The sequence below is a fragment of the Thalassophryne amazonica genome, chromosome 10 (assembly GCF_902500255.1).
Source record: "Thalassophryne amazonica chromosome 10, fThaAma1.1, whole genome shotgun sequence".
Lineage (NCBI taxonomy): Eukaryota > Metazoa > Chordata > Actinopteri > Batrachoidiformes > Batrachoididae > Thalassophryne > Thalassophryne amazonica.
This window is the reverse complement of record NC_047112.1, coordinates 1,793,860-1,865,948: the sequence shown is the minus strand read 5'-3', so window position 1 is coordinate 1,865,948 and position 72,089 is coordinate 1,793,860. Positions and strand designations below refer to the sequence as shown.

Sequence of the window (72,089 nt, the reverse complement as noted above, 5' to 3'; positions counted from 1 at the left end):
ATTGCGCACAGAAAATCATTCACTACTCTGGTAAGTGCTGTTTCTGTGGAATGATGTTTTCTAAAAGCGTTTCTGTGGAGAATGTCGGGATAATGGTGTTGAATGCAGAGCTGAAGTCCACAAACGGCATCCTCACGTACGTCTCTGCTGAGTCCAAGTGCTGCAGGATATAATCCAGACCCATGTTCTGCATCCTCAACTGACCTGTTTTCCTGGTAGACAAACTGCATAGGGTCCAGCAGTGGTCCTGTGATGTTCTTCAGGTGGCTCAACGTCAGCCGTCCAAAAAAACCTCATGACTACAGATGTCAGGGTCAATGGGCGTGTAGTCATTTCTTCCTGTTATGGAGGGTTTCTTTAGGACCTGGATAATAATGGAGCGTTTGAAGCAGGAAGGGACCTCACACAGCTCCAGAGATCTGGTGAAGAGCTGGGTGAAGATGGGAGCCAACTGACCAGAACATGCTCTCAGACATGAGGGGAGACACTGTCAGGACTTGGAGCATTTTTGATCTTTTGTTTGCGAAAGTGCTGGCATACTTCCTGTTCACAGATTGTTAGTGCGGGTGGTGTTGCAGAGGGGAGGGAGAGAGAGAGGTGACTAGGGGAGCAGGAAGTCTATTGTCGTGGGGGTGGGTGAGTGGTGTTAGAGGATCTCTTTCAAACCTGGAGTAAAACAGGTCCAATTCCTCAGCCAGTCGGGGGTTCTACACAGGGTGGGTCAATGATCTCCTGAAGACCTCTCCACACTGTCACAGAGTCCGTGGCAGAGAATTATTTTTTTCAGCCTGTCAGAGTAGCTCCTCTTTGCTGTCCTGATCTCCTTTGTCAGCTTGTTACTGGCCTTCTTGTACAGGAGTCTGTTTCCACTTCTGTAGGCTTCCTGGGCCTGGTGGAACTGCGTCAGTTTCCCAGTAAACCAACGTTTGTTGTTGCTGTATGTGCAGAAGGTTTTGGTCTGCACACACTGGTCCTCACAAAAACTGATGAAAGATGTCACAGTGTCACAGAGTCCATGAATGTCTGTAGATGCAGCTTCAAAGACGCTCCTGTGCAGTCAAAACAGGCCTGTATCTCCTGTCTCGACTCATCCGTCCACTTCTTTACCGTCTTCATTACAGGCTTTACAGATTTGAATTTCTGCCTGTAAGTGGGGACGAGGTGGATCAGACAGTGATCGGAGAGTCCCAAAGCTGCACTGGGGACACAGCGGTAGGCTTCCTTTATTGTGGTGTCGCTTTGGTCAAAAATGTTTGCGTCCCTGTGGGACATGTGATGTGCTGCCTGTATTTACGGAGTTCATGGCTCAGATTTGCTCTGTTAATATCCCCTAAAATACTCCTTTCAAATCCATCTCCAGTCTATACACTGCTCTATCTCTGGTTAGCAACAATAACACCTTTTATGTTAAAGAAAGATGGGTAAGAAAAGCAGGTATTAAGCTTCCAATGGACAACATCCAACTCTATGGATTGGAGGGAGCGCTGCTGGAAGAACGTTAGCCAGTTCTTTAAGACACCTTGCCAGGAGAAAAATAAAGACACTCGCACGACTTGCTGGAGACAGTGTGGTTCAACAGGGGTTAACCACTGCCATATTTTTTGGGAGTGTCACAAGTTGAACTTATTTTGGTGAGAGTGACTCCTTAAGTAAACTTTTTAATATTCAAATACCTTTAGGTTTTGATTCACTTTACCTGGGGTACACTCCATTTATAAAAACAAGAAGAGATATAAAATTACTACAAATTCTTCTGGTGACACGCAAAAAATATATTACCAGGAAATGGCTAAGTCCAACTCCTCCCACACTGGCGGAGTGGGTGGGCATCATCCTGGAAATTTTCAAAATGGAAAAGCTGACCTCACTAGAAAACCAGAAGGCCTCATTCTACCGTATTTTGAAGAACTGGCTTGAATTCATAACCCCTATGAGAGCAGATTTTGTCTGACCACATTGGAAATGTAACCCACCAAAAATTGTATTATGTCAATTTTTTTCATGCGGCAGTGCTTGGCAGAGCACCTCATTTGTTCATTTGTTGTTCTTGTATATAGTTTACTTAAGTTGTTGAATTGTGTAAAGGCAGGTTGGATTGTGTGCTTGAGAACAAGATTGTTTACAATTCACCATGTGAAACATGTTCCCTCTTCTTGGGTTTCTCCCTTTTTGATCCCTGGTATCTGTTCTTGAATGTATGATGAGCTGCTATATATATAAAGTCCCCTAAAATGATGAGCAGGTAGTCTGGATACGTTCTCTCCATGTCTGTGATCTGGTCAGCGAGCTGATGCTGCTCCTCCGTTATGGACGCCTGAGGTGGAATAAACACACTGACCAGCACGAATGAGGAGGACTCCCATGGTGACATCTGTGCACCAACTTTTGTTTATATAAACGCATGTTCCACCTCTTCTCGTCTTCCCAGAGTGCTCCATTATGTGGTCCGCATGTGGCAGCTGGAAGCTGGGAAGGTGCAGAGCGCTGTCAGGGATGTGTTCACTGAGCCAGGTTTCAGTGAAACACAATACGGCAGATCTCCCAAAGTCTGAGTTTTTCCTGGTGAGGAGCAGCATAATTAATCTGTCTTGTTCGACACAGAACATATGTTGGTGAGGTGGATATACGGGAGCGCTGTGCACAAGCCCCACTGTCTCAGCTTCGCGAGCGTGCCCACTCACTTCCCCCTCCACTGTCTTCTCTAAGCTCTGTAACAAATAACAAATGTAAGCAAATAACAACAAAAACACAAATAACAACAACACAAACATTAACAGCACAATGTGTCCTGCCTGGGGCCTCCTCCCGGTTAGATGTGCCTGAAACTCCTCTCTAGGGAGATCACCAGTGGGCATCCTCACCAGATGACTGAACCACCTCAGCAGTGGCTCTACTCAGAGTCTTTCCTGAATAGTCGAGGTTCTCTCCCTGTGCAGGAGTCTAAGCCAAGATAACCAGTGGTGGAGCCTCCTTACCGCTGCTGCTATTCGTCACCTTATTCTTTTGGTTATTACCCAAAGTGGATGAGCATAAGTGAGGACAGGAGTGTAAACCAAGAGTCTTGTCTTCTGGTCCAGATCTGTCTTCACTACGTCAGTCTGATACAGCACCCTCTGCACTTCAGACACAATTTCTTCAGTTTCTGGTAAAGTGTGGCCTCCATTAACGAAGAGAAAAAGTGGTCAATGGCCTATTGGTTCATTTCCCCTTGATCCAGCACACACAGGTGTCTCACTGCTGAGGACCCCAGCAGCTTTAGAAGAACAGGAACATGCCCACGTTTCACCTGAATGCAGCAGACAGGTGGTTACATTTGAGAGGAGGGGATGGACTGGTTGTCTTGCTGTGTGGTTGCCACACAGTAAAACCACCAGTGTAAAACTAACACTGACAGTGTTAAATTAACACTGCCAGTGTACATATGGTCCTACTGGCAGTGTTAATTTAACACTGGTGATTTTACTGTGCATCCAGGACCAGAGTGGTTCTGTTCCCGAGGTGAGATGTCATTCTTTGATCGCTCACACATTTTTTATCATGATCACTGATCTTTGAATCTCTGTCTGTCTCGCTGCCTGTCTGTCTGTCTCTGTGTCTGTCTGTCTCTGTGTCTGTCTGTCTCTCTGTCTGCCTGTCTGTCTCTCTCTGCCTGTCTGTCTGTCTCTGTGTCTGTCTGTCTCTGTGTCTGCCTGTCTCTCTGTCTGTCTGTCTGTCTGTCTCTGTGTCTGTCTGTCTTGCTGCCTCCCTGCCTGTCTGTCTGTCTCTCTGCCTGTCTGTCTGTCTCTGTGTCTGTCTGTCTCTCTGCCTCCCTGTCTGTCTGTCTCCCTGTCTGTCTGTCTTACTCTGTGTCTGTCTGTCTCTGTGTCTGTCTGTCTGCCTCCCTGTCTGTCTCTCTGTCTGTCTCTGTGTATGTCTGTCTCACTGCCTCCCTGCCTGTCTGTCTGTCTCTGTGTCTGTCTGTCTCTCTGCCTCCCTGTCTGTCTGTCTCTCTGTCTGTCTGTCTGTCTCTGTGTCTGCCTGTCTGTCTGTCTCTGTTTCGCTGCCTCCCTGCCTGTCTGTCTGTCTCTGTGTCTGTCTGTCTGTCTGTCTGTCTCTCTGCCTCCCTGTCTGTCTGTCTCTGTGTCTGCCTGTCTGTCTCACTGCCTCCCTGTCTGTCTGTCTCTGTGTCTGCCTGTCTGTCTCGCTGCCTCCCCGCCTGTCTGTCTGTCTCTCTGCCTGTCTGTCTGTCTCTCTGCCTGTCTGTCTGTCTCTGTGTCTGTCTGTCTTGTCTGTCTCGCTGCCTCCCTGCCTGTCTGTCTGTCTGCCTCCCTGTCTGTCTGTCTCTCTGCCTTCCTGTCTGTCTGTCTCTCTGTCTGTCTCTGTGTCTGTCTGTCTGCCTCCCTGTCTGTCTGTCTCTCTGCCTGTCTGTCTGTCTCTGTGTCTGTCTGTCTCTCTGCCTCCCTCCCTGTCTGTCTCTCTGTCTGTCTCTGTGTCTGTCTGTCTCGCTGCCTCCCTGCCTGTCTGTCTGTCTTTCTCTGTGTCTGTCTGTCTCTATGTCTGTCTTGCTGCCTCCCTGCCTGTCTGTCTGTCTCTGTGTCTGTCTGTCTCTCTGCCTCCCTGTCTGTATGTTTCTGTGTCTGTCTGTCTGTCTCTCTGCCTCCCTGTCTGCCTGTCTGTCTGTCTCTGTGTCTGTCTGCCTCACTGCCTCCCTGACTGTCTGTCTGTCTCTCTGCCTGTCTGTCTATCTCGCTGCCTCCCTGCCTGTCTGTCTGTCTCTCTGCCTGTCTGTCTGTCTCTGTGTCTGTCTGTCTCGCTGCATCCCTGCCTGTCTGTCTGTCTCTCTGCCTGTCTGTCTATCTCGCTGCCTCCCCGCCTGTCTGTCTGTCTCTCTGCCTGTCTGTCTGTCTCTGTGTCTGTCTGTCTTGCTGCCTCCCTGCCTGTCTGTCTGTCTGTCTCTGTGTCTGTCCGTCTCACTGCCTCCCTGCCTGTCTGTCTGTCTCTCTGCCTGTCTGTCTATCTCGCTGCCTCCCTGCCTGTCTGTCTGTCTCTGTGTCTGTCTGTCTGCCTCCCTGTCTGTCTGTCTCTCTGCCTCCCTGTCTGTCTGTCTCTCTGTCTGTCTCTCTGCCTGTCTGTCTGTCTCTGTGTCTGTCTGTCTCGCTGCATCCCTGCCTGTCTGTCTGTCTCTCTGCCTGTCTGTCTATCTCGCTGCCTCCCCGCCTGTCTGTCTGTCTCTCTGCCTGTCTGTCTGTCTCTGTGTCTGTCTGTCTTGCTGCCTCCCTGCCTGTCTGTCTGTCTGTCTCTGTGTCTGTCCGTCTCACTGCCTCCCTGCCTGTCTGTCTGTCTCTCTGCCTGTCTGTCTATCTCGCTGCCTCCCTGCCTGTCTGTCTGTCTCTGTGTCTGTCTGTCTGCCTCCCTGTCTGTCTGTCTCTCTGCCTCCCTGTCTGTCTGTCTCTCTGTCTGTCTCTGTGTCTGTCTGTCTGCCTCCCTGTCTGTCTGTCTCTCTGCCTGTCTGTCTGTCTCTGTGTCTGTCTGTCTCTCTGCCTCCCTGTCTGTCTGTCTCTCTGTCTGTCTCTGTGTCTGTCTGTCTGCCTCCCTGTCTGTCTCTCTGTCTGTCTCTGTGTATGTCTGTCTCGCTGCCTCCCTGCCTGTCTGTCTGTCTCTGTGTCTGTCTGTCTCTCTGCCTCCCTGTCTGTCTGTCTCTCTGTCTGTCTGTCTGTCTCTGTGTCTGCCTGTCTGTCTGTCTCTGTTTCGCTGCCTCCCTGCCTGTCTGTCTGTCTCTGTGTCTGTCTGTCTGTCTGTCTGTCTCTCTGCCTCCCTGTCTGTCTGTCTCTGTGTCTGCCTGTCTGTCTCACTGCCTCCCTGTCTGTCTGTCTGTCTCTGTGTCTGCCTGTCTGTCTGTCTCTGTGTCTGTCCGTCTCACAACTGTTTGTTGTGATTTGGCGCTATATAAATAAAATTGATTTTGATGATTTGATTTGGTGCAACCCAATCCTGGCAGGGCCAGGATCACTAACTAACCAAGTTAGCTGCTTCTGTAGTTACTTTTAGTCATTCACTTACTTTTGCTCTGATCAGACAGGAGGCAGAGCTGAAGACACTGTGATTTTCTTTCGAAAGGATTATGGATGAATAAATCAGAGGGACAGCACAAGTGGGATAGTTTGGACATGTGCAGAGGAGGGACCCAGGGTATATAGGGAGAAGGATGCTGAGGATGGAGCCACCAGGCAGGAGGAGAAGAGGGAGGACAAAGAGAAGGTTCATGGATGTGCTGAGGGAGGACATGCAGGTGGTTGGTGAGACAGAGGAAGACACAGAGGACAGGGTGAGATGGAAACGATTGATCTGCTGTGGCGCCCCCTAATGGGAGCGGCTAAGAAAGGAAAAAAAAACTTCAAGCATCAGAAACAAATAGAAGCCATTTAAGAAAAAGATAAAACAACAAACATATGTATAAAAAAATAAAGTGTAGTGTCTTTGTGTGTGGACAGACTGAGACATTCAGTCTGTTGTGGATCTGATAATTTATCAGCCCTCAGCAGACATCATGACTCAGCAGAAACTGAAAGCCCAGGACACTCAGACTGTGAGTCAGCTTCACATTCATGAAGGTTTGGAGTTCAGAGAAAATGTTTAAAATGTTTTAGGTTCTTTCTGAAGCATCATTGCTTGATTGTGAAATGTTTAATGACCACCTGAATGATGATGATGATGACTGATGTTGGTTCCTGCCCATATGGAAAAGATATACATAAATTTTATTAAGCTTGTATCTGTTCTATCTGGAACGTGTAAGTAATACATGTGACAGTCAAACCAGATATAAGATCCTTAGTAAATTTGTACAATATGTGACTTATATAAATTGGGAACTTACAAGAACAATATATGACAGTAATTCCACATACAGAATCCTTAGTAGATATGTGTAATATCAAACTGAGACTTATAAGCACAACACATGTCAAATATAAAGTTTATTATTGGAACCAATGTAAGTTCTTGTAAGTTTTTTTCTATTTCTTCTCCATATGGGTGACGTTCAACGTGTGGTGCAAGTGTCTGGGAGTCTGCAGTGGTTTGAGTCTGGTCAGTTAATCTCATTAAATCAGTCACAGATCAGTCAGTTCCTCACTGTGACACCTGTTCACAAAGTCACGTTTATTCATGTGGTTCAACGTCACGTCCAAGTTCAGTGGTCCAAAGGGCATCACTTCATAAAAATAAAAGATTATTGTAAGCAACAGATTATGGCGCCATAAAAGCAAAATTAAAACAGCAGACTCGCAAAACACGGACGGGAATGCTGAGTCAGTCTGAAGGACAGGAAAGTCCTCAAAACCTTTGATCCTTTCTTCAAATCAGACACACAATCAATTAGATAAGCAAGACAGCTTCATGTCTGCAAATCCATTAATACAGCTGACAGTCTGATGTCGGTCTGTTCCAGAGTTTATTCTGACAGTCTTGGGTCGGTCTGTTCTGGTGTTTATTCTGACGTTCTGATGGTCTGTTCCAGAGTTTGTTCTGACAGTCTGATGTCGGTCTGTTCTGGTGTTTATTCTGACAGTCTAATGTCGGTCTGTTGTGGTGTTTATTCTGATGTTCTGCTGGTCTGTTCCAGAGTTTGTTCTGACAGTCTGATGTCGGTCTATTCTGGTGTTTATTCTGACAGTCTAGAGGTCAGTCTGTTCCAGAGTTCATTCTGACAGCCTGATGTCGGCCTGTTCCAGAGTTTATTCTAACAGTCTGACGTCAATCTGTTCTGGTGTTTATTCTGACAGTCTGATGTCGGTCTGTTCTGGTGTTTATTCTGACGTTCTGATGGTCTGTTCCAGAGTTTGTTCTGACAGTCTAATGTCGGTCTATTCTGGTGTTTATTCTGACAGTCTAGAGGTCAGTCTGTTCTGGTGTTTATTCTGACAGTCTAATGTCGGTCTGTTCTGGTGTTTATTCTGACGTTCTGATGGTCTGTTCCAGAGTTTGTTCTGACAGTCTGATGTCGGTCTATTCTGGTGTTTATTCTGACAGTCTAGAGGTCAGTCTGTTCCAGAGTTTATTCTGACAGCCTGATGTCGGCCTGTTCCAGAGTTTATTCTAACAGTCTGACGTCAATCTGTTCTGGTGTTTATTCTGACAGTCTGATGTCGGTCTGTTCTGGTGTTTATTCTGACAGTCTAATGTCGGTCTGTTCTGGTGTTTATTCTGACAGTCTAATGTCGGTCTGTTCTGGTGTTTATTCTGACGTTCTGATGGTCTGTTCCAGAGTTTGTTCTGACAGTCTGATGTCGGTCTATTCTGGTGTTTATTCTGACAGTCTAGAGGTCAGTCTGTTCCAGAGTTTATTCTGACAGCCTGATGTCGGCCTGTTCCAGAGTTTATTCTAACAGTCTGACGTCAATCTGTTCTGGTGTTTATTCTGACAGTCTGATGTCGGTCTGTTCTGGTGTTTATTCTGACAGTCTAATGTCGGTCTGTTCTGGTGTTTATTCTGACAGTCTAATGTCGGTCTGTTCTGGTGTTTATTCTGACGTTCTGATGGTCTGTTCCAGAGTTTGTTCTGACAGTCTGATGTCGGTCTATTCTGGTGTTTATTCTGACAGTCTAGAGGTCAGTCTGTTCCAGAGTTTATTCTGACAGCCTGATGTCGGCCTGTTCCAGAGTTTATTCTAACAGTCTGACGTCAATCTGTTCTGGTGTTTATTCTGACAGTCTGATGTCGGTCTGTTCTGGTGTTTATTCTGACAGTCTAGAGGTCGGTCTGTTCCGGAGTTTATTCTGACAGTCTAGAGGTCGGTCTGTTCCAGAGTTTATTCTGACAGTCTGACGTCGGTCTGTTCTGGAGTTTATTCTGACAGTCTGAAGTCAGCCTGTTCTGGTGTTTATTCTGACAGTCTAGAGGTCGGTCTGTTCCGGAGTTTATTCTGACAGTCTAGAGGTCGGTCTGTTCCAGAGTTTATTCTGAAGGTCTGATGTCGGTCTGTTCTGGAGTTTATTCTGACAGTCTGAAGTCAGCCTGTTCTGGTATTTATTCTGACAGTCTAGAGGGCGATCTATTCCAGAGTATATTCTGACAGGACTGCAAGCAGTCATATACGGGCCCTTGTGTCCATGGCAACGCCTTCCCAGGCCAGCACAATTTCTGTTCAGGGGCTGACCGTCATCACACAATTCAAGTTTCAAGCAAATCAGACAATGCATGAAGGCGTTATGACAAGTTGATGGCTCATCCACTAGGGGGCGCTCAGAGCACAGAGGGGTCAGGTGCATTGTGAACAGGGCAGACACTCATCACACAGTTCAAGTTTCAAGCAAATCAGTCACTGCATGAAGGAGTTATGACAACTTGATAGTTCATCCGCTAGGGGGTGCTCATTGCACAACCACAGGGGTCAGGTGCATATGGGGCAGACACTCATCACACTGTTGAAGAGCACAAAAAGAGGGGCCATGTGTGTTCAGGGGTTGATCTTCATCACGCTTGTAAAATTTCAAGTCAATCAGACAAAGAATGAAGGAGTTATCATGACGTGATGTGCCATGGCAAAGAGTAAAAATGGCAGCATCATACCAGCCACACCCTTTAACATAGAAAAAAGCTTTCGATAACTTTTGATCAGTATTGTCTCTGGATGATCTGAAAGAAATGTGAAGTGCATTGGACAAAATCCTTCTGAGGAGTTTGTTCAAATACAATGTGTGGAAATCACGCCAAAATGACACGAAAATTCAAAATGGGCGACTTCCTGTTTGGAGTAGACCAATGGTGCAAGAGACTTTTTTGTACGTCTATGCAAGTCATGTGTGTACCAATTTTCATCTCCCTACTGCAAAAAAAAAAAACCCTATGGGGAGGGGTTTGTGAAAGTTTCAAGGGGGCGCTATTGAGGCATTTTGCCACGCCCATGGGCGATGCCCCTATGAATTGTAAGAGGTTGTCGTGCTCGACCTGTGTATCAATTTTCATGATGATATGACAAAACTAAAGCTGTCAGAAGTAAGAACGTAATTTCATGGCGAAGTGTCTATATTCTGCACGCCGCCACACGGACGCCGTTACTCGTAACTTCACGGCGATCATCATGTACATTCACCAACTTGTTCTGCATGTTTTAAAAGTGGAATGAAGCTGATGGGGTTAACTATGTGACATTATTACCTGTTAAAGTAAAAACAAGGCACATCCTGTTACCACTGGGGGCGCTATGACTTAGGTGGGAAGTTAATATATGCGGATGCTCAGGGCAGAGCCCTCATCATGACCAGCAAGTTTGAAGGATCTACGTTGAAGTATGTGGGCGTGACAGCTGTTCGAAGTGAAACGGTGTGCTCCGAAAAGCTCGCCAAAGTTTGACGACCCCTAGCAGCCACACCTTTTAACCTACAGAAATTCTTTTGATAACTTTTGTTCAGCATGGGGTCCTGATGATGTTGACCAAATTTGAAGATCAATCAATCAATTTTTTTATATAGCGCCAAATCACAACAAACAGTTGCCCCAAGGCGCTTTATATTGTAAGGCAAGGCCATACAATAATTATGTAAAACCCCAACGGTCAAAACGACCCCCTGTGAGCAAGCACTTGGCTACAGTGGGAAGGAAAAACTCCCTTTTAACAGGAAGAAACCTCCAGCAGAACCAGGCTCAGGGAGGGGCAGTCTTCTGCTGGGACTGGTTGGGGCTGAGGGAGAGAACCAGGAAAAAGACATGCTGTGGAGGGGAGCAGAGATCGATCACTAATGATTAAATGCAGAGTGGTGCATACAGAGCAAAAAGAGAAAGAAACAGTGCATCATGGGAACCCCCCAGCAGTCTACGTCTATAGCAGCATAACTAAGGGATGGTTCAGGGTCACCTGATCCAGCCCTAACTATAAGCTTTAGCAAAAAGGAAAGTTTTAAGCCTAATCTTAAAAGTAGAGAGGGTGTCTGTCTCCCTGATCTGAATTGGGAGCTGGTTCCACAGGAGAGGAGCCTGAAAGCTGAAGGCTCTGCCTCCCATTCTACTCTTACAAACCCCAGGAACCACAAGTAAGCCTGCAGTCTGAGAGCGAAGCGCTCTATTGGGGTGATATGGTACTATGAGGTCCCTAAGATAAGATGGGACCTGATTATTCAAGACCTTATAAGTAAGAAGAAGAATTTTAAATTCTATTCTAGAATTAACAGGAAGCCAATGAAGAGAGGCCAATATGGGTGAGATATGCTCTCTCCTTCTAGTCCCCGTCAGTACTCTAGCTGCAGCATTTTGAATTAACTGAAGGCTTTTTAGGGAACTTTTAGGACAACCTGATAATAATGAATTACAATAGTCCAGCCTAGAGGAAATAAATGCATGAATTAGTTTTTCAGCATCACTCTGAGACAAGACCTTTCTGATTTTAGAGATATTGCGTAAATGCAAAAAAGCAGTCCTACATATTTGTTTAATATGCGCTTTGAATGACATATCCTGATCAAAAATGACTCCAAGATTTCTCACAGTATTACTAGAGGTCAGGGTAATGCCATCCAGAGTAAGGATCTGGTTAGACACCATGTTTCTAAGATTTGTGGGGCCAAGTACAATAACTTCAGTTTTATCTGAGTTTAAAAGCAGGAAATTAGAGGTCATCCATGTCTTTATGTCTGTAAGACAATCCTGCAGTTTAGCTAATTGGTGTGTGTCCTCTGGCTTCATGGATAGATAAAGCTGGGTATCATCTGCGTAACAATGAAAATTTAAGCAATACCGTCTAATAATACTGCCTAAGGGAAGCATGTATAAAGTAAATAAAATTGGTCCTAGCACAGAACCTTGTGGAACTCCATAATTAACTTTAGTCTGTGAAGAAGATTCCCCATTTACATGAACAAATTGTAATCTATTAGACAAATATGATTCAAACCACCGCAGCGCAGTGCCTTTAATACCTATGGCATGCTCTAATCTCTGTAATAAAATTTTATGGTCAACAGTATCAAAAGCAGCACTGAGGTCTAACAGAACAAGCACAGAGATGAGTCCACTGTCCGAGGCCATAAGAAGATCATTTGTAACCTTCACTAATGCTGTTTCTGTACTATGATGAATTCTAAAACCTGACTGAAACTCTTCAAATAGACCATTCCTCTGCAGATGATCAGTTAGCTGTTTTACAACTACCCTTTCAAGAATTTTTGAGAGAAAAGGAAGGTTGGAGATTGGCCTATAATTAGCTAAGATAGCTGGGTCAAGTGATGGCTTTTTAAGTAATGGTTTAATTACTGCCACCTTAAAAGCCTGTGGTACATAGCCAACTAACAAAGATAGATTGATCATATTTAAGATCGAAGCATTAAATAATGGTAGGGCTTCCTTGAGCAGCCTGGTAGGAATGGGGTCTAATAAACATGTTGATGGTTTGGATGAAGTAACTAATGAGAATAACTCAGACAGAACAATCGGAGAGAAAGAGTCTAACCAAATACCGGCATCACTGAAAGCAGCCAAAGATAACGATACGTCTTTGGGATGGTTATGAGTAATTTTTTCTCTAATAGTTAAAATTTTGTTAGCAAAGAAAGTCATGAAGTCATTACTAGTTAAAGTTAATGGAATACTCAGCTCAATAGAGCTCTGACTCTTTGTCAGCCTGGCTACAGTGCTGAAAAGAAACCTGGGGTTGTTCTTATTTTCTTCAATTAGTGATGAGTAGAAAGATGTCCTAGCTTTATGGAGGGCTTTTTTATAGAGCAACAGACTCTTTTTCCAGGCTAAGTGAAGATCTTCTAAATTAGTGAGACGCCATTTCCTCTCCAACTTACGGGTTATCTGCTTTAAGCTACGAGTTTGTGAGTTATACCACGGAGTCAGACACTTCTGATTTAAAGCTCTCTTTTTCAGAGGAGCTACAGCATCCAAAGTTGTCTTCAATGAGGATGTAAAACTATTGACGAGATACTCTATCTCCCTTACAGAGTTTAGGTAGCTACTCTGCACTGTGTTGGTATATGGCATTAGAGAACATAAAGAAGGAATCATATCCTTAAACCTAGTTACAGCGCTTTCTGAAAGACTTCTAGTGTAATGAAACTTATTCCCCACTGCTGGGTAGTCCATCAGAGTAAATGTAAATGTTATTAAGAAATGATCAGACAGAAGGGAGTTTTCAGGGAATACTGTTAAGTCTTCTATTTCCATACCATAAGTCAGAACAAGATCTAAGATATGATTAAAGTGGTGGGTGGACTCATTTACTTTTTGAGCAAAGCCAATAGAGTCTAATAATAGATTAAATGCAGTGTTGAGGCTGTCATTCTCAGCATCTGTGTGGATGTTAAAATCGCCCACTATAATTATCTTATCTGAGCTAAGCACTAAGTCAGACAAAAGGTCTGAAAATTCACAGAGAAACTCACAGTAACGACCAGGTGGACGATAGATAATAACAAATAAAACTGGTTTTTGGGACTTCCAATTTGGATGGACAAGACTAAGAGACAAGCTTTCAAATGAATTAAAGCTCTGTCTGGGTTTTGGATTAATTAATAAGCTGGAATGGAAGATTGCTGCTAATCCTCCACCCCGGCCCGTGCTACGAGCATTCTGACAGTTAGTGTGACTCGGGGGTGTTGACTCATTTAAACTAACATATTCATCCTGCTGTAACCAGGTTTCTGTTAGGCAGAATAAATCAATATGTTGATCAATTATTATATCATTTACCAACAGGGACTTAGAAGAGAGAGACCTAATGTTTAATAGACCACATTTAACTGTTTTAATCTGTGGTGCAGTTGAAGGTGCTATATTATTTTTTCTTTTTGAATTTTTATGCTTAAATAGATTTTTGCTGGTTATTGGTGGTCTGGGAGCAGGCACCGTCTCTACGGGGATGGGGTAATGAAGGGATGGCAGGGGGAGAGAAGCTGCAGAGAGGTGTGTAAGACTACAACTCTGCTTCCTGGTCCCAACCCTGGATAGTCACGGTTTGGAGGATTTAAGAAAATTGGCCAGATTTCTAGAAATGAGAGCTGCTCCATCCAAAGTGGGATGGATGCCGTCTCTCCTAACAAGACCAGGTTTTCCCCAGAAGCTTTGCCAATTATCTATGAAGCCCACCTCATTTTTTGGACACCACTCAGACAGCCAGCAATTCAAGGAGAACATGCGGCTAAACATGTCACTCCCGGTCTGATTGGGGAGGGGCCCAGAGAAAACTACAGAGTCCGACATTGTTTTTGCAAAGTTACACACCGATTTAATGATTAGATGAAATCCCTAGGACGAGTTCGTTCAAATGTAAGTAGTGGAAATGGCCAAAAATGGCAAAAATAACCTCAAAATCGAAACTTAAAATCAAAATGGTCGACTTCCTGTCGACATTTCACCAAGACGTTAAGAGAGTTTTTTGTGTGTCCCAGCATGGTAAATATGTGTACCGAATTTCGTCTGGATGTCTCTGAGTAGGTCTGTGAGGTTCATAGCTCACTGTCCCATAATGCACTGCATTCCATCTGACAGATGTATGATTTTTTTTCACACATTCTGAGCACGTTTTGATGGCGGGATCAATGTACAAGTGGTTACCAAGGCAACATGAGGCTTTATGGCAGCTGCTGTAAACTAGTGTCACTTGTATGTCTCGTGTGATAAAACTTACTGGCATTCCTCTCACTTCCTGCTCCACCCACTAGTACCATGTGACTTTGCTGTGAATCCACAAAGGCTCCGCCTTTGGTATTTACATACTATCTTTGCTGTCTTCTGTTGTTTCCATAGTAACTGACCCGTCCCCCCCTGGAAGCTGACGACAAGCAGGTTCAGACTTTACAGGATTTCCTGTTGTCATCCTCAGTTACAGTTAGTGCCGAGAATGATGGACAGCTCTCCAAGGAGGTGGATCTTAAAACCACTGTCACCAGTGCTCCAATCTTCAGACCTCCGGACTGTCCCCAGCAACTCTGAAAGTGAAATCCCAAACCTGGATGCCACTGAGAAGACAGTGGTCCTCACCTCCAACACCAGCTCAGTTGCTCATAGCCGTTCTTCAGGAGCAGTGTCGTACCATTGGGGTGATGTATCTAAGGATGTGGAGGTGGATTACAGGCGGGTTGCTGTGTTGGAGGACAGCGGAAGTACCAGTGATGAGTGGCATCCAAGCAGCCCTGGCAGCAGCATCAGCTCAAATTCTGGCTTTTACGCTTTTGTGGAGGATCCAACAAGTCCAGAAGCAGTGCAGAATGAAATGTGGATGGTCTCACCACAACGACAAGCACATCTACTTATCATCAAGGAGGACCAGGTCTACAAAGTCCAGACATACACCAGCAGCCAAAAGCCAAAGAATCTGTTTCAAGAGATTGATGATGACTTGCACTATAAAGTAGATGAAAAGGACATCATGAAAGTGGTTGGTGAAAAAGAAGAGCAGAAGCTTAGAAAGGAGATTATTCGTGGCCAGGCACCAAAGAAGAGCTTAACTGTCAACAAATCTTTTGAGGATCGCAAACAGAGCAGTGACACAAACTGTCTGATTGAAGGTTTTAGTCTTTGCTACAGTTCTGCTGGCTCCAAACCAGATGTGACCCTTCCAGATGATCCTGAAACCATTGATCGGGAACAAATCAACTTCAGGGTAGCCCGCCAGCAGTTCCTGAAGATGGAGCATGACCAGCAGAAAGCATTCTGTGATCATAGGCAGTCTTCAAAAACTCCTCAGCACATGTCTGTGAACCGAGATTCTGATTTGTTTTCAAAGAAGCAGGTAGATGAGGTCAACCAAGAGTCCAAGCCACACGCAGCTTTGGATGAAGACAATAACTTTGCTTTGAGAAAAGTGACAGAACACTGGAGTGGAGAGAATTTAAGCAGGCAGAGCAGCGTGTTTGATGACTGGGACCTGCAGTCAGAAGATGATACAGGCCGGTCTATTTCCAGCTTTTGGCAACATCACAGGAACAGCAGGTCTACAAGTGAGCATGAGACACCAATTGAGAGGGAGATCCGATTGATTCAGGAACGTGAAATGAATTTACGACTCTCACGAGGCCTGATGGACAGCAGCAGCAGAGCAGAGATGGTCGAGATAAAGACCAGATGTGTGCAGGGTTCACCGGTACCCTTCAAGGCCAAGGAGAAGAACCGAGTGAGCATCATCTCAAAGACTGAGATCCACAAGGAAAGCCAAGTTCCTCCAGAGAAGCCCATGGAGAGAAAGAAGAATGAGAGCATGAGGACAGATTACATTATGTGGCCTGTAGAAGCTGAAGCAGTTCTGTCTCCCTGCTGTCCACATCGACACACTGAGGAAACAGAGTTGTGCATCAGCAAGATGAGCTCAGGTCCTACCTCCACCAGTCTGGGTGGTTTAGAGGTCCAGAACCGACAAACAAAATCCCAACAGGATCTGACAGAGCTGAAAAGGACTCAAGCTGACCGTTTGGCCACATCTCCAATGGTGGTGACAGATGGTGAGGATAAACTGGGTCTCCTTCAATCTAGTGAAATTGGCACGTCTTCATCCTCTCATTACGCTTCCTCATTCGCTCTACCATCAACGCTAACACCTCAGTACCACCCCTCCTCCACCTGGACCTCAACCTCACCCTGGTCCACTCCTCATTCCTGGAGAGGGAAGTTGCAGTCAAGAACATACAGAGCTCCAGACTTCATTGAAAAGGAGATTGAGGAGAGTCTGAGGAGAGAGGAGGAGCTTCGACAGCAGAGGGAGTCCAAGAAGGAGAACCTGAACTGGCTACTGTCCCCTCTCCAGGTGCAGCAAGAAGAAAAGAAGACCCTCAGTCTGGCCAGCACTGTGTCTCCGGCGCTGTCCTTGGACAAAGATACAGGTATGTAGTTATTGTGATTGAATTTTTTTGTTGGGTTATGAGGCTGAAAATGAGCACTAATGTGAAACGTGTGTGTGGCGTGAACCTACTTATGTAAGACCTACAACCCCAATTCCAATGAAGTCGGGACGTTGTGTAAAATGTGAATGAATGAATGAATGAATTTATTTGGCACACAGACTCAACAATAACAAAAAACTGATACAAAAGACAATTCCACAGTGACATGTGTGACTAAAAGGGGGTGAGCAGGAGCAAAGCTTATAAACACCCACCCCTTATATATACATACATACATACATACATACATACATTTATACTCATTACCGACCCCCAGAGCAAGCACACAGGTGACAGTGGTAAGGAAAAACTCCCTCCGATGTATTGAGGAAGAAACCTCAAGCAGACCAGACTCTAAGGGGTGACCCTCTGCTTGGGCCATGATACAGACATTTAACAACACAAACTCAAATCCCGTCATCATAAACATCTCTAGTGAACACCATATCTTTATCTACATATATACATATATACACATACCTACATACACCTGAATGAGTGATGATACATACATGTCCACACACACACACACACACACACACACACACACACACACACACACACACACACACACACACACACACACACACACACACACACACACACACACACACACACACACACACACATGCATATATTTGTCCATAATTAAACAATACCAATAATTCAAATCATATTTTCTTCACTGTAATACTTTGTTATAATATTCTTTTTAAGTAATCTCTTGAAAAATACTAACGTGCCACACATTCTAACACTTCTTCACCCCAATCACAGACACACAAAAACCCTTTGCATTTGTTCTTCTGGTGGTTTCTTAAAAACTGCACAACCTCATAAACGGTAACCGGATTCCCTCAATCTGAACAGATTCCGGACATGTCTCGGTAAGGCTTGGCTTTTTGCTTTAAACAAAGTTTGAATTGTGATGTAATCCACCATGTCTATGAATTTGAATAAATTTAGAGACACAAATAGAGAACGCGTTGGTTCACAGTAATGTTTGTTGCACATGATTTTTATAGCTCATTTTTGTAAATGAAATATTTGATTAGTATTTGATTTGTAAGTGTTTCCCCACATCTCAACACAATATGTCATGTATGGAGTTATCAAGGAGTGATATAAAGTAAGTAACTCCTTTTGTGAAAGTATGTCTTTAGTTTTATACAAAATGGTGATGGATTTTGACATTTTCAATTTGATATAATTTATATGTGATTTCCAGCTGAGTTTGTTATCAATTATAACACCTAGGGATTTGTTCTCCATTACTAATTCTATTTCCATATTGTTTATGGTAAGGTTTCTACATTTAGGTACTTGTTTATTTCCTAATATAATACATTTAGTTTTCCCAAGATGGAGTGACAGTTTATTAGCATCAAACCAAGCCTTAAACTTTTTCAACTCATTCTCCACCATGTCCAGAAGCTGTTCTAGATTATCACCACTACTGAAGACAGTTGTATCATCTGCAAATAAAATACACTTTAGTGATTGCGACACCCAACCTATATCATTAATATATAAAATAAACAACAAGGGACCAAGCACAGAGTCCTGCGGCACTCCACAAGTAATTTCCCGAAGTACAGGGTCAGTGTTATTGAACTGAACATATTGAAATCTTCCCTGTAAATAACTTTTTATTCAGTCATATGCAAGACCTCTGATCCCATATTTTTGTAATTTAGTTAGTAATGTTGCATGATTCACCGTGTCAAACGCTTTCTGTAGAGCAAAGAAAATGCCAACTGTATATTGTTTTCTATCAACTGCCATCGCTATACTTTCAACAAAATACATCAAGCCAGTGATGTAGTCCGAGATTTTCTGAATCCATATTGCTCATCACAAAGTATTTCATGCTTTAATAAATAGTCATGCAATCTCTTAGCAAATATTTTTTCTAGAATTTTGGAAAATTGTGGTAGGAGTGAAATAGGTCTATAATTAGAAAAAACATGTTTGTCACCGGTTTTAAACAAAGTTATTACTTTAGCTATTTTCATTTGAGAGGGAAATTTACCAGTACTTAATGACATATTGCAAATGTGGTTGAAAGGTTTTACTATACAATCAATAATTATTTTCAATAAAGCCATATCCAGATTATTATAGTCAGTCGATTTCTTACTTTTAGAATTATGAACCAAATCCATTATTTCTTTTTCGTCGGTTCCACCAATAAACATTGACACAGGTTTATTGAATGTATTATTGTTAATCCAAGAATTATTACTCGTAGAATCAATACTACTTGCAAGATTCCTCCCCACATTAACAAAGTATTCATTAAAATGATCAGCAATAGATTTATTTGCATCAACCATGGTGTTATTATCTGAATAAAAAAATGGAGGATAATCCCTAGAAATTTTATACTTTTTTATCATCTCATTTATGATATTCCAAGTATTTTTAATATTGGTTCTATTTTTTTCAAGTAACTCACTGTAAAACCTATTCTTACTAAGTTTCATAATGTTTATTAATTTGTTCTTATATGTTTTATATTTGCTTTCAGCTTCCTTAGTTCTTAATTTTATAAATTGTTTATACAATGAATTTTTCTTTTTACATGCATTCTGAAGACCCTTAGTTATCCATGGTTTGTTACTGTACCGATTTCTATGATTTTTTTCAAGAGGACAATGTTTATCATATAACCTTGAAACAATGGAGACAAAAGTATCATGTGATTTGTCAATATCGTCAATATAGACTTCATTCCAGTTCTGAAGTGTTAGTTCCACTCTTAAATTATCAATAGCTACAGGTGTTAATTTTCTAGTCAAGGTTCTAGTATCACATCGGGGGTTACCCATATGCAGCGATCCAGAAACAGTGAAAACCTGCAAGTGATCACTAATATCACTTAACAGTAGTCCCCCACTGAGATTACATAATGTAACGTTAGTTAAAATGTTATCAATGAGAGTTGTTGAATTCAGTGTTATTCTACTTGGATGAATAATAGATGAATACAGTCCCAAACAATATAAAGAGTTTATAAATGAGGTGGTTTATGGATGATTATGAGGATTTAAAAAATCTATATTAAAGTCTCCACAGATAAATAAATGCTTGTTGCTACTAATTTTATTATATGTTCCCATCACTATATCCTCGAACGTGTCGATATTTGTTCCAGGAGCTAAATGCAGCTAACAACCATATTGCTGGAATTTGTAGATGTAATTTCGACGGTAACACACTCCATAATGTTGTCATCTGCAAATTACATATTCTTAACAAGTTTGCAATTGTAATTTTACCTTACAGCTGTATGTAACTGGGCTGCCCTGCCTCACCCCTCTCTTTATTGGAAAAAAATCTGAGCAGATGCCATTTACTCTAATTCTTGATTTTGGGTCTTTATTGATAGTATTGATCCAGCTAATGAAAATACAACTAAATCCAAACTGTTCTAATGTATAGTTTAGGTATATCCAGTCCACCCTATGAAAGCCTTCTCCGCGTCGAGCGGAAGGAGCATTAGAGGGTGGACGGATTTCTTGGCTGCTGATTGAATCCTGCAACAAATCCCGTTTGGTCTGGCTTAATTAATTTCCCAATGTATGTCTGCATTCTTTTTGCCAGAATAGAGCCCAGAATCTTTACATCATTTCCTAATAAACTTATTGGTCGGTATGATGCACATTCTTTTTGGTCTTTTCCTTGTGCCACGCATTTTCAATGGGCGACAGGTCTGGACTGCAGGCAGGCCAGTCTAGTACCCGCACTCTACCCTCTTACGTGTAGAAAGTTCTCCGGATTCTCTGAATCTTCTGATTATATTATAGACTGTAGATGATGGAATCCCTAAATTTCTTGCAATTGAACGTTGAGAAACATTGTTCTTAAACTGTTGGACTATTTTTTCACGCTGTTGTTCACAAAGTGGTGATCCTCACCCCATCTTTGCTTGTGAATGGCTGAGCCTTTTGGGGATGTTCCTTTTATACCCAATCATGACACTCACCTGTTTCCAATTAACCTGTTCACCTGTGGAATGTTCCAAACAGGTGTTCTTTGAGCATTCATCCACTTTCCCAGTCTTTTGTTGCCACTGTCCCAGCTTTTTTGAAACATGTTGCAGGCATCCATTTCAAAATGAGCAAATATTTGCACAAAAACAATAAAGTTTATCAGTTTGAACATTAAATATCTTGTCTTTGTGGTGTATTCAATTGGATATAGGTTAAAGGTTTTATTTACATTTCATACAATGTCCCAACTTCATTGGAATTGGGGTTGTATCTGAGTCTTAAGTCTTACAAATAGCAGAAGAACTCAGTGCTCCACGTTAAACCAGGCCTTTGGTGTTGTCCTGTACCTCATGATGGCGATGCACCAACCCTGACCCTGACCACACTTCATTTTAAGACCAACACGCCGGTGGCGCACAACTGCCTGCATGTATATTTGCTGCTGAGACAATGGTGGGTGTGGAAACCACAACTGATAACACCAATTGGAGATGAGATGAGGGCTGCTTGGTTTCCGGGATGTAAGGCGGGGCCATTTGTCTGTTTGGAGCAGGATATTTTGAGTCAGCATCGCCTGGTTTCAGTGAGGTTTGGTCACAGAGGTAGACCTTGGACCGAGGAAGAGCTGATTACATTTTGGGGCAAATCCATCCCAAGGGTGCAAGTTTACCTTCTGAGCATTCACAGGTAACTTTACAGTCATAGAAACTGAAAGATGTGCAGTAACAACAGGAGTAACTGTAACTGTAAGTTGGTGAAGTAACTGATTGGTTAACTGAGTTCAAGTATCGGGTCACTTAGAGTAACAAAGGAATTTATGAATTCAACTTTTATTATGTCTCCCATTGAGTTTCATCTTGTTTGTGCTTTGGGGAAACAGCGCCCCCACCTGCACCCCAGCTCAGTGAGAAGGCTAATAGCCAGTTTATAACAGTTTATAACCTGGTTATAACCCATTTATAAACAGTTTAAAGCCATTAATAGAAGTATATAACCAATTTGTAATCTGTTTAGAACCAGTTTTTAACCTGTTTAGAATCTGTTAATATCCAGTTCATAGCCAGTTTGTAACCTGGTTATAAACACTATAATAATAATAATGATAGTAGAGGGTTTTTATTGTCATTATACATACATACAACAAAATTTGTCCTCTGCATTTAACCGGCCTAATTACACTTAGACATAATCCAACCACTAGTGGCAGTGTGCAGCCACAGTTCTGCACCCAGGAACCAACTGCAGATGTAGAGATGCTGCCTTGCTCAGGGGCAGAGAAAGGAGCAGACCGTAAATAAGCAGGCTTTTGACTGTGGGAGGAAACCCAGTGATTCTGAGGCTTCCTGGTGCCTTTCAGGTGAAGCCGGCAGTCTGTCATCTCATGCTGCTGTGCGTCCATCCATCTCCTTCATCACTGCTCAGCCCTGGACCGGCTCAAGTCCCTCCTGGTCCACCGGCGGCCCCGTGGTCTCTTCGTCCTCACCGCTCCCTCTCTCCTCCCTGGTGCTTGGGTCTGGAGCACCTCCTCAGAGGAGCCTGGCGGGGGCGCTGCTGCAGGAGTATGAGGAGAGAACAGCCAAACTGAAACTGGAGGAGAGCTCGGTGAGGAACAGGAACATTTTCACTCATTAATTCAGGAACAAAATCTCACCTTTGACCCTGAGGAGGCGGTTCACAGATTTTACAGAAATCAACCAAATTTATTCAATTTCACTGATGAACACATAAAAAACATGTTCATATCAGCAGAGCTCAACTCACCTTGAATCCACAAAACCTCACCATTTTGAAGAAACTATTTTAGTACATGCTGGCTCCGCCCCTTTTTGCCACCACTGGTTTGAGTTCTGGTGTTGTTGACCAAATGGTACACAGTAAAATGACCGGTGTTAAATTAAGACTGACAGTGAACATATGGTCGCACTCTGGTCAGATTGGGACCGTATGTTCACTGTCAGTGTTAATTTAACACTGGTGATTTTACTGTGTACCCCCTAATGCTGCGTTTACACATAGGCAGGACGCGTTACGAATGTCATATTTGTGTCATTCTTGGCACATTCCTGACATTCTCAACATGACTTAACGCATCTGAATAGGTTTCTTTATAGTGTGTGTTGGTGTGTGATAACAAGAAAATAAACAAACGGGAAGACAACCAACAGACAAAAACAGATCAAAGCAAAGAAATAAAAGCAGATCAAACACACCCCCTGACTGTGATAATCCTTAATATCATTGCTGTACTATGCTGAAGAAGGACAGTGATGCCAAGTTGGCTAAAAGTTTCATTCAAATGCTCATCAGCGTGCTCCTGCAAGTGTTCCACCTGCTGCTGCTGTGCCTGATGTTTGAGAAAATGAGCGACACGAGAGCTGCGGGGAGCCACACATCTGGCTCTCTCCATCTCTTCCTGCTCTCTGCGCCACTCCATGGCACAAAGCCCATCTAAGCATGAAGTCACAAAGTAATTCTGCTGTGGATTAATTTAGATTTTGAGGAGCAAACTGGAGCAATTTGAATTGCTCAGCAGCTGATGGTTGGATGAATATGGGTGTGTGGAGAAAATTTGCCTCATTCACAACGTGACAGAACGTAACAATGTGCTGTTTCATGCAATAGTGTGGAAGATTATTCTTGACCGTGCATAATGGTTCCAGATAATTCGTCAGCAACACGCGCCATTAATTGTAACGTGTGGTAAGAGGTTGCAGTAGTTCCTGAGGACACCTGACGCCTCTGCCTCGAATCATCACATTTGTGATCAGCGGCCAAGAATGTGTACTTCATGGCATTCGTGACTTGTCATCGTTATGTGTAAACGCAGCATAAAAATCGGTCCGCCCTGCCTTCACTGCGCATGCATCGTATCTGTGCGTCAGCCACGGCTCACCAATTACCACCACATTTCAAACTGACTTTAGAATGATTTAAGAGGATTTACTTTGTCATCTGATGGTTAATATTCCCTTTGATTGCTTTGGGTGAAGACAGTCAGTCTCAGAGAGTCAGTCTCAAAGAGTCAGTGTCAGACAGTCAGTCTCAGAGAGTCAGTCTCAAAGAGTCAGTCTCAGAGAGTCAGTCTCAGAGAGTCAGTCTCAGACAGTCAGTCTCAGAGAGTCAGTCTCAAAGAGTCAGTCTCAAAGAGTCAGTCTCAGAGAGTCAGTCTCAAAGAGTCAGTCTCAGAGAGTCAGTCTCAGAGAGTCAGTCTCAGAGAGTCAGTCTCAGATGCATGCACAGTGAAGGCAGGACGGACCAATTTTTAGAGGGGATTATTCGGTCTGTGACACCAGATCAGAATCAAATATCCAACAAAGTTCAGTGAAAGCTGGAAGTAAAATGTCCTGATATGACCCTCGACAGAACATCAACAGATTCAGTTAAAGATCATCTCTCAGTCCAGTCAAGACTGTTTTAAAAAAAATTCTATACCAGATTATGAATCATTTCCTTCAAGTCTGTAACTTGTGTAGTTTCTGATATAGCTGCTAAAAGTAAAATAAGCCAGAGTGTGCCATAAAAATATGAGACATAGCCACAGACATTTTTGATCCAGAGTTGTGATGTCACCTTGTGGGCTGATTTTTACCTGCCTGAAGCTCCGCCTGCCCAGTTACAGTCCACTTCGTGCCTGAATTTACACCAGTACATCCACTCACTCTGGGTTGATTTTTATATACAAATTTTACTTTAATTTAGCTTTCAAGTCAAATTTGAGTATTTTGTTGGTCTCCACCTCCTTTGTAACCCACTGAGTATTCAGAAAAAAAAAAAAAAAATCAAATACGTCTCAATAAGACTGAACAATATCATATCAATAGAGATATAATATTTGGCTTCCATATTGAGATATGGCCATTTCGCCACATTGTGCGGTCCTACTGTCAGCTAGCTGAAAATTGTAAGTTGTCATTTCGGCTGTCACCACAGCGGATACAGCCAGATCCGCACTGGTAATCGGCACACGTTTTACACCAGATGCCCTTCCTGACGCAACTCCAGTTTCACCCAGAGAAACACGCACAGCCACTGGTGCTCCGAAGAGGTCTCCTATCCAAGTACTAAGCAGATGCTGCACTTCTTAGCTTCTGCAATCTGATGGGATCAGACTGACACAGAGCAGACCGGCTGCGTCAACTAGCTGAAAAGTCTGAATATTAATTTACATCTACACAGGTCTATTTGTACTGTCAATTTTTAGGCTGGAAGAGGGGTTTTAATAACATTATGTAATTGTAAGTGATGCTCAGAGTAATAAGACTGGCTTATCTTTATCATAGGATCAGTTGAAAATGAAAAGACAGGGGGACAAGATATATAACTTCTTTGGAAAGAGAAGCAAATCAAGCACAGATCAGGCAAAAACAGAACTCAGAGATAGTGAGGACTGTCCAGGTGTGTGAGACACAAATAAAGAAAAATGCTTAAAATGGTGGGGGGTTAAGAAGGTCATAGTTGGGGGGTCTGGGAGCTGAGGCTTTTAGCCATGCTAATGCTCCCCAGAAGCATTTCCTGAAAAAAGTCTGAAGGAGCTAAATGACATGGTGAGATGCTGAAGAGCTTTGCTATGTTCATGTCCGCAACATATATATATTAGATAATAAATACAAACCCTGACACACAGCTGCCTCCACTGATTTTATGCCTCCCGTGTTCACACACAGCAGCCATGTTGAATATCATTCTGTCTCTGGCGCCACTCCGATTCCACACGGCTCCATATGTAAACAAAGGCCTTATCTCCTTTCAAAACCTCCAAATTCTCCGAGTTCCACTTAATAGTCAATAAACATACGCTCGTCCTCGTCATGTTTGTGTTGCTTGATTCTGCCATTTGTCCAGCGGCACTCAGTGACCTGGTAAGAGTCCACGTTGCTAACACAGACAGCTGGGAGTCAGTTCAAGTCCCGTGTCCATGTCGCACCTCTCCTAATGAGATTGCAAACAAACCCATCCACTGCTGTCAACATTTCATTTCCGTGAGAAATAACACGCTTCAGTTGAGCGCTGTTGACCACACGGATGGTCGAGATAGAATCCTTGTTTAGACGCAGCTGTTTTTGAAGCATATTTCTCACACAGCTGAGGTGTGTGTGCACTCCAGCTTTTCCCTCAAAATCTGATCTTTTAGGAAAACTTTGCACCTTTTAGCCATCAGGACTGGTGTTGCTGGACCCTCCCACAACACACCTGTTCACCATTTCAATGTATTCAACATGAAACTCTACCAAAAACACTGAATTTTCAGTGTTTTTGCCAAAAATTCACCTTGTTGAATGGAACATTTCATCTTTCACCTCATAAAATATTCTTTGCATTGCATGAATGAAAAAACGTTCATTATTTGTTTTATATAACACCTAAAATAGATCCTTATCATTTGATATTTTATTAATTTATAAACAAGAGAAAGGGGACTTACATTTTCACTGGTCCTTTGAGGTCAAGGGTGTTACAGTGAAGTCCAAAGAACAAGGTTAGGACCCCAAATGCAGGAAGCTGAAATGGGAAATAACCAAATAACAGTTTTATTGTACAAATCCAAGGGGAGGGACACTGACAGAGGGAGACACTGAGTGGACCAGAATGATGAACGGAAGAGCTCCCAAACCAGATGGTAGAAGTACAGAGAACCAGGACCAGGCAGCCGTGTCGGAGCTGACAGGAGACCCGAATGCTGATGACACAAGAAAAACAGTTACTAAATCCAGGCAGCACAGAGTCAAAAACTGCAAAGAGTGAAATCAAAGAACACTGAGGCCAGGTACCAGGCAGGTACAACTGAGTTCCTGGCGATTGTAGAGAGGCATGGCCGGGGTTTAAACACAGGTGGAGGTGATTGCTGAATCAGCTCCGTGACGCGGCGCCTGGAGACACAGGAAGGGAGGGGGAGCAGAGCAGACACCAAGGTAGTACAACAAAGAGGTTCCAAACAGTCCAACAGGAACTTTAAATGGCAGTCCAGTCCAAATGTGTTCTCAGTCAACTTATAAAAACAGTCAGACAGTTCAAAAACAATCCAATCCAAAGCAGTTTGTGTACAGGCTGCCGTCTGCTTTCCTCAGTCCAGCGAGAAATCGCGACAGAAATTTGTTGAGCTCTTCATCTGCCAGCGCTTCTATTTCAGCTACAGATGCCCCAGAAAATACTGCTAATAGCTCCAGACGACTTCCGACGTACTGGATTTGTTTTTTGTGTTAGAAGAATGAGCAGCGTCAATAAGCTCGTTCAAATCGGCATCTGTCACCAAAACAAATCCCACCATGTTTGTTTTTGAACTAAGCACTGTCGTTGTGTCAAAGGTTGCGAGAGTGATCTGGGTGTGCCATCCTGTCTGTTGTAGGCTACCTAAGGCATCAGTCCTGGGACCCCTTCTATTTAATCTGTATATGGTGCCACTTGGATGCATCATCAGCAGTTATGGGGTCTCATTCCATTGCTATGCTGATGATACTCAGTTGTATCTGAGGCTGGATGTCAGTGTGTCTGAGATCCAATCTTCTTTTGCTCCATCTCCATCACCCTCTGCTTCCTCTCCTTCTCTAGCTACTCCTCTTTCTACTCTCACAGCCTATCTGGAGGAGATTATGTCTTGGATGCAGCAAAATGTTCTCCATCTTAAGAGTTCAAAAACCCAAGCAATCCAAATTGGCACTGTCCATCAAATTCAACAATGCAAAATCCTCAGCATCGCTCTTTCCACCACAGTCACCAACCTTGGTGTCATTTTTGATCCACAACTCACCTTTGAATCCCATTTAAAACACATCTGTAAAACCTCATTTTTTCACCTTAGTAATATAACTAAATGTAGGCCCGCACTCTCCCTTTCTGATTCTGAAAGCTCGTCCATGCCTTTGTCTCCTCCAGACTGGACTATTGCAATGCACGTCTCATTGGGACTCCTGGCAAGAACATACAAAGACTTCATTATGTCCAGAACAGCGCTATGAGGTTGCTGATGAGAGTGCGTAAGCACGAGCACATCACTCCCATCCTCCATTCACTTCACTGGCTTCCCATTTCTGCCTGGATCACATACAAAATGTCACTGCCTCCATTGATCCATCCATTTTCTTCCGCTTTATCCGGAGTCAGGTCGCGGGGGCAGCAGCTCAAGCAAAGCCGCCCAGACCTCCCGATCCACACACACCTCCCCCAGCTCCTCAGGGGGAACCCCAAGGCATTCCCAAGCCAGCCGAGAGACGTAGTCTTTCCAGCGTGTCCTGGGTCTTCCCAGGGGCCTCCTCCCAGTGGGACGTGCCCGGAACACCTCTCCAGCGAGGCGTCCAGTGGGCATCCGGAAAAGATGCCCGAGCCACCTCAACTGACTCCTTTCAACGTGGAGGAGCAGCGGCTCGACTCCGAGCTCCTCTCGAATGACCGAGCTCCTCACCCTATCTCTAAGGGAGCGTCCAGCCACCCTGCGGAGGAAACTCATCTCGGCCACTTGTACTCGCGATCTCGTTCTTTCGGTCATGAGCCAAATCTCATGACCATAGGTGAGGATCGGAACGTAGATCGATCGGTAAATCGAGAGCTTTGCCCACCTACTCAGCTCTCTCTTCACCACGACGGTCCGATACAGCGACCGCATCACTGCAGATGCTGCACCGATCCGTCTATCGATCTCACACTCCATTCGTCCCTCACTCGTGGACAAGATCCCAAGATACTTAAACTCCTCCACTTGAGGCAAGGACACTCCACCAACCTGAAGAGGGCAAAGCACCTTTTTCTGGTCGAGAACCATGGCCTCGGATTTGGAGGTGCTGATTTTCATCCCGGACGCTTCACACTCGGCTGCAAACCGCCCCAGTGCACGCTGAAGGTCCTGATTTGACGAAGCCAACAGAACCACATCGTCCGCAAACAGCAGAGACGAGATTCTGTGGTTCCCAAACCAGACCCCCTCTACACCCTGGCTGCGCCTAGAAATTCTGTCCATAAAAATAATGAACAGAACCGGTGACAAAGGGCAGCCCTGGCGGAGGCCAACGTGCACTGGAAACAGGTTTGACTTACTACCGGCAATGCGAACCAAGCTCCTGCTGCGGTTGTACAGGGACCGGACAGCCCTTAGCAAAGGACCCCGGACCCCGTACTCCCGGAGCACTCCCCACAGGGTGTCCCGAGGGACATGGTCGAACGCCTTCTCCAGATCCACAAAACACATGTGGACTGGTTGGGCAAACTCCCATGAACCCTCGAGCACCCGATGGAGCGTGTAGAGCTGGTCCAGTGTGCCGCTACCAGGATGAAAACCACACTGCTCCTCGTGAATCTGAGGTTCGACCATCGGTCGAATTCTCCTCTCCAGTACTCTGGAATAGACCTTACCGAGGAGGCTGAGGAGTGTGATCCCCCCCCAAGACAGCCCCACAATATCCAGAGACTTAAGGTACTCAGGACGGATTTCATCCACCCCAGGAGCCTTGCCACCGAGGAGCTTTCTAACCACCTCGGTGACTTCGGCCTGGGTAATGGATGAGTCCGCCTCCGAGTCCCCAGTCTCTGCTTCCTCTTTGGAAGACGTGACGATGGGATTGAGGAGATCGTCGAAGTACTCCTTCCACCGCCCCACAACATCCCCAGTCAGGGTCAACAGCTCCCCACCCGCACCGTAAACAGTGCTGGTGGAGAGCTGCTTCCGCCTCCTGAGGCGTTGGACGGTTTGCCACAATCTCATCGAGGCCAACCGATAGTCCTCCTCCATAGCCTCCCCGAACTCCTCCCAGACCCGAGTTTTTGCCTCTGCGACCGCACGGGCTGCGGCACGCTTGGCCTGCCGGTACCTGTCAGCTGCCTCTGGGGTCCCACCTACCAGCAAAGATAAGTAGGACCCCTTCTTCAGCTTGACGGTGTCCCTTACTTCCGGTGTCCACCACCGGGTTCGGAGATTGCCGCCACGACAGGCACCAGAGACCTTGCGACCACAGCTATGAGCAGCCGCATCGACAATGGAGGTGGAGAACATGGTCCACTCGGACTGCATGTCTCCAACCTCCCTCGGGATCTGGGAGAAGCTCTCCCGGAGGTGGGAGTTGAAGACCTCGCTGACAGAGGGTTCCGCCAGTCGTTCCCCGCAGACCCTCACGATACGTTTGGGCCTGCCAGGTCTGACCGGCTTCCTAACCTCCCAGCGGATCCAACTCACCACCAGCTGGTGATCAGTCGACAGCTCTGCCCCTCTCTTCACTTGAGTGTCCGAGACACGTGGGCAAAGGTCAGATGATACGACTACATAGTTGATCATCGACCTCCGGCTCAGGGTGTCTTGGTGCCACGTGCACTTATGGACACCCTTGTGCTCGAACATGGTGTTCGTGATGGACAAACTGTGACTAGCACAGAAGTCCAACAACTGAACACCACTCGGGTTCAGATCAGGGAGGCCGTGCTTCCCGATCACCCCCTCCAGGTCTCACTGTCGCCGCCCACGTGGGCATTGAAATCCCCCAGGAGAACAATGGAGTCCCCAGTCGGAGCGCTATCTAGTACCCCTCCCAGGGACTCCAGGAAGGTCGGGTACTTTGCACTGCTGCTCGGCCCGTAGGCCGAGACAACGGTGAGAGACCTGTCCCCGACCCGAAGGCGTAGGGACGCGACCCTCTCGTTCACCGGAGTGAACTCCAACACTTGGCGACTGAGCTGGGGAGCAATAAGCAATGCGACCCCAGCTCTCCGCCTCTCCCCATGGGCAACGCCAGAAAAATGAAGCGTCCAGCCCCTCTCCAGGAGTTGGGTACCAGAGCCCAAGCTGTGCGTGGAGGTGAGCCCGACTATCTCTAGTCGGTATCTCTCAACCTCCCGCACAAGCTCAGGCTCCTTCCCCCCTAGCGAGGTGACATTCCATGTCCCAACAGCCAGGGGCTGTGAGCATGGACTGGGCCGCCGGGCCACCCGCCCTCGACCGCCACCCAATCCTCTCTGCACCCGACCCCCATGGCCCCCTCTGCAGGTGGTGAACCCACAGGAGGGCGGGCCCACGTCACTCTTTCGGGCTGAGCCCGGCCGGGCCCCATGGGCTAAGGCCCGACCACCAGGCGCTCGCGCGTGAGCCCCAACCACAGGCCTGGCTCCAGGGTGGGACCCCGGCTCTGCCATACCGGGCGACGTCACGGTCCTTGATCTTTTACTGGTCATGGAGGTTCTGAATTTCACTGCCTACTTTTCAATATTTATATGGTAACGCCCCATCATACCTCACAGAACTCCACACCCCTCACTGTCCTGCACATTCTCTTCGCTCCTCCAACACCCATCTTCTTCTCACTCCTAAAAATATTCTGAGTTTGGTAACAGGGCCAGTCGGTTGTTGGCATTTCAGCTGCGAAAATCACAATCAAGCAGAGCAGTTCATAAAGTTAAATGCCCAAAGTCTGGGGTAGTATTCCAGATTTTCCACTCTTATTATTGCCCCCTTCCTGAATTGCCACCTTATTGTGGTGGAGGGTGGACTTTTTTCTGGTTCCGGAGCACAGCGGTGTTCTGCTGTATCTGTTAGCTGTTTGAACTGAGCTGTTTGAGTTCTTTGAATTAACAGTCTTTTTCAAGACTTTTTTACTTTTTTTTTTTACTTTTTCACCGTGCTCCAACGCCTAAAGAAGACCTCTAACGGTCGAAGCATCGCGACGGAGCTCTTTTATCAGCTAACCTTCATCAGCGTTGGCAAGCTAACTAGCTTGCTAACGCTTTTGTTTTTATTTTTATTTTATTTTTAGCACTGTTGTCGTGCTGCTCCACAGCCTGCCTAGTGGATTTTTATTTTATTTTAGCACTGTTGTCGTGTGTTACCTGTGCTGCTCCACAGCCTGTCCAGTGGATTTTTATTTTATTTTTTAGCACTGTTGTCGTGCGTTACCTGTGCTGCTCCACAGCCTGTCCAGTGGATTTTTATTTTATTTTTTAGCACTGTTGTCGTGCGTTACCTGTGCTGCTCCACAGCCTGTTCAGTGGATTTTTATTTTATTTTTTGGCGCTGTTGTCGTGCGTTGCCTGTGCTGCTCCACAGCCTGTCCAGTGGATTTTTATTTTATTTTTTACCACTGTTGTCGTGTGTTACCTGTGCTGCTCCACAGCCTGTCCAGTGGATTTTTATTTTATTTTTTACCACTGTTGTCGTGCGTTACCTGTGCTGCTCCACAGCCTGTCCAGTGGATTTTTATTTTATTTTTTAGCACTGTTGTCGTGCGTTACCTGTGCTGCTCCACAGCCTGTTCAGTGGATTTTTATTTTATTTTTAGCACTGTTGTCGTGCGTTACCTGTGCTGCTCCACAGCCTGTCCAGTGGATTTTTATTTTATTTTTTAGCACTGTTGTCGTGCGTTACCTGTGCTGCTCCACAGCCTGTCCAGTGGATTTTTATTTTATTTTTTAGCACTGTTGTCGTGCGTTACCTGTGCTGCTCCACAGCCTGTTCAGTGGATTTTTATTTTATTTTTTGGCGCTGTTGTCGTGCGTTGCCTGTGCTGCTCCACAGCCTGTCCAGTGGATTTTTATTTTATTTTTTACCACTGTTGTCGTGTGTTACCTGTGCTGCTCCACAGCCTGTCCAGTGGATTTTTATTTTATTTTTTACCACTGTTGTCGTGTGTTACCTGTGCTGCTCCGCAGCCTGTCCAGTGGATTTTTATTTTATTATTTTATTTTATTTTTTATTTTTTTTTTTATTTTTTTTTAGCACTGTTGTCGTGCGTTACCTGTGCTGCTCCACAGCCTGTCCAGTGGATTTTTATTTTATTTTTAGCACTGTTGTCGTGCGTTACCTGTGCTGCTCCACAGCCTGTCCAGTGGATTTTTATTTAGCGCTGTTGTCGTGCGTTACCTGTGCTGCTCCACAGCCTGTCTAGTGGATTTTTATTTTGTTTTAGCACTGTTGTCGTGCGTTGCCTGTGCTGCTCCACAGCCTGTCCAGTGGATTTTTATTTTTATTTTATTTTATTTTTTAGCACTGTTGTTGTGCGTTACCTGTGCTGCTCCACAGCCTGTCTAGTGGATTTTTATTTTATTTTAGCACTGTTGTCGTGCGTTACCTGTGCTGCTCCACAGCCTGTCCAGTGGATTTTTATTTTGTTTTATTTTTTTGGCACTGTTGTCGTGTGTTACCTGTGCTGCTCCACAGCCTGTCCAGTGGATTTTTATTTTGTTTTTATTTTTTTTGGCACTGTTGTCGTGCGTTACCTGTGCTGCTCCACAGCCTGTCCAGTGGATTTTTATTTTGTTTTTATTTTTTTTGGCACTGTTGTCGTGTGTTACCTGTGCTGCTCCACAGCCTGTCTAGTGGATTTTTATTTTATTTTTTACCACTGTTGTCGTGTGTTACCTGTGCTGCTCCACAGCCTGTCCAGTGGATTTTTATTTTATTTTTACCACTGTTGTCGTGTGTTACCTGTGCTGCTCCACAGCCTGTCTAGTGGATTTTTATTTTATTTTTTTTTTAGCACTGTTGTCGTGTGTTACCTGTGCTGCTCCACAGCCTGTCTAGTGGATTTTTATTTTATTTTTTACCACTGTTGTCGTGTGTTACCTGTGCTGCTCCACAGCCTGTCCAGTGGATTTTTATTTTATTTTTTTTTTAGCACTGTTGTCGTGTGTTACCTGTGCTGCTCCACAGCCTGTCCAGTGGATTTTTATTTTATTTTTTTTTTACCACTGTTGTCGTGTGTTACCTGTGCTGCTCCACAGCCTGTCTAGTGGATTTTTATTTTATTTTTTTTTAGCACTGTTGTCGTGTGTTACCTGTGCTGCTCCACAGCCTGTCTAGTGGATTTTTATTTTATTTTTTACCACTGTTGTCGTGTGTTACCTGTGCTGCTCCACAGCCTGTCCAGTGGATTTTTATTTTATTTTTTTTTTAGCACTGTTGTCGTGTGTTACCTGTGCTGCTCCACAGCCTGTCCAGTGGATTTTTATTTTATTTTTTTTTACCACTGTTGTCGTGTGTTACCTGTGCTGCTCCACAGCCTGTCCAGTGGATTTTTATTTTTTTTTTACCACTGTTGTCGTGTGTTACCTGTGCTGCTCCACAGCCTGTCTAGTGGATTTTTATTTTTTTTTTACCACTGTTGTCGTGTGTTACCTGTGCTGCTCCACAGCCTGTCCAGTGGATTTTTATTTTATTTTTTTTTTGGCACTGTTGTCGTGCGTTGCCTGTGCTGCTCCACAGCCTGTCTAGTGGATTTTTATTTTATTTTTTACCACTGTTGTCGTGTGTTACCTGCGCTGCTCCACAGCCTGTACAGTGGATTTTTATTTTATTTTTTTTTTACCACTGTTGTCGTGTGTTACCTGTGCTGCTCCACAGCCTGTCCAGTGGATTTTTATTTTTTTTTTACCACTGTTGTCGTGTGTTACCTGTGCTGCTCCACAGCCTGTCTAGTGGATTTTTATTTTTTTTTACCACTGTTGTCGTGTGTTACCTGTGCTGCTCCACAGCCTGTCCAGTGGATTTTTATTTTATTTTTTTTTTGGCACTGTTGTCGTGCGTTGCCTGTGCTGCTCCACAGCCTGTCTAGTGGATTTTTATTTTATTTTTTACCACTGTTGTCGTGTGTTACCTGCGCTGCTCCACAGCCTGTACAGTGGATTTTTATTTTATTTTTTACCACTGTTGTCGTGTGTTACCTGTGCTGCTCCGCAGCCTGTCCAGTGGATTTTTATTTTATTATTTTATTTTATTTTATTTATTATTTTTTTTTTTATTATTTATTTATTTATTTATTTTTTAGCACTGTTGTCGTGCGTTACCTGTGCTGCTCCACAGCCTGTCCAGTGGATTTTGATTTTTATTTTATTTTTTTGGGCGCTGTTGTCGTGCGTTACCTGTGCTGCTCCACAGCCTGTCCAGTGGATTTTTATTTAGCGCTGTTGTCGTGCGTTACCTGTGCTGCTCCACAGCCTGTCTAGTGGATTTTTATTTGTTTTAGCACTGTTGTCGTGCGTTGCCTGTGCTGCTCCACAGCCTGTCCAGTGGATTTTTATTTTTATTTTATTTTATTTTTTAGCACTGTTGTTGTGCGTTACCTGTGCTGCTCCACAGCCTGTCTAGTGGATTTTTATTTTATTTTAGTACTGTTGTCGTGCGTTACCTGTGCTGCTCCACAGCCTGTCTAGTGTCGGATTCCCTGTTTGGGAATCCGCTAGCTTAGCGTAGCTACTAGCTCTTAGCCGTTTTAGCATGGCGGCTTCTCCTGTCTCTCCCGTACTTTTCTGCTCTGGGTGTGAAATGTTTAGTTATTCCTCGGCCTCTTTTAGCAGTAACGGTACATGTAATAAGTGCAGCTTATTCGTAGCTTTGGAGGCCAGGCTGGGCGAATTGGAGGCTCGGCTCCGCACCGTGGAAAATTCTACAGCTAGCCAGGCCCCTGTAGTCGGTGCGGACCAAGGTAGCTTAGCCGCCGTTAGTTCCCCCCTGGCAGACCCCGTGCAGTCGGGAAGGCAGGCTGACTGGGTGACTGTGAGGAGGAAGCGTAGCCCTAAACAGAAGCCCCGTGTACACCGTCAACCCGTTCACATCTCTAACCGTTTTTCCCCACTCGACGATACACTCGCCGAGGATCAAACTCTGGTTATTGGCGACTCTGTTTTGAGAAATGTGAAGTTAGCGACACCAGCAACCATTGTCAATTGTCTTCCGGGGGCCAGAGCAGGCGACATCGAAGGACATTTGAAATTGCTGGCTAAGGCTAAGCGTAAATTTGGTAAGATTGTAATTCACGTCGGCAGTAATGACACTCGGTTACGCCAATCGGAGGTCACTAAAATTAACATTGAATCGGTGTGTAACTTTGCAAAAACAATGTCGGACTCTGTTGTTTTCTCTGGGCCCCTCCCCAATCAGACCGGGAGTGACATGTTTAGCCGCATGTTCTCCTTGAATTGCTGGCTGTCTGAGTGGTGTCCAAAAAATGAGGTGGGCTTCATTGATAATTGGCAAAGCTTCTGGGGAAAACCTGGTCTTGTTAGGAGAGACGGCATCCATCCCACTTTAGAGGGAGCAGCTCTCATTTCTAGAAATCTGGCCAATTTTTTGGGATCCTCCAAACTGTGACTGTCTAGCGTTGGGACCAGGAGGCAGAGCTGTGGTCTTATACACCTCTCTGCAGCTTCTCTCCCCCTGCCATCCCCCTATTACCCCATCCCCGTAGAGACGGTGCCTGCTCCCAGACCACCAATAACTAGCAAAAATCTATTTAAGCATAAAAATTCAAAAAGAAAAAATAATATAGCACCTTCAATTGCACCACAGACTAAAACAGTTAAATGTGGTCTATTAAACATTAGGTCTCTTTCTTCTAAGTCCCTGTTGGTAAATGATATAATAATTGATCAACGTATTGATTTATTCTGCCTAACAGAAACTTGGTTACAGCAGGATGAATATGTTAGTTTAAATGAGTCAACACCCCCGAGTCACACTAACTGTCAGAATGCTCGTAGCACGGGCCGGGGCGGAGGATTAGCAGCAATCTTCCATTCCAGCTTATTAATTAATCAAAAACCTAGACAGAGCTTTAATTCATTTGAAAGCTTGTCTCTTAGTCTTGTCCATCCAAATTGGAAGTCCCAAAAAACAGTTTTATTTGTTATTATCTATCGTCCACCTGGTCGTTACTGTGAGTTTCTCTGTGAATTTTCAGACCTTTTGTCTGACTTAGTGCTTAGCTCAGACAAGATAATTATAGTGGGCGATTTTAACATCCACACAGATGCTGAGAATGACAGCCTCAACACTGCATTTAATCTATTATTAGACTCTATCGGCTTTGCTCAAAAAGTAAATGAGTCCACCCACCACTTTAATCATATTTTAGATCTTGTTCTGACTTATGGTATGGAAATAGAAGACTTAACAGTATTCCCTGAAAACTCCCTTTTGTCTGATCATTTTTTAATAACATTTACATTTACCCTGATGGACTACCCTGCAGTGGGGAATAAGTTTCATTACACTAGAAGTCTTTCAGAAAGCGCTGTAACTAGGTTTAAGGATATGATTCCTTCTTTATGTTCTCTAATGTCATATACCAACACAGAGCAGAGTAGCTACCTAAACTCTGTAAGGGAGTTAGAGTATCTTGTCAATAGTTTTACATCCTCATTGAAGACAACTTTGGATGCTGTAGCTCCTCTGAAAAAGAGAGCTTTAAATCAGAAGTGTCTGACTCCGTGGTATAACTCACAAACTCGTAGCTTAAAGCAGATAACCCGTAAGTTGGAGAGGAAATGGCGTCTCACTAATTTAGAAGATCTTCACTTAGCTTGGAAAAAGAGTTTGTTGCTCTATAAGAAAGCCCTTCGTGAAGCTAGGACATCTTTCTACTCATCACTAATTGAAGAAAATAAGAACAACCCCAGGTTTCTTTTCAGCACTGTAGCCAGGCTGACAAAGAGTCAGAGCTCTATTGAGCTGAGTATTCCATTAACTTTAACTAGTAATGACTTCATGACTTTCTTTGCTAACAAAATTTTGACTATTAGAGAAAAAATTACTCATAACCATCCCAAAGATGTATTGTTATCTTTGGCTGCTTTCAGTGATGCCGGTATTTGGTTAGACTCTTTCTCTCCGATTGTTCTGTCTGAGTTATTTTCATTAGTTACTTCATCCAAACCATCAACATGCTTATTAGACCCCATTCCTGCCAGGCTGCTCAAGGAAGTCCTACCATTATTTAATGCTTCAATCTTAAATATGATCAATCTATCTTTGTTAGTTGGTTATGTACCACAGGCCTTTAAGGTGGCAGTAATTAAACCATTACTTAAAAAGCCATCACTTGACCCAGCTATCTTAGCTAATTATAGGCCAATCTCCAACCTTCCTTTTCTCTCAAAGATTCTTGAGAGGGTAGTTGTAAAACAGCTAACTGATCACCTGCAGAGGAATGGTCTATTTGAAGAGTTTCAGTCAGGTTTTAGAATTCATCATAGTACAGAAACAGCATTAGTGAAGGTTACAAATGATCTTCTTATGACTTCGGACAGTGGACTTATCTCTGTGCTTGTTCTGTTGGACCTCAGTGCTGCTTTTGATACTGTTGACCATAACATTTTATTACAGAGATTAGAGCATGTCATAGGTATTAAAGGCATTGCGCTGCGGTGGTTTGAATCATATTTGTCTAATAGATTACAGTTTGTTCATGTAAATGGGGAATCTTCTTCACAGACTAAAGTTAATTATGGAGTTCCACAAGGTTCTGTGCTAGGACCAATTTTATTCACTTTATACATGCTTCCCTTGGGCAGTATTATTAGACGGTATTGCTTAAATTTTCATTGTTACGCAGATGATACCCAGCTTTATCTATCCATGAAGCCAGAGGATACGCACCAATTAGCTAAACTGCAGGATTGTCTTACAGACATAAAGACATGGATGACCTCTAATTTCCTGCTTTTAAACTCAGATAAAACTGAAGTTATTGTACTTGGCCCCACAAATCTTAGAAGCATGGTGTCTAACCAGATCGTTACTCTGGATGGCATTTCCCTGATCTCTAGTAATACTGTGAGAAATCTTGGAGTTATTTTTGATCAGGATATGTCATTCAAAGCGCATATTAAACAAATATGTAGGACTGCCTTTTTGCATTTACGCAATATCTCTAAAATCAGAAAGGTCTTGTCTCAGAGTGATGCTGAAAAACTAATTCATGCATTTGTTTCCTCTAGGCTGGACTATTGTAATTCATTATTATCAGGTTGTCCTAAAAGTTCCCTAAAAAGCCTTCAGTTGGTTCAGAATGCTGCAGCTAGAGTACTGACGGGGACTAGCAGGAGAGAGCATATCTCACCCGTGTTGGCCTCCCTTCATTGGCTTCCTGTTAATGCTAGAATAGAATTTAAAATTCTTCTTCTTACTTATAAGGTTTTGAATAATCAGGTCCCATCTTATCTTAGGGACCTCATAGTACCATATTACCCCATTAGAGCGCTTCGCTCTCAGACTGCAGGCTTACTTGTAGTTCCTAGGGTTTGTAAGAGTAGAATGGGAGGCAGAGCCTTCAGCTTTCAGGCTCCTCTCCTGTGGAACCAGCTCCCAATTCAGATCAGGGAGACAGATACCCTCTCTACTTTTAAGATTAGGCTTAAAACTTTCCTTTTCGCTAAGGCTTATAGTTAGGGCTGGATCGGGTGACCCTGGACCATCCCTTGGTTATGTTGCTTTAGACGTAGACTGTGTTTCATAATTATTGTATGGCCTTGCCTTGCAATGTGGAGCGCCTTGGGGCAACTGTTTGTTGTGATTTGGCGCTATACAAGAAAAAAGTTGATTGATTGATTGATTGACTCCTAGGTCTTGATCCCGCACCATATGAGACTGTGCTTTCTTCCACATAGCCCCTCGTCTGTGGAATGCCCCGCTTCCTCATCTGAGTGCCCCACAGACTGTTGAATCTTTTAAAAAAGGCCTTAAAACATTTCTTTTTACCCGATGTTTTGATGTTTGAATTTTTGCTTCCCCTATTGTTCTAGTGATTGTTTTAATAATCTGCCTACTTTTTGTTTCTGTTTTTATAAATCTTTCCTTTTAATTGCTTAGCCGCCGTTAGTTCCCCCCTGGCAGATCCCGAGCAGCCGGGAAAGCAGGCCGACTGGGTGACTGTGAGGAGGAAGCGTAGCCCTAAACAGAAGCCCCGTGTACACCGCCAACCCGTTCACATCTTTAACCGTTTTTCCCCACTCGACGATACACCCGCCGAGGATCAAACTCTGGTTATTGGCGACTCTGTTTTGAGAAATGTGAAGTTAGCGACACCAGCAACCATAGTCAATTGTCTTCCGGGGGCCAGAGCAGGCGACATTGAAGGAAATTTGAAACTGCTGGCTAAGGCTAAGCGTAAATTTGGTAAGATTGTAATTCACGTCGGCAGTAATGACACCCGGTTACGCCAATCGGAGGTCACTAAAATTAACATTGAATCGGTGTGTAACTTTGCAAAAACAATGTCGGACTCTGTAGTTTTCTCTGGGCCCCTCCCCAATCAGACCGGGAGTGACATGTTTAGCCGCATGTTCTCCTTGAATTGCTGGCTGTCTGAGTGGTGTCCAAAAAATGAGGTGGGCTTCATAGATAATTGGCAAAGCTTCTGGGGAAAACCTGGTCTTGTTAGGAGAGACGGCAGCCATCCCACTTTGGATGGAGCAGCTCTCATTTCTAGAAATCTGGCCAATTTTCTTAAATCCTCCAAACCGTGACTATCCAGGGTTGGGACCAGGAAGCAGAGTTGTAGTCTTACACACCTCTCTGCAGCTTCTCTCCCCCTGCCATCCCCTCATTACCCCATCCCCGTAGAGACGGTGCCTGCTCCCAGACTACCAATAACCAGCAAAAATCTATTTAAGCATAAAAATTCAAAAAGAAAAAATAATATAGCACCTTCAACTGCACCACAGACTAAAACAGTTAAATGTGGTCTATTAAACATTAGGTCTCTCTCTTCTAAGTCCCTGTTGGTAAATGATATAATAATTGATCAACATATTGATTTATTCTGCCTAACAGAAACCTGGTTACAGCAGGATGAATATGTTAGTTTAAATGAGTCAACACCCCCGAGTCACACTAACTGTCAGAATGCTCGTAGCACGGGCCGGGGTGGAGGATTAGCAGCAATCTTCCATTCCAGCTTATTAATTAATCCAAAACCCAGACAGAGCTTTAATTCATTTGAAAGCTTGTCTCTTAGTCTTGTCCATCCAAATTGGAAGTCCCAAAAACCAGTTTTATTTGTTATTATCTATCGTCCACCTGGTCGTTACTGTGAGTTTCTCTGTGAATTTTCAGACCTTTTGTCTGACTTAGTGCTTAGCTCAGATAAGATAATTATAGTGGGCGATTTTAACATCCACACAGATGCTGAGAATGACAGCCTCAACACTGCATTTAATCTATTATTAGACTCTATTGGCTTTGCTCAAAAAGTAAATGAGTCCACCCACCACTTTAATCATATCTTAGATCTTGTTCTGACTTATGGTATGGAAATAGAAGACTTAACAGTATTCCCTGATAACTCCCTTCTGTCTGATCATTTCTTAATAACATTTACATTTACTCTGATGGACTACCCAGCAGTGGGGAATAAGTTTCATTACACTAGAAGTCTTTCAGAAAGCGCTGTAACTAGGTTTAAGGATATGATTCCTTCTTTATGTTCTCTAATGCCATATACCAACACAGTGCAGAGTAGCTACCTAAACTCTGTAAGGGAGATAGAGTATCTCGTCAATAGTTTTACATCCTCATTGAAGACAACTTTGGATGCTGTAGCTCCTCTGAAAAAGAGAGCTTTAAATCAGAAGTGTCTGACTCCGTGGTATAACTCACAAACTCGTAGCTTAAAGCAGATAACCCGTAAGTTGGAGAGGAAATGGCGTCTCACTAATTTAGAAGATCTTCACTTAGCCTGGAAAAAGAGTCTGTTGCTCTATAAAAAAGCCCTTCGTAAAGCTAGGACATCTTTCTACTCATCACTAATTGAAGAAAATAAGAACAACCCCAGGTTTCTTTTCAGCACTGTAGCCAGGCTGACAAAGAGTCAGAGCTCTATTGAGCTGAGTATAAAGCTTATAGTTAGGGCTGGATCAGGTGACCCTGAACCATCCCTTAGTTATGCTGCTATAGACGTAGACTGCTGGGGGGTTCCCATGATGCACTGTTTCTTTTTCTTTTTGCTCTGTATGCACCACTCTGCATTTAATCATTAGTGATCGATCTCTGCTCCCCTCCACAGCATGTCTTTTTCCTGGTTCTCTCCCTCAGCCCCAACCAGTCCCAGCAGAAGACTGCCCCTCCCTGAGCCTGGTTCTGCTGGAGGTTTCTTCCTGTTAAAAGGGAGTTTTTCCTTCCCACTGTAGCCAAGTGCTTGCTCACAGGGGGTCGTTTTGACCGTTGGGGTTTTACATAATTATTGTATGGCCTTGCCTTACAATATAAAGCGCCTTGGGGCAACTGTTTGTTGTGATTTGGCGCTATATAAAAAAATTGATTGATTGATTGATTGATTGCTGTAGCACTTTGAGATTTATTGCAAATGTAAAGTGCATTATAAATTAAAGTTATTATTATTCGTGTGACCGTGCTATCCGTCAATGTTTGATTGCTGCATGCACGCAAACGCAATACATTGTGTTTTTATGTTAAGGTGGTTGCGACATTCAATGGTGCAAAACGTATAGAACCAAAATTGCAAATGGGACGAATGATCAATATCATGTGACATACAAAAAGTAAGTAAGTCCTTTCAGCTGCTCCCTTGTGTTCACTCAGGGTTGCCACAGCAAATCCGAGGTGGATGTGCATGTTGAATTGGCACAAGTTCTAAAGTTTGGTAAATTGGAAACTTTAGAATTGTCCAGGTCTCCCTTGCAAAAGAGATCTTGAGCTCAACGGTACTAACCTGGTTAAATTAAATTTAAAGTTTTATGCCAGATGCCCTTCAGAACACAACCCACATTATGTGGAGAAATGTGGCTGGGTCAGGGTTTGAACCGGGAACCTTCCACACTGAAATCAAGTGAAAACACTGGCCACCACCCTTGCCCTACGTGACATACAAACCATCAATCAGATGACAAGGATCTATGTAGGTGTTATATAATGTAAGATAACTGAGAAAATAAGTGGCTCATAACTTTTAATGTCCACAACAAAGTAAATCACACATTCCACAGCTTAGCTAGTTCAGAGTGGAAGAGAGGGGGTGTGTTCAGGCTTCTGTCATTACTCACGCTCCACCCTTTTATGTATTAATGCGTTTCTCCTGATATAGTCAGAATCAGTGCTGTCAACATGGCGACGCCCAGATTTTGGCTTCATGTCATCTGTTCTGGGTAACTGTAGAAAACCTCCGGGTGACGTCACACAGACTTTGTCCAGTATAGATGCAGTCTGTGGTACAGATGCCTCGTGTGTGTGAGCGAACACAAAGCATATGAATTTTACAGCCAGGTTTAAAAATGTGTTTTCTGCTGAATTCGTGATGCAAAACTCACAAAACTGTAACAGAGTTTCACCGTCCTTGTTTAGAGTGTGAGTTTAAAACAGACCTGGTTTGAGTCTGATTTGACCTTTTTTCAGTCTGATTCCTCCTCGTTTCAAAGTGGTTTAACATGGTTTTAGTTTGGTTTCTCCTGGTTTCAGTCTAGTTTCACCTGTTTTCAGTCTAGTTTCACCTGGTTTCAGTCTGTCTTAGCATGGGTTAGTTTGGGTTCACCTGGTTTCAGTCAAGTGTTACCTAGTTTCAGTGTAGTTTCATGTGGTTTGACCTAGTTTCAGTCTGATTTTAGTCTGGTTTCAGTCTACATTCACCTATTTTAGTTTGGTTTCAGTCTTGTTTGTCCCGATTTCAGTCTGGATTCATTTGGTTTTACTTTGGTTTCAGTCTGGTTTCTCCTGGTTTCAGTCTGGGTTCACCTGGTCTGAGTTTGGTTTCAGTCTGGTTTGTCCCGGTTTCAGTCTGGATTCACCTGGTTTTAGTTTGGTTTTAGTCTGGTTTGTCCTGGTTTCAGTCTACAGTCACCTGGTTGTAGTTTGGTTTCAGTCTGGTTTGTCCTGGTTTCAGTCTATATTCACCTGGTTTTAGTTTGGTTTCAGTCTGGTTTGTCCCGGTTTCAGTCTACAGTCACCTGGTTTTAGTTTGGTTTCAGTCTGGTTTGTCCTGGTTTCAGTCTGCTCTTTTTTGTTTGTTTTTTGTCTCAGTATGCAGGAATCCTGCCAGTCGACAACATCAATACCGAGGTACGTTCCATAACGATGGCTCTGTGATCTGTGATGACATGATGCATGCAGATGAGCCCATCATGTTATGGTCACATGAATAATGCTCCTGCCTTCACTCTTGATTATTTGTTGACACTGTGGTTAATCTGTTGTCCTCATAAATTAAAAATATGTACACGCAAACTAATTATTACTCTCAAACTGACATTTATTTGTGACAAATAATCTGCAATTTTAAAGTTTTTGTCCTCAGGTTAATAACTGATTCATGTTGTCAACTGATCAGGTTTTGGTTTCAGATTTTGAATTCATGCTCTGATTGTGCAATTGCTTTATTAATTTGTTGTTTTATTGATGATGTAAACACATAAAATCCTGCACATTGATACTGTGAGTGCTGTGAAGCCTGGGGCGGGGCCTCTGACTTTTCTGAAGTGAATTCTGGTGTTCCTCAAAGATGTGTTCTCACTCCTACACTCTTCAGTTCTTGGGTGTAGGACTGAATGTTGGGCTGGGTCTTGGACCAGGTGTTGGGCTGGATGTTGGACTGGGTGTTGGACTTTGTCTTGGACTGGGTGTTGGACTTTATCTTGGACTGGGTGTTAGACTGGGTACAGGGCTGGGTATTGGACTGGGTATTGGGCTGGGTGTTGGCCTGTGTATTGGGCTGGGTGTTGGCCTGGGTATTGGGCTGGGTGCTGGCTTGGGTGTTGGGCTTCTGTGTTGGCCTGGGCATTGGGCTGGGTGTTGGGCAGATGTTATTTTCATTAGTTACTTCATCCAAACCATCAACATGTTTATTAGACCCCATTCCTACCAGGCTGCTCAAGGAAGCCCTACCATTATTTAATGCTTCGATCTTAAATATGATCAATCTATCTTTGTTAGTTGGCTATGTACCACAGGCTTTTAAGGTGGCAGTAATTAAACCATTACTTAAAAAGCCATCACTTGACCCAGCTATCTTAGCTAATTATAGGCCAATCTCCAACCTTCCTTTTCTCTCAAAAATTCTTGAAAGGGTAGTTGTAAAACATTTAACTGATCATCTGCAGAGGAATGGTCTATTTGAAGAGTTTCAGTCAGGTTTTAGAATTCATCATAGTACAGAAACAGCATTAGTGAAGGTTACAAATGATCTTCTTATGGCCTCAGACAGTGGACTCATCTCTGTGCTTGTTCTGTTAGACCTCAGTGCTGCTTTTGATACTGTTGACCATAAAATTTTATTACAGAGATTAGAGCATGTCATAGGTATTAAAGGCACTGCGCTGCAGTGGTTTGAATCATATTTATCTAATAGATTACAATTTGTTCATGTAAATGGGGAATCTTCTTCACAGACTAAGGTTAATTATGGAGTTCAATCAATCAATCAACTTTTTTTTCTTATATAGCGCCAAATCACAACAAACAGTTGCCCCAAGGCGCTCCATATTGTAAGGCAAGGCCATACAATAATTATAAAAAACCCCAACGGTCAAAACGACCCCCTATGAGCAAGCACTTGGCCACAGTGGGAAGGAAAAACTCCCTTTTAACAGGAAGAAACCTCCAGCAGAACCAGGCTCAGGGAGGGGCAGTCTTCTGCTGGGACTGGTTGGGTCTGAGGGAAAGAACCAGGAAAAAGACATGCCGCGAAGGGGGGCAGAGATCGATCACTAATGATTAAATGCAGAGTGATGCATACGGAGCAAAAAGAGAAAGAAACAGTGCATCATGGGAACCCCCCCACAGTCTACGTCTAAAGCAACATAACCAAGGGATGGTCCAGGGTCACCCGATCCAGCCCTAACTATAAGCCTTAGCGAAAAGGAAAGTTTTAAGCCTAATCTTAAAAGTAGAGAGGGTATCTGTCTCCCTGATCTGAATTGGGAGCTGGTTCCACAGGAGAGGAGCCTGAAAGCTGAAGGCTCTGCCTCCCATTCTACTCTTACAAACCCTAGGAACTACAAGTAAGCCCGCAGTCTGAGAGCGAAGCGCTCTAATGGGGTAATATGGTACTACGAGGTCCCTAAGATAAGATGGGACCTGATTATTCAAAACCTTATAAGTAAGAAGAAGAATTTTAAATTCTATTCTAGAATTAACAGGAAGCCAATGAAGAGAGGCCAACACGGGTGAGATATGCTCTCTCCTTCTAGTCCCTGTCAGTACTCTAGCTGCAGCATTCTGAACCAACTGAAGGCTTTTTAAGGAACTTTTAGGACAACCTGATAATAATGAATTACAATAGTCCAGCCTAGAGGAAATAAATGCATTAATTAGTTTTTCAGCATCACTCTGAGACAAGACCTTTCTGATTTTAGAGATATTGCGTAAATGCAAAAAGGCAGTCCTACATATTTGTTTAATATGCGCTTTGAATGACATATCCTGATCAAAAATGACTCCAAGATTTCTCACAGTATTACTAGAGATCAGGGAAATGCCATCCAGAGTAACAATCTGGTTAGACACCATGCTTCTAAGATTTGTGGGGCCAAGTACAATAACTTCAGTTTTATCTGAGTTTAAAAGCAGGAAATTAGAGGTCATCCATGTCTTTATGTCTGTAAGACAATCCTGCATGTGTATCCTCTGGCTTCATGGATAGATAAAGCTGGGTATCATCTGCGTAACAATGAAAATTTAAGCAATACCGTCTAATAATACTGCCTAAGGGAAGCATGTATAAAGTGAATAAAATTGGTCCTAGCACAGAACCTTGTGGAACTCCATAATTAACTTTAGTCTGTGAAGAAGATTCCCCATTTACATGAACAAATTGTAATCTATTAGACAAATATGATTCAAACCACCGCAGCGCAGTGCCTTTAATACCTATGACATGCTCTAATCTCTGTAATAAAATTTTATGGTCAACAGTATCAAAAGCAGCACTGAGGTCTAACAGAACAAGCACAGAGATGAGTCCACTGTCTGAGGCCATAAGAAGATCATTTGTAACCTTCACTAATGCTGTTTCTGTACTATGATGAATTCTAAAACCTGACTGAAACTCTTCAAATAGACCATTCCTCTGCAGATGATCAGTTAGCTGTTTTACAACTACCCTCTCAAGAATCTTTGAGAGAAAAGGAAGGTTGGAGATTGGCCTATAATTAGCTAAGATAGCTGGGTCAAGTGATGGCTTTTTAAGTAATGGTTTAATTACTGCCACCTTAAAGGCCTGTGGTACATAACCAACTAACAAAGATGGATTGATCATATTTAAGATTGAAGCATTAAATAATGGTAGGACTTCCTTGAGCAGCCTGGCAGGAATGGGGTCTAATAAACATGTTGATGGTTTGGATGAAGTAACTAATGAAAATAACTCAGACAGAACAATCGGAGAGAAAGAGTCTAACCACAAGGTTCTGTGCTAGGACCAATTTTATTCACTTTATACATGTTTCCCTTAGGCAGTATTATTAGACGGCATTGCTTAAATTTTCATTGTTACGCAGATGATACCCAGCTTTATCTATCCATGAAGCCAGAGGACACACACCAATTAGCTAAACTGCAGGAATGTCTTACAGACATAAAGACATGGATGACCTCTAATTTCCTGCTTTTAAACTCAGATAAAACTGAAGTTATTGTACTTGGCCCCACAAATCTTAGAAACATGGTGTCTAACCAGATCCTTACTCTGGATGGATTGGATGGATTGGACTGGGTTTTGGACCGGGTGTTGGACTGGGTTTTGGACCGGGTTTTGGACCGGGTGTTTGACTGGGTTTTGGACTGGGTGTTGGGCTGGGTATTGGACTGGATTTTGGACCGGGTGTTGGACTGGGTGTTGGACTGGGTTTTGGACCGGGTTTTGGACTGGGTGTTGGACTGGGTTTTGGACCGGGTGTTGGGCTGGGTGTTGGACTGGGTGTTGGACCGGGTGTTAGACTGGATGTCGGACTGGGTTTTGGACCGGGTGTTGGACTGGGTGTTGGACTGGGTTTTGGACCGGGTGTTGGGCTGGGTGTTGGACTGGGTGTTGGACCGGGTGTTAGACTGGATGTCGGACTGGGTTTTGGACCGGGTGTTGGACTGGGTGTTGGACTGGGTTTTGGACCGGGTGTTGGGCTGCGTATTGGACTGGGTTTTGGACCGGGTGTTGGACTGGGTTTTGGACCGGGTGTTGGACTGGGTTTTGGACCGGGTGTTGGGCTGGGTATTGGACTGGGTTTTGGACCGGGTGTTGGACTGGGTGTTGGACTGGATTTTGGACCGGGTGTTGGGCTGGGTATTGGACTGGGTTTTGGACCGGGTGTTGGACTGGGTGTTGGACTGGGTATTGGACTGGGTGTTGGGCTGGGTATTGGACTGGGTTTTGGACTGGGTATTGGACTGGGTGTTGGGCTTGGGTGCTTGGGTGTTACTGATTCTTGCAGTAAAGAATGAATGAATTAGGGTTAATAATTTACTCTTTCAGATTATTTAGAGCTTTACTAAGAAGATGCTGGATTACTGTTTGGTCTTGAAGATGTTTCATCATAATGTTTTTTTCCCATCTGAATTTGTGGGGAAACTGAAGATGTACAAAGTTGCCCAGTGAGCACAAGATGTGATTTCAATATTGATTTTTGATTTTGGTTTATTCATTAACATTCGTATTTAAACCAGTTTTCGACTGTGTTTCATTGCCAGCTTTTAAATGATACATATGGACGCGTCTCACTAGTTAGGCTTCAAAATTATGATGTGCTGTAATTTATTCACTGTACAGGTTGAAAAATGCCACTTTTCAAAATCACGATTAAAAATGGTCTAAACCGAAATGCTGATTAAATGTATACAAATGGATGTTGAAAAAACTTCTCTTTTCAACCATTTTGAACATCTTTTCAACAGTTGGGCATAGACATGGGCATGTAAAAATGCTCACTGGGCTGTTTGAGTCATGTTGTGCACTTTTAAAGGTCACTTTCCTGCGCAGGTTCAAGCTTTCATGAGTGAAACACGATTCAAACAGAAACAGTAAAAAGTGTCAGAAGGTTTCGAGAGCTGAAATCATTATTTATGTTGTTGTATTCAATTCATCCAACAGCCTTCTTTTATTTATTTATTTTTTTGGCTGTGTTCAGGTTGTCGAGTCAACTCGAGTCACTCGCCACAAAAACCAACGTGCCCTCCGCTGGGAGGCTGGCATCTTCACCAACCAATTGGACCAATGAGACAACATGGGTGGAGCCACAGTCTGATACTTCCTACCCAGGACTTTAATCTGATTCCCTCCATCATCTGATCCTGAAGCTGTTGGAAATAACTGCTCCTGATTGGTCCATTTCAAATCAAAGCCTGTTAAGGCCCCCCATCACACCTTACGAATTAGCCAGCGTATGCCAATCGTATAAAAAAAACACTGGCCAATAAGTTAAGGGTAAGTTTTTTATAAGTTAAGAACATGTTAGTGATGGGTCAAAATTGCATCGCCATAGCGGCCACACCCTTTGACATAGAAAAAAGCTTTCAATAACTTTTGATCAGTATCGTCTCTGGATGATGTGAAAGAAATTTGAAGTGCATTGGACAAAATCCCTAGGAGGAGTTCGTTCAAATACAACGTGGAAATCACGCCAAAATGACAAGAAAATTCAAAATGGACGACTTCCTGTTTGGAGTAGACCCATGGTGCAAGAGACTTTTTTGTATGTCTATGCACGTCACATGTGTACCAATTTTCATCTCCCTACTCCAAAAAAACCCTATGGGGAGGGGTTTTTAAAGTTGCAAGGGGGCGCTATTGAGGCATTTTGCCCCACCCATGGGCGACGCCCCTATGAATTGTAAGAGGTTGTCGTGCTCGACCTGTGTATCAATTTTCATGATGATGTGACAAAATTAAAGACGTCAAAAGGAAGAACGTAATTTCATGGTGAAGGGATGATATTCGGTACGCTGCCACACGGACGCCGTTAAGCATAGCTTCATGGCGATCATCGCCTACGTTCACCAACTTGTTCTGCATGTTTTAGAAGTGGAATGAAGTTGATCGGGTTAACTATGATACATCAGTACCTGTTAGAACAAAAATAGGCCATTTCCTGTTACCACTGGGGGGTGCTATGAGTTAGGTGGGAAGTTAATATATGCAGACGTTCAGGGTGGAGCCCTCATCATGTCCAGTAGGTTTGAAGGATCTACGAAGTATGTGGGCGTGACAGCCGTTCGAAGTACAACGGCGTGCTCCGAAAAGCTCACCAAATTTTGACGAACCCTAGCAGCCACGCCTTTTGACCTACAGAAATTCTTATGATAACTTTAGATCAGCATGGAGTCGTGATGATGTTGGCCAAATTTGAAGACGATTGGATGAAATCCCTAGGACGAGTTCGTTCAAATGTAAGTAATGGAAATGGCCAAAAATGGCAAAAATGATCTCAAAATGGAGACTTCAAATCAAAATGGCCTTTTACTGATAAGTAAAGCCAGTTAGTTTAGTTATTTGAAGAAATACAATCTAGAAGAATATGTTTAGTAAATTTCTTAATTCAATTTCAATTAATTTCATTTATATACCACCAAATCACAACAAGCAAGGTCTAACCTTACCAACCCCACAGAGCAAGAACACAGGCGATAGTGCTAAGAAAAAACTCCCTCTGAGGAAGAAACCTCAAGCAGACCAGACTCAAAGGGGTGATCTTGGAGGGAGTTTTAAGAAGGCGCCTGTGGTGGCATGCTGCCAGCCCTCTCTATCTTGCTTGCTGGGTTTTTTGGTGTTTGTAGTTATCTTTTTGCTTTGTGTGTTTTGCTGGGATGTCTCTGCTCTGATTGTTTATAACCGCCAGACTCTTATGGACATTAGTGCTCTTTGAGAGCCGCTGCTGTCATCTGGGTCCGGGCTGGGAAAGCCTCACCCTGATCTACCGCCTGTGCTCGCGGAGGTCCCAGTGCACTGTTCCATTTTCCTTGCGCTCTTTTCCGGAGGAAGCGCATCAGAAGGCATGGAAAATGGAGCAGTGTCTCAGTGAAATTTCAGGCCTACCTGGCAGCCTTCGTTGGAGGGTCTGATCCTCGCCTCCTCTGAGATGGATGATATTTTAGTGTGTGGGAACGCTCGTTGCGCACAAGGAGCTGCTGGATTCATCCTGTTTTCCCTGGACCATCATCTCCAATGACCAGACTGGCTTTGCCCAACCTGTGCCTGTCCTCGATGGAGCTTCCTGTTGCTTCTTCTCACTGGGCTGTGGACTGTCAGCTGCGGGCCCGCAGACATGGCATTGCACTTCAGCTCCTTTGGCCACTGAAACGCGCTGCGTCACCGGTGGCTAAGGAGCTGAATCACCGCATGGCTTCACCAAAATCTGCTGATCCCACTGCGATTCTTAGTTTGGGTCTCATTAACATCAGATTATTGTCTCTGAAGTCATGGCTGGTTAATGATTTAATTATGGATCATCGTCTAGACATGACTGGGTCACTGTCTTCAAAATTTATGTTGATCAGTGATTTAATTGTAGACCACCATTTGGATATGATTGGGTTATGTGAAACCTGGCTTAAACCTACAGCTGTCCTCCCCTTAAATGAGGCCTGCTCACCGGTGTACACATTTAGTCACGTCCCTCATGATGTGAAGCAAGGTGGGGTGTTGCTTTTATTTATAAATCCAGGTTTATCTTATTAACTGTCGGGAGTCATAAATATAATTCATATGAGCATCTGATTCTCCGTTATGCCCACGATGCTACGTATTGTCGGGGTCATAAAAATGGAAATCAGTTATGTTATTTTGTCACTGTTTATAGGCCTCCTGGCCCATACTCTGATTTCTTAGATGAATTTGGTGCATTCATCTCTAGTTTGTCAACTAGTGCAGATAACATTTTGATTAGTGGTGACTTTAACATTCATATAAATAAGACTTCTGATCCCGTCTGCAAATCATTTATGGAAATTGTGGATGCATTAGGATTCAATTCAATTCAATTTTCAATTTTATTAATTTATATAGCGCATCTCACGACAGAGTCGCCTCAAGGTGCTTCACACAACGCACATTCATAGCAGCACAAAGTGAATTAAAATCGAAAAGGGCACAGTAAAAAGGTAAAACATAGTAGAATAAAGTAGAGAAGCTTGAATCTTCGACTGGACTGGGCTGCTTGCTGGGTCCAGTCGAAGATTAACAGGACGATTAATAACAGGACTTTAAAATCCAATTTGGCAGAAACTGAAAGCCAGTGAAGAGATGCCAAAATGGGTATAATGTGGTCAAACTTTCTGCGTTGTGTCAAAAGTTTGGCAGCTGCATTCTGCACTAATTGAAGACCCCTAATGCTGGACTGCGGCAGACCAGAAAATAGAGCATTGCAATAGTCCAATCTAGAAGAGATAAATACATGTATCAGAGTCTCAGCATCAGCCATAGACAGGAAGGGACGAATCTTTTGTTGTGGGCTGGGGTGTTTGGCTGGCTTGGTTTTTGTTTTCTGTTTCTCCCACCAGGTGGTATGCATTCAGGACTGAATGGCTGAGCATTAGGACCTCACCCTGAACACCTGAGGCTTGTTATCACGTGCAGGTCATCAGGACTCACAGCTGTGGTGTATTTTGTCTTAATCAGAGATTGCTGCATTTAAACCTTGAATGCACAGTGTGTGATTGCCAGAGACTCGACCTTGTGAGCAGACGTGTGAGATCGGCGTCGGGAGAACAATCTCACCATCACGGACGCAGAGACCGCTCCAGGTTTGACGCCACAGTCTGTGAAGGAGGATTGGGTGAGGTCTCACGCTCTTCAGCACACTTCCTGAGGTAATTTGGTTTTGGTGACTTTTATGAAGTAATGACAGTGGATTTGGTGTCCCTCACACCTTGTTGTATTGAGCTGTCACGTTATGCTAATTGTCTAATCAGCTTCTGCTGCAGTGGAGATTTGAACTGAGTTGTTCCGTGCCTGCAGGGTGAGAAGCTGATGTATAGATTTAAGCCAGGAAGTGTTTGCTGATTGCGTGCACCTTTGAGTTGTGTCTCTCTGTGTGGAGTTGGACTCACCTCATGTTTTCTTTCTTCACAGACTTGGTTTGTCGCGGCCACCTGGGGGGTGTCGGCGGGGTCCCTGGGTCCGAACTGCTGTGGCTCCGGACCATTTGCGCTGTTGAGAGCGCACCGTGTTTCCACCTCACCAGACCGCGGACTTTTTAGTTGTTTAGCACGTCACTCACTGTTATGTTTATTAAATTCTGTTACCTTTTGAACTGTGCTCTGCTTATTTTATGCTGGGTCCTTTCAAATGCTGGGTCGGTGCTCCGACCGCGTCCGAAACATAACATCTTTGCTATGTTTCACAGATGGAAGAAAGCAGTTCTCATAATATTTCTAATGTGGAGGTCAAAGGACAACGTAGGTTCAAAAAGTACCCCAAGATTCCTCACTTTGTCCGTATGATGTATAACACACGAACCCAAACTAAGCATGAGCTGGTCAAATTGATACCGATGTCTGGCTGGACCAAGAACCATCTTTTCAGTCTTACCAGAGTTTAAGAGTAGGAAGTTACTAGACATCCAACTTCTCATGATGCAAGGTAATCTTCTAAGGATTTTATGTGGACAAGATTACCAGCAGTTATTGGAATGTATAACTGAGTATCATCAGCATAGCAATGAAAGGTAATCCCAAAACACTGCAATATATTACCAAGGGGTGCTACATAAAGGAAAAAAAGCAAGGGCCTAACACAGACTCCGTGGAACCTCAAATTTCATGTCAACAATGCCAGAGGTAGTGTTATTATACACAGCACAATGAGAATGACTGGACAGGCATGATGTCACCATGCAAGGACACTCCCAGTAATCCCAAAATGATTTTCCAGCCTATCAAGTAAAACACAATGATCCACTGTATCAAATGCAGCACTAAGATCTAAAAAACACCAAAACAATAGTGGTGTCTGAATCCATTGTGCACAGAAAATCATTCACTATAAAAGAGCCGTCTCTGTGGAATGATTTTTTTTTCTAAAAGCAGACTGAAGTGGTTCAAAAAGGTTCTTCTCGGTAAGATAGTCCACAAGCTGCTGTGAAACCATTTTTTTCCAGAATTTTAGAGCAGAATGACAGATTTGATGTTGGCCTATAATTATTCAATACACTAGGGTCAAGACTAGATTTCTTAAGCAATGGTTTAATCACTTCAGATTTAAAACACCTAGGAACAGAACTAGAGGTTAGTGAAAGATTAACAATTTCCAGCACATTTGGCCCAAGAGTGGGCCACAGGTCCTTAAACAGCTTTGCTGGTATAGGATCAAATAAGCAGGTTGTGCTTTTTGTAGACGTCACAAGCTTTGCCAGTACAATAGTATCAAATCTAGGTGTCACCTCAGTGATAACACCCACCTCCATAGCAGGGTGCAATGATTGAGCCAAGGCTTGCTGAGATATGCTCAATCTAATGTCTTCTGTTTTCTTCTCAAAATAATTCAAGAAGTCCTGAGCTACAAACGGAGAATGACTAAGATAAGAAAGAAATGGTACCGTGTCAAGCTAAAATTTTGAGTTTAGTGCATGCTTATCTATCTTATCTAATTAGCTATCTTAGCTAATTATAGGCCAATCTCCAACCTTCCTTTTCTCTCAAAAATTCTTGAAAGGGCAGTTGTAAAACAGCTAACTGATCACCTGCAGAGGAATGGTCTATTTGAAGAGTTTCAGTCAGGTTTTAGAATTCATCATAGTACAGAAACAGCATTAGTGAAGGTTACAAATGATCTTCTTATGGCCTCAGACAGTGGACTCATCTCTGTGCTTGTTCTGTTAGACCTCAGTGCTGCTTTTGATACTGTTGACCATAAAATTTTATTACAGAGATTAGAGCATGCCATAGGTATTAAAGGCACTGCGCTGCGGTGGTTTGAATCATATTTATCTAATAGATTACAATTTGTTCATGTAAATGGGGAATCTTCTTCACAGACTAAAGTTAATTATGGAGTTCCACAAGGTTCTGTGCTAGGACCAATTTTATTCACTTTATACATGCTTCCCTTAGGCAGTATTATTAGACGGTATTGCTTAAATTTTCATTGTTACGCAGATGATACCCAGCTTTATCTATCCATGAAGCCAGAGGACACACACCAATTAGCTAAACTGCAGGATTGTCTTACAGACATAAAGACATGGATGACCTCTAATTTCCTGCTTTTAAATTCAGATAAAACTGAAGTTATTGTACTTGGCCCCACAAATCTTAGAAACATGGTGTCTAACCAGATCCTTACTCCAGTAATACTGTGAGAAATCTTGGAGTCATTTTTGATCAGGATATGTCATTCAAAGCGCATATTAAACAAATATGTAGGACTGCTTTTTTGCATTTACGCAATATCTCTAAAATCAGAAAGGTCTTGTCTCAGAGTGATGCTGAAAAACTAATTCATGCATTTATTTCCTCTAGGCTGGACTATTGTAATTCATTATTATCAGGTTGTCCTAAAAGTTCCGTAAAAAGCCTTCAGTTAATTCAAAATGCTGCAGCTAGAGTACTGACGGGGACTAGAAGGAGAGAGCATATCTCACCCATATTGGCCTCTCTTCATTGGCTTCCTGTTAATTCTAGAATAGAATTTAAAATTCTTCTTCTTACTTATAAGGTTTTGAATAATCAGGTCCCATCTTATCTTAGGGACCTCATAGTACCATATCACCCCAATAGAGCGCTTCGCTCTCAGACTGCAGGCTTACTTGTAGTTCCTAGGGTTTGTAAGAGTAGAATGGGAGGCAGAGCCTTCAGCTTTCAGGCTCCTCTCCTGTGGAACCAGCTCCCAATTCAGATCAGGGAGACAGACACCCTCTCTACTTTTAAGATTAGGCTTAAAACTTTCCTTTTTGCTAAAGCTTATAGTTAGGGCTGGATCGGGTGACCCTGAACCATCCCTTAGTTATGCTGCTATAGACTTAGACTGCTGGGGGGTTCCCATGATGCACTGTTTCTTTCTCTTTTTGCTCTGTATGCACCACTCTGCATTTAATCATTAGTGATCGATCTCTGCTCCCCTCCACAGCATGTCTTTTTCCTGGTTCTCTCCCTCAGCCCCAACCAGTCCCAGCAGAAGACTGCCCCTCCCTGAGCCTGGTTCTGCTGGAGGTTTCTTCCTGTTAAAGGGAGTTTTTCCTTCCCACTGTAGCCAAGTGCTTGCTCACAGGGGGTCGTTTTGACCGTTGGGGTTTTACATAATTATTGTATGGCCTTGCCTTACAATATAAAGCGCCTTGGGGCAACTGTTTGTTGTGATTTGGCGCTATATAAAAAAAAAATTGATTGATTGATTGATTGATTAAAGTGTTGCTCACACGATCAAACAGGCCATTTAGGAGTTAACAAAGCATACGAGGACTGTCAATAAAGCAACGGTCCTTTTTATTTTTTTCAAAAACTATATGGATTTCATTCATATGTTTTTACGTCAGACATGCTTGAACCCTCGTGCGCATGCGTGAGTTTTTCCACGCCTGTCGGTGACGACATTCGCCTGTGAGCACTCCTTGTGGGAGGAGTCGTCCAGCCCCTCGTCGGAATTCCTTTGTCTGAGAAGTTGCTGAGAGACTGACGCGTTGTTTGATCAAAATTTTTTCTAAACCTGTGAGACACATCGAAGTGGACACGGTTCGAAAAATTAAGCTGGTTTTCAGTGAAAAGTTTAACGGCTGATGAGAGATTTTGAGGTGATTCTGTCGCTTTAAGGACTTCCCACGGTGCGAGACGTCGCACAGCGCTCTCAGGCGGCGTCATCAGCCTGTTCAAGCTGAAAACCTCCACATTTCAGGCTCTATTGATCCAGGACGTCGTGAGAGAACAGAGAAGTTTCAGAAGAAGTCGGTTTCAGCATTTTATCCGGATATTCCACTGTTAAAGGAGATTTTTTTAATGAAAGACGTGCGGACGGGTCCACGCGTCGGGACGGAGCCGCCGCGACGCTCCGCCACAGGAAAAATACCTCCGTTGGAAGCCTTAAGGACAAGTTGGAACATGTCCTGCTGTTAAACAATTTCTCATATACTCACTCCACTGAAAGCCATCAAAAGCCGCCTGGATTTTACAAATGGTTATCAACACGGAGGTGTTTTTCCTGTGCCGCCGCACCGCGTCGGCTGCGTCCCGACGCGCGGACCCGTCCGCACATCTTTCATTAAAAAAATCTCCTTTAACAGTGGAATATCCGGATAAAATGCTGAAACCGACTTCTTCTGAAACTTCTCTGTTCTCTCACGACGTCCTGGATCAATAGAACCTGAAATGTGGAGGTTTTCAGCTTGAACAGGCTGACAACGGCGCCTGAGAGCGCTGAGCGACGTCTCGCACCGTGGGAAGTCCTTAAAGCGACAGAATCACCTCAAAATCTCTCATCAGCCGTTAAAATTTTCACTGAAAACCAGCTTAATTTTTCGAACCGTGTCCACTTCGATGTGTCTCACAGGTTTAGAAAAAATTTTCATCAAACAACGCGCCAGTCTCTCAGCAACTTCTCAGACAAAGGAATTCCGACGAGGGGCTGGACGACTCCTCCCACAAGGAGTGCTCACAGGTGAATGACGTCACCGACAGGCGTGGAAAAACTCACGCATGCGCACGAGGGTTCAAGCATGTCTGACGTAAAAACATATGAATGAAATCCATATAGTTTTTGAAAAAAATAAAAAGGACCGTTACTTTATTGACAGCCCTCGTACAATCATATTCTCAATTATTTTTTTCTGGCCTTGTTTAAAGCGTGACATTACAGCTTATATCAAGTCTGTCACTATGGATGTCGGGCTACTGCTCGACATCCATAGTGGCTGAACCCGCAATGCAGACTTCCAAACTTGTAGTTGGAGTAGGAAAAAACATGGTCTTTATTTCAGGCTTAGGTTCAGTGCACAGGTGATCAAGCAGTGAAGCAGAGGTACAACTGGGGTCAGACAAAAACGCAGTCATGATCCAGCAGGGGTCAAGGCACGAGCAAACACAGTTATCAAGGATGAGGCAAAAAACGTGGTTGAGGAAAAACAGAGCAACAATCGATACACGGCTTGGCAAAACAGGACTGAGAACAAAAGGCTGGGATGTGTGCAAAAAGCGACAACAAACTGGCAGTGAGCTGTGAGACTGTGATGGTTTAAATAAGGAGCAAACAAATCAGGGTGATGTGAAGCAGGTGCGTGGAAGTCTCTGGAAGGGGGCGTGACCGGGGGAGCCAAAGGTGTCGAGTACAAGATAGTGAAGGAAGGAAAGCACAGAGTGGAGTGAAGTAACAGACAAAGACACGTGAGCTGGAGCAAGAGTGGGAGTGAATGAAAACACAAAGCAGACATAAACAAGGTAGGAAACAAAGACATGGGGCAGGTGCAGGACATGGAGTGAACATAAGTAACTGGGCGTGAGACAAGGAATGAAGACATAATGGGAGGCGCGGAGTGGAAACAAATGGCAAAAACAGAACAGAGCTAAATTAGAAATCAATACAACAGCTAAATTAAACAGGAACAGACTAATGAACAGAAATCAAAACCGATATAAAAGTATAACAGAAAACATATACAGATGAAAGCTGAATGATAAACAATGAAAACACAAACCGGCTGAACAGAACTGGACAATGGCTAAAGTATGGAAAGTAACAAAGTGATGAGGAAAACATAACAGAATAACTCATGATGAACATAATTACTGATAAATCAAAGCCGAAGCAGAAGGAAAACCACAAAACGGGCAAAAATAAGGGCTCGGCACCCTGTCCCGACCAAATCCCTGACAGCACCCCCCCCAAAGCATCCGTCACTGGACGGACGCAACAAAACAAACCGACATCGGGAGGGCGGTGGGGGAAACCACAAGTAGGAGGGCAAACAGAGACCAGGGCAGCACACAAGAGGTCTATATGGCAGGAGACCCCACGGATGACCGAAAACAGGTGCCGGAAGCAGCGGGCATGAAACACTAGTGAGAGGATGGCCATAATGGTAAACCTGGCATACAGGCATAACAGGGAACCAACTCTGGGCAAGGTCCGGGGGATGACCATGGGGCCCTTTAAAATGTTCAACACCATTAGGAGGCCGACTCCTGGGGACAGTAGACTCAGGATGATGTCCAGGGACAGACTCAAGGATGAAACGTCGGAAAGCACTGACAGACAGATACCGGTGCCCGGGGACCAGCTCCAGATGTATATCCCAGCCCTAGGTCACGAGCAGGGCTGAGCAAACCTTGACCGGCCTCATGACACACTTAACAAACAACAACACACATAAGCTGGCCCGGTACATGAACACATATAAAAGCACACACAAGGAAAGAATTGGGAAGAAAAACCTCCATTGCTGCTGCATTGAACCCGCAGCACCATTGCAGCAAACAGTCATAACAAAACAAAAAACACAATAGACGACAGACAACAGCCGAGACTTGGATGTGTCCAGTGTCCAGACAGACAGCCTGGAAAGGCCGCCCTTGAGGCGCCATCAGGCCTTATCTGTCCATCCTGGGGGGAGGGATCCCAGTCCTGAATCAGTCCACCAGAGTCTCAAGGTCCCACAGTTAACATCTCAGGACTGGGAAGGAAGGGAGGCAGTGGAAGACAAGGAGCCAGGGGAGACGAGGAGCGAGGCTATCAGGAGTGTTCTTCGGGGGGAGGATTTTATCCCAGCGGCCTTGAAGGACAGCTGGTGTTTGGGAACCAAATAGATATCCAGATTAACAGATGCCTGGCAGAATCCACAGTCTGAAACTTCAGAGTGGCTCCCAAATACATCTGAATAGAGGAGAGATGTGGTCTCACAGATGATCAAAGCGGTTTTCCAGTGCAGCCATTCTCCCCGAGATGGATTCCAACGTGCGGTTGACACCCGCCGACTGAGCTGACACTGCCCTTCCAATGGAATCAATCATGTGGGGCAGCCTCGACGGGCCAATTAATGCCGCCTCCACCTTCTTAATTTTCCGGTAAAACAGTGCTGCGGCCGCTCCACACCAGAAACCCGGTCACCACAGCTCCAAATAAGTAAACATCTTCAACGTCCTCCACAGACAACGTGTACAGGCACATGACTTGCCACCTCCACCAGCTGTCCATCACGTAACCCACCACATGTGTCCCGGCAGTACAGGTCGGGTCCTCCGCTCCCGAGTGCCTTGTGGAAAAAGCAGTATCAATTGCGTTCAGAGACCACTTGATCAGATCCATTTTGCCGTTTTCCAGAGGAGCAGGGCTGGCAGCCTCACAGACAAAACACGCTACAGTAGCAGGAAAGTTGGGGAGGGAGGAGGAGAGAAAAATACGACCGTCCCGACCGAGAGCAAGAAGGCAAAAAACAAAACAAACAAAAAACAAACAAAAAGAACCAAAGAAATAACCAAACCCAAAACATCCCAACAACCCAACGAAACCAATACGCACTCAGCATTCCTAAACCCCCATCCCAGATAACAACCCCCTCCAAGGAGTCCGAGAAGTGGTCAGTCGCAGAACACAGGTGAGAATTAAGCCTTCCAAATAAAATGCTATGGAGAACACCAAAGGATAGCTGAAAGGAGGCACTGAAGTGCATAAACCAAAAACATAAAGATCTCACTACCGAGCCATCCCACAAATCACATGAGTTGGGATGTTATCATATGTCGTAAAATCCCATATCCAGTTAACCATCTGTCTTAACAGAAACAAAAGCCAGAGACCTAAATGATTCAGATGAGGCCTCACTGAATCATATACCACATTAAAGAAGACTGACCTGTTATGTGTCGGACGCAGCTCGGAGAACCGACCAGCGTTTGAAGGACCCAGTATGAAATAAGCAGAGCACGGTACAAAGGCTAACTGAATTTAATACATAACAGTGATAATAATAATAATAATAAAAGGTGCGGTCTGGCGTGGTGCGCTCCCAGCAGCGCTAATGGTCCGGAGCCAGAAGCTGTTTCGGACCCAAGGACCCCGCCGACACCCCCCAGGTGGCCGCAACAACCGAGTCTGTGAAAGAAGGAACCATTATGTGAGTCCACACTCTACACACAGAACACTTAAAGGTGTACAAACAGCAAACACTTCCTGGCTTGATTACTGATCAGCTTCCAACCTGCAGGCATGGAACATCTCGTTCACAAATCACCACAGCAGTGGAAGCTGATACATGACTAACATACAGCTCAATACAATAAGGTGTGAGGGACACCACATTTACTGACTGTATAACTGTTAGTCACAAAATCCAACGTACCTCAGGAAGTGTGCTGACGAGCGTGAGACCTCACCCTCTCCTCTTTCACAGACCGTGCATCAAACCTGGACGTTTCTCAGCGTCCGCTGCTGATGAGATGGCTCCCAAGACGACGATCTCACCCGTCTGGTCACAAGGTCGAGTCTCTGGCAAATGCACACTGTGCACTTCAGTCTTAAATGCCAACATACTCCAATCCCTCCAGATGCACCTCAGCTGTGAGTCCTGACGAGTCGCAGGTGATCAGGGTGAAGTCCTAACAGCCTCAGCAACACAGCCACTCAGTCCCAAATGCATGCCACCTGGGAGGAAACACAAAAGGCAAACAAACCGGCAGCCAGGCCCCCCAGCCATACAACAGTACCCCACCCTCACGGGAAGCCTCCCGGCGACCACACACACCTGGCCCAGGAGAAACACCCCCCTCCAGGGACCATGGCTGGAAACCACGTCCGCGCTCGTCCTCCAACAGACTGCCCGAACTGGCTGCATATTTGCCCTTGGTTCTAACAGTCTTAGCACAGGTGTGGCCAGGAGTTCCTACACCTGTGCGGTCAGCCTTTAACCAAAACATGTGTGATTAGTCAAAAACAAAACAACCAAAACATCCCCCCCCCCCCCCAGGGGACCGTCCCATCAAACCCCAGGGAAGGGGAGAAAGGAAAAACAACCCACATGTAAACACAAACAAAAATGCCAAAAGACCCCCCCTCCTCCCCCCCAAACGACACGCAGGGACCAACACCCCCCAGAGGGCCACCCGCCAGCTCCAGGAGTAATAACCACGGCCGAGGTCCCTCTGGGATCCACCGTCACCCACGGGGACTACCAGCGCCCCCCAGAGGACCACTCGTCAACCCCAGGAGACGCCTCCCCACACGACCAATGGACCCAGCCCCGGCCGCCCACGGCTAGATGGACCCAACGCCTTTTCCCCCCCAGAGGACACCACAGTCAAACCCTGAGGGTGGAAACTGGGGGAGGAAAAACAAAACAAAAACCCCAAACCCCCCCCCCTCCCCTCCCGGGTGCAGAGGCCACCTGGGAAACGCCCAGTACAACCTAACTGCACCCCTCCAGCAATGCCGACACAACGGCACCCCCGGCTGGAGTCAGAGGAGAAGAGAGGGCATAACAAAAAACAAAGAGAAAAAACAACCCAAATACCACCCCATCACCCCCCAGGGGACCGTTCCATCTAACCCCGGGGAGGGGGGAAACAAAAAGAAACAAAGAAAAAAAAAAAACAGACCAACACACAGTTATTTGGGTCCCCGTCTTTCCTTTTTCTTTTTTTTTTTTTGTGTAGCAAAGGCTGCAGGATCACACCCCCAGACAAACAGTGGACAACAAAAAACAAAAACCCACTCAAAAAACACCCACACAAAATGAACCAACACAAAACAAATCAGTGAGTTATACCGTCAAGCTCAACCACATGGAACACACCTGTTCCAACTCAAGAGCTTGACGGTACCGTGATTCAGTCACCACAAGGGGGAACCAGAGTGCTAAAAAATGAAAAACCCCCTTTGGTGACAAAAAACAAACGAGCTGCATCTTCGTGCGCAGCTGAGTGCAACACAATCAAAATGTGCTCAACTAAATAACGCCGGAGCTGAAACAACAGACGCAGTAGTTACCTTTTATCCGGGGAAACGGGGCTACGACTGTAGCACAGGAAGCTCAGCGACCCGTGCTAACAGAGCTCCGCCGTGCGCGTGAACCCATTACAAACGCACTCTTGCAGCTCCCGTTTAAACCTCTTATCCGGTCGGAGTGTGACGCGAAGCTGTCGCCAGTCACACTCCACCACGACCCACGGATAAGGCACAAACACAGGACACGGCTGCAAGAGAGCACAAATCAGTATCCAGTAATGGGTTCTCAAACACGCACCTTCCGGGCGGAGAGCCCCGCAACTGATCCGGATAACCACTGAACGTCTGCTGCCGCCTTCCCGGCGCGTTACCGTCTCTGCTACCGCTGGGTCCGTGATGTTTGGCCAGAGACTACTGTTATGTGTCGGACGCAGCTCGGAGAACCGACCAGCGTTTGAAGGACCCAGTATGAAATAAGCAGAGCACGGTACAAAGGCTAACTGAATTTAATACATAACAGTGATAATAATAATAAAAGGTGCGGTCTGGCGTGGTGCGCTCCCAGCAGCGCTAACGGTCCGGAGCCAGAAGCTGTTTCGGACCCAAGGACCCCGCCGACACCCCCCAGGTGGCCGCAACAACCGAGTCTGTGAAAGAAGGAACCATTATGTGAGTCCACACTCTACACACAGAACACTTAAAGGTGTACAAACAGCAAACACTTCCTGGCTTGATTACTGATCAGCTTCCAACCTGCAGGCATGGAACATCCCGTTCACAAATCACCACCGCAGTGGAAGCTGATACATGACTAACATACAGCTCAATACAATAAGGTGTGAGGGACACCACATTTACTGACTGTATAACTGTTAGTCACAAAATCCAACGTACCTCAGGAAGTGTGCTGATGAGCGTGAGACCTCACCCCCTCCTCTTTCACAGACCGTGCATCAAACCTGGACGTTTCTCAGCGTCCGCTGCTGATGAGATGGCTCCCAAGACGACGATCTCACCCGTCTGGTCACAAGGTCGAGTCTCTGGCAAATGCACACTGTGCACTTCAGTCTTAAATGCCAACATACTCCAATCCCTCCAGATGCACCTCAGCTGTGAGTCCTGACGAGTCGCAGGTGATCAGGGTGAAGTCCTAACAGCCTCAGCAACACAGCCACTCAGTCCCAAATGCATGCCACCTGGGAGGAAACACAAAAGGCAAACAAACCGGCAGCCAGGCCCCCCAGCCATACAACATGACCCAGAGATCTTAAATGAATCATACAGGTGCAAAATCCAGACACATAAACTATCCCTTGCTTAACTGTGAGATGTAGAACATAACCCAAAACATGACTGAACTTCTGAGTATGAGCTAATCTTAAGAATCATTTCCTTCCAAAAGTACAAATGATAGCTGCGCCTTTCCAATAAGTTCATAACGTGAGCCGAACTGGGAACACGATCCAAAACCCACTGATAGGACTTAGCCCAAGCTTGAGTGGAGCTGCATCTCCTAAACTGATAAACTCTTTCAGGGAGGGACCTGAAGAAAACAACTTGCCTGCAGCTCAGCATGACACATGTGGTAGATAACAACAGTAACAGAAGCTTACATTTCAAAATGTGACGTGGCAACCTAGGCAGTTTCTCCATCAATTTACAAAAACACTCTTTCAGATTCAGGAACGGTGCTTGTGACAGACTAATGACAGATTCATAAGAAGACCGTTTCAGATTGATACGTGGCATTGTAAGCAGATTTCTAACAGACTTACTGACAGTGAAACAGAACAGCATAAACCAGACACATAAAGGAAAATCACTGACTGTCCCTTTAATGCAGTCCTCAGAAGTCATCTTCCAGGTGAACTCAGATGAAAGAGCCAGCTGTAGAGGCTCTGGGATGGCAGCACTGTGCAGCTGCATATGCGTGTGAACAGCGCTCTCAGATCCCATTACTGGTCGTGAAGCAGGATTCGTTCCGACTCTTCCTTCATCTGAAAAAACGGCGGAACGTGCAGAGGCTAGCTCGATAGCAGCAGACGTCTGGGCTGTCATCACGGTAGCTCCTGAAGGGGGTGATGTCACCAATGATGTTGCAATGGCGCCCACTGAAGCCGTGTTGCTCGCTGATGACGTAGATCCAGTAGTAAACAAAGATATCGATGAGGCGATCATAGTGTGCGCAGCGACGAAGCCAGCTGGAGCCACCGAAATAGCAGATCCGGGCGTTGCTGAAACAGCTGCAGCGGTACTGCCCGAGGTGGATCCGAACAGTGAGGATGATGCTGCTGGTCCGCAAACCACGGACGAAGTTTCCACCAGCGTGCTTGAGGAGGCAGGGCTGGCCGTTGTCGCCGTGCACGAAGACACAGATGACTCCACGGGAGAGGCTGCAGCCAGACACGCTGAAGTCAAGCGGGCAGAAGCAGCAGAAGATGTGGAGGTTTCCTGAGAAGTTGAGATCATGGTTCTCTCGGTCAGAACTGCAGGGAGTGACCTGCACGTTCCAGACGGCCCAACTGGTAGCTCAGTGATCTCGGAGTGTCCCGAAGGGCTGGTGGATGTGGCTGCCAGCGGGGAGTCGAACAAAGCTGGTGCATCGGTGTTCGTGGACGGAGCAATCTCCGAAGCAGGAGCCGGCGATGTCAGCTGGGACGCCCGCCTTTTCCGAGGCGCAGGAACAGGGACGTCATGGAGCTGAGGACCTGTGATGCTTGTGACCTGGACGTGCTGCTCCGCTGGATCAGAAGGCCTGACTGGGGATACCACTCGGTTCCTTCGTGGAGCAGGTTTTGGGGGAATCTGGAGCGAGGATGGCATCACAGGCTGCACTTCAGGAACTGACGGCAGAAGGTAAGTGGTCCGCTTCTGTGGTTCGGCATGCTGATGAGGTGCAATGGCAGCGTCAGAAAGTGTGATTATTCGTGGTGTGTCACAGTAGGCAGTAGTAATTTCAGACTCAACCAAAAAGTCCATTGCCTCCATGCATCTTCAATGCTTGGAGGCACCCAACCCTGCTGGAACTGCGTCTTGATGTCTTTCAGTTCTGGGAAAGAGCTGAGAAAATCTGCTGTTTGCTCCACTGACTGCGGCAGTCCTGATACTCAAAAAATAAGTCCTGTATTTTGAATAATACAGTAGCTGTGTCCTGGAGTACTGTCTGTTCTGACTCTGAATTACCATCCTCTTCCACATCAACCCAGTCAGCCTCATCATCTTCAGAAGGTAGGTAGGCCTCAGGGTGCTTCATCCAATCTGGGAGTTTCGGTTTGCAAAAAACGTCATCTAGGCTCGGAAGCTCAGGGAAAAAGTAAAAAAGCCATGCGTGCGAATTCACCAACTCCCAGGCATGCTCCAAGTAATCAAACTTTTCTCTGGGCGCATAGCAGTCATGAAAACAGATTAAAAAGAATGAGAGGTCTGAAAAAAATTCTTTTTGTCTCCTCAATGTCAGGATTTGAGGCAAAAGCGTCTGTGGATGGAGTGAAGCCTGCGGGGACCATGTTATGGCTAGTTTGTTCTGTCAGGACAGGCAACTGCTGACATCCATAGTGGCTGGACCCGCAATGCAGACTTCCAGACTTGTAGTTGGAGTAGGAAAAAACATGGTCTTTATTTCAGGCTTAGGTTTGGTGTACAGGTGATCAAGCAGTGAAGCAGAGGTACAATTGGGGTCAGACAAAAATGCAGTCATGATCCAGCAGGGATCAAGGCACGAGCAAACACAGTTATCAAGGATGAGGCAAAAAACGTGGTTGAGGAAAAACAGAGCAACAATCGATACACGGCTTGGCAAAACAGGACTGAGAACAAAAGGTGTGCAAAAAGCGACAACAAACTGGCAGTGAGCTGTGAGACTGTGATGGTTTAAATAAGGAGAAAACAAATTAGGGTGATGTGAAGCAGGTGCGTGGAAGTCTCTGGAAGGGGGCGTGACCGGGGGAGCCAAAGTTTGTGCAGTGTACAAGATAGTGAAGGAAGGAAAGCACAGAGTGAAGTGAACTAACAGACAAAGACACGTGAGCTGGAGCAAGAGTGGGAGTGAATGAAAACACAAAGCAGACATAAACAAGGTGGGAAACAAAGACATGATGGGAGGTGTGGAGTGGAGACAAATGGCAAAAACAGAACAGAGCTAAATTAGAAATCAATACAACAGCTAAATTAAACAGGAACAGACTAATGAACAGAAATCAAAACCCGATATAAAAGTGTAACAGAAAACATATACAGATGAAAGCTGAATGATAAACAATGAAAACACAAACCAGCTGAACAGAACTGGACAATGGCTAAAGTATGGAAAGTAACAAAGTGATAAGGAAAGCATAACAGAATAACTCATGATGAACATAATTACTGATAAATCAAAGCCGAACCAGAAGGAAAACCACAAAACGAGGAAAAATAAGGGCTCGGCGCCCTGTCCCGACCAAATCCCAGACAAAGACTTGTCATATATGTCAAGTAACGGGCAAACCAAACCAGTCCATTAGACCAGCGCCTCTTCATCCAATACCTATAACTGAAAATCCTTTAGAACATTTGATTATCGATTGTGTTGGGCCTTTGCCTAAATCAAAGTCTGGTTCTCAGTATCTGCTCATTGTTATGTGTCTGGTTACTCGTCACCCTGCTGCTTATACATTATGCAATATTACCGCAAAGTCTATTGTTAAGGTATTAACTCAGTTTATAACCATATTTGGTATTCCTAAAATCATCCAAAGTGATCAGGGGTCAAATTTTTCTTCACACCTCTTTGCGCAAGTCCTAAAACAACTTAACATTAAGCACAATCAGACCTCAGCGTATCACACACAGAGCCAAGGAGCTCTGGAGAGGTTCCATCAGACGTTGAAGTCCCTGTTGTGCTCTTATTGTACAGAGTTGTGTTGGGATTGGGAAGAAGGTCTGCCATGGTTACTTCTGACAGCAAGAGAAGTTTGTCAGGAGAGTACTGGTTTCAGTCCAAATGATGTGATCTTTGGTCATAAGGTACAGGGTCTGTTGGTGGTACTTCATGATAAGTGGGCCTCAGATGAACCTCCTGCTAATTTGTTGGACTATGTAAATAGTTTTGGCCTCTACATGGCAGGACAGTTGACTAAAAAAGTGGCAAACACTCAGCACGAAATGAAACCTTTGTATGACAGACATTCTGAGAAGCAGCAGTTCAGTGACAGGGATCAAGTTTTGGATTTGTTGCCAGTTGTTGGTTCTCCAATCCAAGCAAAGTTTCATGGTCCTTATACTGTTGTGAAGCGGCTTTCAGATCTTAACTATCTTATTGCAACTTCAGACAAGAAAAAACTCATCAGCTTTACCATATTAACCTCCTGAAACCCTATTTTGTCAGAGTCTTTACAGTGTCAGTCTAATACTGCAGTTTTGACTGCCTGTGGAGTATCTCAGTCATCCTTTCATGGGGGGTAGTTATGCCAGACGAAGCTGTACTTTGTGGTCGTTTGAAAAATTCTTAAACTTTGGAAAAGTTGGAAACCTTATTTAACCATTTTCTTTGTGAAAGAGCTGGACAACTGGCAGAGTTAATTAAAGATCAGCAGTCTTTGTTTGGGGATAGAGACTCTGACCAGTCTGTTTGAACATCATTATGTGGGTGATTCAAAACCAATCCGGCAAAGATTTTTCCATGTCTCAGGTGAAAAGTAGAAGGTCACTGATAAGGAGGTGGAATATATTCTTGATAATAATCTGGCTGTTCCCTCTGCTTCTAGTTAGGCGTCTCCCTGTTTGATTGTGCACGAGTCTGACAAGTCTCCACGAATGTGCACGGACTTTAGCAAAGTCAATGCAGTAACAAAACCTTCATTTCCACTGCCTTGCGTTGAGGACTGTGTCGACCAGGTGGGAAGTGCACTATTTGTGAGTAAGCTTGATCGTCTTGAAGGGTATTGGCAAGTGCCTTTAACCCAGAGAGCACATGAAATGTTTGCGTTCATCACTCCTTCTGGGTTATTTTTGTATACAGTTATGGGTTTCGACCTAACAAATGCTCCAGCAACATATCAAAGGTTGATGAATCATGTTGTAAATGATCTTAAAGTTTGCACTGTTTACTTAGATGATGTAGTCGTGTACAATGACACCTGGGATGACCACTTAAAGCAGCTGCGGGCATTGTTTGATCTTTTAGCCCACAGAAATCTCATTTTGAATTTGGCTAAATGTGACTTTGCTAAGGCTAAGTAACCTATCTGTGTAAAATTGTTGGGCAGGGTCAAGTTCGGCCTGTGCGCCAATTATAATCCACCTTAGCAGGGCCGAAGCCCATAGGCCGGGGATCTGGGGGCCGCTTTAGGCCCCCAGAAGCCAACGGTTTCTAGATAACCTCAGATGCATTCTGAGCATCTAGAACAGTAATTTTAATGTTTTGAGAAGACCATAAAGTGGACACCATTTGACTTATGCAATATGAAACTGTGGATATAAGTACTTTATTCTGAGAATAGCCAGCATTGATTTTATTAACATCTTGGTGTAAATAAGGTATCACCACATGTGTAGAACTCAAAAAGAATGATAGGTTGAGTTTTCATTAAAAAAACAACTGCAATGTGGTAAAATGTATTCATAAATATGAAAGAACAGGCTCTTAATAATTATTAACTATCGCATACTGTATTTTTTTCCTCAGGATTTGTTTTTGCATAAGTTTGAGAAAACAACAGATCATAAGTTTAGGATAAATGACTTATCATGAATTTAATTTTCGAAGTGGCACTAATGACAACACTCATACTGAACATAATTTCGTTTGCATAGACTGATTTTAATAATTGCAGATGGGCTTTCTGAGGTCCCGATTTCCTTTTCTAACTCTCAGAATTTAGTCAATTAGCATATGGTCCATTGATACTTATGTATAGACACTAGTCCCTAGAGGCAACTATTTTTGGTTTCAAATCTGGGCAAATGCAGTCCCAGAAAATTCCAAATGTGACAAACAAGAACACAGGTTACCTCCGTCAGTGCCAGAATTCATCAACGTCTGCACTTTCTGCTCACACTCCGTTTATTCGGGGTCTGCAAGAATATTATATTAATCTTTTACAATCGAGTCCATTTTTTGCTATGGTATCACCGGCTGGTCTGGGAATCTTCCAGTTAACTTGAAAGCACAGATCCATTCCCTCATAAAAACAGCAGGTACGATCATGGGCCACACTCCTCCCAGTTTTCAAGAACTCTCTGATCGAGCAACCATTACACAAGCAAAAAACATCTTGATGGATAGCTCACATGTTCTGCACTCAACTTATATCTGGTTAAACTTGGGGAAGAGATATCATGTTCCTGTGTGCAAATGGAACTGATACAAATATTCATTTGTTCCGTCGTCCATTAAGCTTATTAATGAACAAATTTAAATTGCACTTTGTCATAGGATAGATCTTGCACATTTTCCAGTTGGGGGTTCCCATGATGCACTGTTTCTTTCTCTTTTTGCTCTGTATGCACCACTCTGCATTTAATCATTAGTGATCGATCTCTGCTCCCCTCCACAGCATGTCTTTTTCCTGGTTCTCTCCCTCAGCCCCAACCAGTCCCAGCAGAAGACTGCCCCTCCCTGAGCCTGGTTCTGCTGGAGGTTTCTTCCTGTTAAAAGGGAGTTTTTCCTTCCCACTGTCGCCAAGTGCTTGCTCACAGGGGGTCGTTTTGACCGTTGGGGTTTTCTGTAATTATTGTATGGCTTTTGCCTTACAATATAAAGCGTCTTGGGGCAACTGTTTGTTGTGATTTGGCGCTATATAAATAAAATTGATTTGATTTGATTTGTTAATGGCTGTGTGGTTTTAGTAGTTTTTTTTAGTTTATGGTTATTTATGCTATTTTATTGTTGGTTGTATTTATTCTGTGGGTATCACTGTTGTAATGTTGGTACTGTTTTTGTTTGTGTAGTTGAGCCCCCTCATGCACCAAGCTAAATTTCTCTGAAAGGAGACAATTAATAAAGAACTTTGAACTTTGGCCTGATTTCTGAAAAGGACGCCTAAAAAATCCTTTAATTTGTGGCTGGAAACGTAACGTTTTAAAACACGTCCCTCTGTGGTTTTTTCTGCTCCAGGTGCGTTTCACATGTCGGTGTCATTCTCTGATTACACAGAAGCGCTGCAATGATTTCAACTTTTAAAGCGCTGTCGCTGTCTGTGTGATCATCAGACGACCTGATCAATTGATCAGGGTGATCACACCTGATTAATGCACGGTTTAAACATTTAAAGCGACATCGCAGATCACACAGCACTTCATTCAGATCACACCTGATGGCGGTTGACTGGTGCTTTAAAAGTTTATATCATCACAGCTTTTCATTATTCAGGTCTGTGATGACCTGATCAGGAAGCAGCCAGCGCTTTAAAAGTTTAAAGAGTCACAGCGCTGCATTAATTCACGGCAGCGGTTTCCATAGCCAGTTCACTCATCAGCATTCTGTACACAGTTAAAATGGTCCACCAAGATAAAAAAGAAATGTCAAATGTTGAACACTTCCTGGCATGGGTGGAGCTAAAGTGGAGGCCAGGGTTGCACTGGACTCCCCTTAAATCTGATTGGACACAGATGATTGACATGTCACAGCACCACGTCTGGTTGAAAGAGCTGCATTTTCAAATCAGTGACACATATTGACTGCAGGGTCCCTCCTGTACAGTAGTTGGTGCTGTGTACCACAAAGAGTTCAAATCCACCTTAGTAGAAGAAAACTTTTTGACTAAGATTTTATATTGAAAACATCATCTGAACTGTCCACCTGTGTTCTGTATAAAACCTGTGTAATCTCTTAATTTTGCTCTCTGAAGGACTTATTTTTAAATAACCTCTTAATTTTGCTGTCTGAGTGACACACAAGTGACACAACTTTAGACAAATAAATCCAAAGTTATCTTCCTTAAACTCAAACTGAAAGCAAATCTCTACAACTTGATATAAATGAATTAAAAATCTAAACTCCAGCTTCCTGATGAAGTGGTGTAGAGGAGGATTTTCTTCAAAAGAAGACCTGAAAGTTCAGCTACAATTTGACAGAAAGTACATTTGAGATGAAAGACTAGATTTGATGTTTTGGTGAAAGAAACTTTTGTATTTCTTCATAATTGATGTAAATAAAGTCCAAGACATATTCAGTGACTTGGAAATGTTCATGTTTCCAGATAATTTTAGAAATTTTTATTCTTTATATTTTTTTGACATTTTTATTATTATATTTTGTGTATCTCTTGTATTTAAAATGGCATAAACAAATTAAAATGTGTGATATTCCAAGTGTTCCAATCCTTTTGGAGGACACAGTATCCTAACCTTATGATGAGTGTAAAATGAGTGTGGGATTATTACTGTTTGGATTAAGAAGGTTTCATTTTCACTGTTGCTGCACTTTGTGTCAGATCATAGTTATACTGTATATAGGGATGGGTATTGATAAGATTTCTGTGTACTAAAAGTAGACTTTACGGGTTTTCTATGTCAACAACATTTTAAATTAGTCACTGTATCCTTGATCTCTGGACATAAATAAAAATAAACAAAACGGTGTTTCACTTTGAATTTATTAATTCCGACTGGATTCTATCGTTCTAACTTGACTCGTCAGAGAGTCGCACAGCGTTTGCAGCTGTGTGAACAGAACGGAGGACGATTCTCGTTTCTTTCTCCCAACAAGACAGGAGTCCCAGTTAGTGACTTTAAT

At 44.2% G+C, this 72,089-nt stretch overlaps 2 protein-coding genes across 3 annotated transcripts; one reads left to right on the top strand and one right to left on the bottom strand.

Annotated features, from left to right (window-relative positions):
• Positions 1–14,726: 14,726 nt before the first annotated feature.
• On the top strand, positions 14,727–49,115 carry misp (mitotic spindle positioning). 2 transcript variants are annotated; one of them, XM_034179280.1, is made up of 4 exons: positions 14,727–16,791; positions 22,204–22,448; positions 43,558–43,596; positions 48,651–48,751. In XM_034179280.1, exons 1-4 carry the CDS (start codon positions 14,817–14,819, stop codon positions 48,738–48,740), a joined length of 2,349 nt encoding a protein of 782 aa, XP_034035171.1. In that variant the 5' UTR covers positions 14,727–14,816; the 3' UTR covers positions 48,741–48,751. The 2 variants fall into 2 exon arrangements, with proteins under 2 accessions (XP_034035171.1, XP_034035173.1); XM_034179282.1 differs by lacking the exon at positions 43,558–43,596 and having other exon boundaries at positions 48,651–49,115.
• Positions 49,116–59,845: 10,730 nt separating this feature from the next.
• On the bottom strand, positions 59,846–66,287 carry LOC117519447 (endochitinase A-like). The gene is made up of 2 exons (XM_034180791.1): positions 63,636–66,287; positions 59,846–60,290 (listed from the first exon to the last, which is right to left on the bottom strand). The coding sequence occupies exon 1, from the start codon at positions 65,363–65,365 to the stop codon at positions 63,695–63,697; it is 1,671 nt and encodes a 556-aa protein (XP_034036682.1). The 5' UTR covers positions 65,366–66,287; the 3' UTR covers positions 59,846–60,290; positions 63,636–63,694.
• Between the last annotated feature and the right edge of the window lie 5,802 nt (positions 66,288–72,089).

Coding starts and splice junctions, on each gene's coding strand:
- misp (XM_034179280.1), top strand. CDS start 14,817: ATGATGGACAGCTCTCCAAGGAGGTGGATCTTAAAACCACTGTCACCA. Junction 16,792..22,203: donor GTCCTTGGACAAAGATACAG/GTATGTAGTTAT, acceptor GGTGCCTTTCAG/GTGAAGCCGGCAGTCTGTCA. Junction 22,449..43,557: donor TGAAACTGGAGGAGAGCTCG/GTGAGGAACAGG, acceptor TTTTTGTCTCAG/TATGCAGGAATCCTGCCAGT.
- LOC117519447 (XM_034180791.1), bottom strand. CDS start 65,365: ATGGAGGCAATGGACTTTTTGGTTGAGTCTGAAATTACTACTGCCTAC.